Source organism: Dipodomys merriami, unplaced genomic scaffold, assembly GCF_024711535.1.
Source record: "Dipodomys merriami isolate MVZ:Mamm:240054 unplaced genomic scaffold, mDipMer1.0.p SCAF_216, whole genome shotgun sequence".
Classification (NCBI taxonomy): domain Eukaryota; kingdom Metazoa; phylum Chordata; class Mammalia; order Rodentia; family Heteromyidae; genus Dipodomys; species Dipodomys merriami.
The window spans coordinates 1364257-1436345 of record NW_027203560.1 but is presented as its reverse complement, the minus strand read 5'-3'; the positions used below and the strand labels follow the sequence as shown (position 1 = coordinate 1436345).

General features: G+C 37.6%; 1 long non-coding RNA gene and 1 pseudogene across 1 annotated transcript; both read right to left on the bottom strand.

Moving 5' to 3' along the window:
- Positions 1 to 18672: 18672 nt before the first annotated feature.
- Positions 18673 to 65048, bottom strand: LOC138834474 (uncharacterized). Its single transcript, XR_011374135.1, has 4 exons — positions 64974 to 65048; positions 63267 to 63400; positions 44710 to 44798; positions 18673 to 18955 (listed from the first exon to the last, which is right to left on the bottom strand). It is a non-coding gene; the product is annotated as an uncharacterized lncRNA (long non-coding RNA).
- On the bottom strand, positions 50793 to 50889 carry LOC138834485 (U6 spliceosomal RNA; annotated as a pseudogene).
- Positions 65049 to 72089: the final 7041 nt, after the last annotated feature.

Below are 72089 nucleotides of genomic sequence, written 5' to 3'. Positions count from 1 at the left end.
TTCACCTGGGTCTCAGAATCAGATATTAATTGACCTCTTTGGAAATGGAGAAACTCACTCACTCAGACAGAATCTGTCATTCCTTGACTTTCTCTGAAGAGATTCGATACAAGGCCACAATGAAGAGAATGAACTTTCCCATTGTCAGAAGGAACAGGTTGAAAACAAAAACTGGCCTCAGGTTCCAAAGGGCCAGTCAGAAGCCAAGAGATCACACTTTCCTCCTCATCAGGAACCTTCTGGTAGGAATAGAGTCTGAGCAAAGTCTGACATAAACTGAGACTGGGCCTAAGGTCGAAACAAAAGAATGACCCTCTCTTTGATTACAAGGGAGTTATGTAGTGAGACATGACAACTTCCTTCATATAAGAAAATTAAAGTTATCTCACTGCCACTTTCCAGGAGGTCAGTTTCCCCAAAGGAGTAGTTTTTAAATGTTGTGACTGCCAGTTTGCTCTGTAGGCTGTTGTCTCTCTCACCCCTTCTCATGTCAGGAATGCATTGCTTCTTTCAGGCACTCAACTACCTGTACTGACTCCTAGGCAGGAATACTGTAGGCTGTTCTTTGGCTAACATCTTGCATTTAAAGTAGATTAGGCCCAGGCTCTGCTCATGCCAAGAGGTAGATGCAAGAGGTGAATATAAGCTCAGATTTGTACAGAACCTCGATCATATTGAAAAAAATTAAATTAAATTAATAGTTGAGTAATTTAGGGTTTATAGCCACAAAATTTAGGTAATTATTAGTAATATATCTAGAATAAGAGAACTGTGAAGTAGGTTCAGGATACAATGGAAAAGACACACCATAGCCATAACAGGTGATAAGAGTATGAAGGAACTAATGACATAGGTCCATTTATTATCTTAGGAGTGACCTTGGATAGGAGGCTTTTAGAATAATATCTAAAAGAGAGGAACTTTCTGGGCACTGGTGGCTCACAGCTGTAATCCTAGCTACCCGGGAGGCTGAGATCTGAGTATTATGATTCAAAGCAATCCCAGGCAGAAAAAGCCAGAAGTGGTGCTGTGGTTCAAGTGGTAGAGTACGAGCCTTGAGCTCAGGGACAATGCCTAGGGTTCGATTCTTCAGTGCCACATAAGCAAAAAATGCCAGAAGTGCTGTTATGGCTTGAGTGGTAGGGAACTAGCCTTGAATTGAAGAGGTGATGGACAGTGCTCAGGCCCAGAGTTCAGGCTTCTTGTCCGGCCTAAATAAAAAAAAAAAAAAAAAAAAAAAAAAAACAAAAAACCTTCCAAACTTATCTTTTCTCATAATTGAAGAGAGGCTCTTTTTACAGAAATTCTCCTTATCTAGCTCAAGGTCATCAAAACTTCAGTAGACTTTTCCTGTTGAGATGTAATGCACCTAACTCTACTGAACCTAATCATGGCTGGGAAAGTATGGACATAGGTACGTTTGTTGTATTTTTCCTTATGAACTCAGTTATTATATATAATACATATTATAATATAGAATATATTATACATTGTATAAATATATTAAATAGATTATAAAATGTATTATGTATTAACAGACTTCCTCATTTTAGATGTAGGAACAGGCAACATATTGAAAGAAAAATGTTTGAATCTCTGAGTTATTTCTCTACCACAGTACAATACCAGGTTTCATTCTTATTACCCAAAGAGCAACAAAGGAAAGCGATGCCCATGGATGTGGTTCTCTGGATTTTGTAAATTGTGATCATATATATATATATATATATATATATATATATATATATATATATATATATATAATATTGAATATGTAAAACTATAACAACAGATAAATAAGTGAATACCTATGTGCACACACTCTCAGTCACTTTCATGTATAATACTTTCTTTTCTATGCTCCTATTCACCTACATAGAGAGTACATGAGTTGCCCTTGAATTGTCCTGGAACTTCTTTATTGGGATACTGTAACTTCACATCCTTTGTTCCCTAAGTAGTCAGATGCTATGTGTTCAATAACAAAACTGTTACAAGCAAAAGTATCCACCCTGACACACAGAGGAACTTGGATTTCAGAAATGCCACAAATAAGTGGGAGGTACAGCAGTATTTTTCAAAATTGAATAGACTACATATTTATTAGAAAGCTTGTAAGAAAAAAACTTCAACGTAGGATGATACACTTGAAGAAAACTACAGTTTAAATTACATATAGCCGGGGGCTGCAATAGACAATAAATAAGAATTTAAAAAAATAAATTACATATGACATCAAATTACAAAGTTCCAGGGCATTTCCCTACTCATGAAAACTAGAGTAATACATATTAAAAATAAATAAATGAAAAGACAAATGTTTTATACCAAATTTCAAAACATACTATACGTTATACAAAGGAAATGCGATAAGCATGCATTTTACAGTCTAGTAAAATCATATGGCATGAAGAATCTAATTAACTGATTCATAAAAGTCAATACAATGCAGTTAAAACTTCCGATATCTCAAGTGTTAACTTAGCAGAATACTTTCAATCTATGGTGTCTATTTTGCATATTATCCAGCCCTATCCATCCCACAATGGCAGAAGGATTTTCCTGAGAAAGTCCAGAGACCTGTCTACTGTGAGTGCTCAATGTAAACCTGTTCCAATTCTCTTTTATTTGGGCATGTGATAGACTGACTATCTGTTAACTTGCCAAAGGCACAATTTGGACAGGCTTCCAGTAGTGATATTTTAGCTCTCAGAATAAAAGGGAAATTGAAGACAGAGGGAAAATCTACCAGATCCCTGAAAGATTTCTATCATTGTGCTAAACCTGTAGCTTTCTACTGACAGTTGAACAAACTGCAGTAATTGCCACTACAACCACCTGTCCAAAAAGTGGCTTTCCAAATATTGGCCTATTTTCACTTTGGTAAGTCAAGACACACTATTGTGGCCCCGTTTTACTTAACCTATCAGCTACAGTTGGCCCAAAGGATAGTTGAACTTACGAATTTCTTAAATTTTAGGTCATCACACAATCACTTCATAGCCCTTAAACATTAAAAACACCTACCCATATAAGTCTGCATTACATACTTATTACTGTTTTTCTTCATTTGTTACGTTTTACATATTTGTGTATCCCGGGGCTTAGCTCTGTAATATTCCTTCTCATATTTTTTTACCACTGAGTACAGTAATTATTTCTGTATTTTTCTCCATCTCTGTTTACTTTAATTCAAGTCCTTAATAGCATCCTGTCTACTGACAACTCCTAACTATTGATTTTAACAAACTCAAAATATCCCAAAGTGAGCTTTGATCTCTATCTACAAACCAATCCCTAATTACTATTTGATTAAGTGATAACTCTTCCAGCTGTCTTCTCAAAATAACTTGGAGTCATTTCAGACATACATACTTTTTCACACCTCATATTTAATCTATGACCAGGTTTCGAAAAATTAACTCACTGTATATTTTAGGAAGCATATATATGTGTATATATATATGTGTATATATATATATATATATATATACATAAATATATATATGGTATATGAGTGCTAGTACTATGACTAAAATTTGCGGCCTAGGTTCTTTTATTTTTTTGGAGGGGGGGTCCAGTCGTGGGGCCTGAACTCTGGGCATGGGTGCTGTCCCTCAGCTCTTCAGCTCAAGGATAGTGCTCTACCACTTGAGACACAGCACCACTTTCAACTTTTTTCTTTTTGCTTATGTGGTGCTGAGGAATTGATCCCAGGACCTCATGCATTCAAGGCAAGCGCTCTATCACTGAGCCACCTTCCCAGCCCCTTACTTTTCTTTTTGGTTCAGTCTTTATTTGGTATAAAGATCACCTACAATGTCATTACCCACACCCTTTTAATTTAAAAATATGTATATTCTGTAGCAATGTTATTGCTATTATAACCATAATTAGGAAGATAATGTGGGTTCATCTGCTCCATACATCTTGAAAGGTAATGAATGTGAAACTTACAGAATATCCTCAGATATGCCTGGTGGAAACCTGGATTTGAATTATGGTTCTACAGCTGATCTGTATTGGGTACTTGTTAAATTTGTTTGGCCTTGTTGCCTACTTCTTTTTTTAATAAAATACTTAATTCATTTCCTAACTGGAAGAAATATCTTGAGCACGAAAATTACCCTAATGCAGGTGCAGTGCTTGGAATGGTGTCTGCACATTGTGTAGTAGGTCCAAAAGAAGTCAGCTTCCATCAACATTGTCAGAGCATCCTTCCTAAAGGCCTTAAGAAATATATACCCAACTGATGTTAATATCTGTGAAAACTTATTTTTACAAAAAAAGGTCTTGTCTTCATATGAAACAAAGTAATGTTGGGGCTGTCCTGTGGCTTTTAGTCTGAAGGAGTTTTGCCTAAATTTTATTCTTACACTATTAGTAGTAGCAGTAGCATTCTTTAGTGCTCCCCTTCATTTTTCTAATTCTGTGTTCCATTTGGAATACTATTGTAACTTAGTTTATAATCTTTGTTATTAGAATAAATAAACTACAACTGCTGAAGTTTTAAATAAAGAGACAATTTTAGGTGTGCATTACATTTTATGTGCTTAATACTTTCCTGAAATTATTCCTTTTAGGTTATAAATCCCTAACAAACTATTTTTTAAGATTTCTTATATGATTTATAGATTTATTTTATGATTCTTATATGATTTCTTAGAGATCCATAAATAAAACATCTCAGAACAGGAAAAAAGTAGGTAAGAAGTTATAAAAATACTATTATGGTGTCTTAATGGCTAAGTGTAAAGAACATGTAACAAAACAGTTGGAAGATTCATTTGCTCTTTTTTCTATTCTCTCACCCTTCATTGTAGAAACTTTCTCAGTATGAAGTGCCAAGTCATCTGGACATTTCAAGCCTCGTCTCAGTGACAGAAGTGATGGGATTAGGACATGTGCTCCTATGACTGGCTTTTAGGAAGTTCACAATAAAGCAATACCAGTACACATAAAGAAACTTTTGTGAGTGATGTGCATTGATTTCCTCAATTGCGAAAATTAAATTCATATGTCAAAACATCAAATTACTTACATTATAATATATGCAGTTCAACTGGCATTACTAACACTTCCATAAATCAAATGCAAACTAAAAGCTCTATACCAAAAACCAACATCTAAGGCAGTGTTGGAAATACAAGAAGAAACACAATAAATCTAATAGAGTGAGATCTTTAACACTGGCAATGAGCAATGATAGCTGAATTTTTAACCAAGCTTGGAAAGTTCAGGTGTCCACTAATGATGTGATTAGAGTTGCGGAGTTGACCTTGGTATTAAGATTAGAGGTAAAATTCAAAGAGAGCTAAGGTTGCTGCAGTATTGTAGCTCTATACAGTGTGACCCTCCCTGATAATGGTAAAGCCCAGAGTAGAAGCTAAGTCAGTAAAATGTATAGGAAGGATTTTCCACTAAGAATGATTGCAGGGGGTGATCATCACTCTTCCATTGAAAATGTACAGCCCATCATTCTACTTTAAACTCTAGAATATTTCTGATCTGAAGACAATTATAACACACCAATGTGCTGTGAGTGCTGAGCAGTTTAGGTGTGTATTACTGTAATATATGTAAAATCTTTAGAGGTATGGAGTGAACTGACCTTCAAACTTCATTCTGTGTTGTTAAGTTTCATGGAAAAATGTTCACAATTATGCAATTCACACTCATCTTAGTCTGAATCAGGCAACTGAGATAAGACATTTGGGTCATCACTCCAGTGACAAGGTTTGTGACCTATGAAATAAATAACATTATTTCACAATGTATATGTGTTTCTGAAAATTTATGCAATACCAAATACCAAATGTACAAAAGGGACAATTGTCCATCTCTTATATATATCCGAAGTAAAGATACACCTGAATTATACTTTCTTGTTAGAGGATCACAGAATGACTGCTGATGTTTGGTTTCTTTCCAGGTGCTCCTATACATTTGTGAATCTTCTCTGAGGAAGTGTTTTCCATAGTTTGTTTTGAGGTGTTCCGAATATAAGTACTGTCACTCACCACAACCATGAAACAGCAAAGATGATGAGATACCTGGCCAAAGAACTAAGAAATCAAAGGAAGTGATAGGAAAGAAGACACCAGAGGACCCAAAGCCTCATTGCCAGCTTCTGGATCCCCAAATCCTATTTAAAATGCTTTATATTCATTCTACTATAGGTGTGGGGTAATGAGTGGCTACAGGTATGTCCACAAACTGAGACATCAATCTAGTTTGTGGTTACAACTATTAACTGATGTATTGTTTGTATACATAGTGATAATTGAATCCCTTATTTTTAAGGAGCAGAAGGGAGCAATAATCGTTACAAGCATAGCACAGACATCCATCTTGTTTCCAAAGTCTTAAACTTTTAGTGTCCAACAGTTCTAACTTAAATACTTTTGAGGTAATAAACCATACCCCTGTCTTCCCTTAACTGTTTGACCTTTCCACAGGACAGCTCTCAGCCTTTTGATTGCTGTTTGAGATGGCTTCCCAATATATCCCTTTCCAGGTATAACAGTTTGACTCTAGAATCCCTCAAAAGTACTATTACAGATGGGTTATTTGGAAAGGGATATTTTTTTCTAGGGTAGGGTCACTTTTTTAAATTGTATTTTATTTAAAGGTACTGTACAGAGTGGTTACAGTTACATGAGTAAGGTACATTCCTTGATGAATATTGTTACCCACTCCATTGTTGTTCTCCTATCCTTTCCCACCCTCAACCATACCCCCCACCCCAAAGTTGTAAAGTTCATTGCCGGTATATTATCTTGTGAATATCATTGTTGCAATGGGTCACTTCTTTCATCATTATGTTATTTCCCATTCCTTCTCCAAATCAGATAATGTATATACAAGATGGAAGGTACCAGAATCAAGACAGAGATGTCCAGAGATAAATAAAAGACAAATGAAATAAAATAACATCTAGTTACACTTCTTTTCCGACATCAAGGTTGATATCTGGAAAAAAAAAAGTAATTGTTTCCATGTCTTGGATTCATTTCAATTAGCATCATTTTGTATGGTCAAATGTACATAGCTCTAGAGCCAGCAATCCCATTCATGGGCATTTGTCGAAATTATCTCTAGATAGCTAATGAATGAAAAATGGAATTGAAAATAGCAAAGGAAAACAAATCAACATTCAGGTATTATGATTTTATAATTCTAATACGAAAGAACTGAAGCTTTTGTTTAATGAAGAAAGTTTAGCCTGTAATTTCAATGCAAGGCATCAGTTGTAATGAGTCTAAAGTCTTTTCCTCAAAGATATCCAAGAGTAATATGCTCATCCTCTGAAGAGTAAATAAGTAATTATTTTAATTAGCTTTGCTTAATATTAATTTACATGTAGAAAATAAGTTAAAATATCTTCTCTCAGGCTGGGATGGTGGCTCAGTGGTAGTGTTTGCATGCAAGAGTCCCTGGGTTCAATTCTTCAGTACCACATAAGCAAAAAGAAAAAACCCGGAAGAGGCGCTGTGGCTCAATGGTAGAGTGCTAAACTTGAGCTGAAGAGCTGAAGGACAGAATCCATGTCCATAGTTCAAGACAGACGACCGGACTCCAAAAAATAAAACACTAAAACTACCAGCACAAGTATGTTTTTGGCACCATTATTACCATATCTAAGATATGGAACCAGTCCAGATGCCCCTCAGTAGATGAATGGATCAGGAAAATGGGTATATATACACAATGGAATTTCATGCTTCTATGAGAAAGAATGACATAGCCCCTTTCTTAAGAAAATGGAAAGACTTGGAAAAAAATCATTGTGTGAAGGAAGCCAGACTCAAAGAAACATAGGCTCTATGGTTTCCCTCATTTTTATTAATTAATATATGCTTAGTATAGTCCTGGCAGATAGGTTCATTTTTTACACTCTTATATTCATCATTGCATCTTGGGAACTACTGGTATGCATTACTGTACTTCTGTCCATTCTCCTTGTGCTTCGGCTTGTACCCCTCTGACCTCGAAGGGCTAAGAATTGGGGATATTTGTTTTACTCTTTATCTCAGACATCTATCTTTACTTTCTAGAAATACATTCATTGAATTCCTTCTGTAAAGTCTAAAGTCTTGAAAATTATTACTGCATTTTCATGGCTTTGTTATTTGGCATTAGGGAAGAACATAGATCAGTACTGTAACTTAGGTAAAAGATTATTGCAATCATGCTTCAATAGATATTCTTCATTGGATAATGTGTATTTCAAGGTCTGCCTGCCTGCTTCCTTTTCAATGTTTTGTTTATTTTTCAATGTAGTCTTTTCTTCTGGAAAATATTTATGTGCTTAGTGAAGATCAATTCTTACTGTAACTATTCATTAATTTAATTCCAACCTCATTGCACAGATCCCTCTGAGTTTCTTCAGGGTCTGTATAGTGCTTCACATTTTTAAATATGTTTTAACATCGATGCATCCAATTATGAAGACACATTCCTTAAGTCACCATTTTGATGACTGAAAAGAAACCATGCTGCAATCTCACTATATGGCAATTTTCTGGTTTTAAATTCTTTTAGATTAAAATTGATGCTGGACAACAAATATTCTGTGAACAATTTTATATTTTCCTAATTATTTTAATATACTTCCCATATTATATAAAGTTAAAACATTATCACTTACTTAGTTTTAGGATTTCTAAAACGGTCAGAGTAAAAGTTCTATTCATTCACAATTTTAAGATAATAGAGTATCCATTATGACCAAGTGAGATATTTAATTTTTTTTTTGTAGTCCTTAAAGGTTGTGCTGGGGAATACAGTCCAGTGCTTCATATTCTTAGTCTACTGTGGGCCTCTGATCCTGATGTGACTTGTGGTTTTATTTTCACTCAACAGGAATTTAAAAAAAATTTCAATAGGAAGGAATTATTACTTGCTTACTTTCTCCAATATCTCTCACATACATAAAAGTAATATAATTCTACACTGACTGAAAATGGTGTTCCTATTAGAGTAATTGTTTATTTTTTGTAGCCCCACTCTTCACTAAGTCTTGTCCCTTTCCTATCTCCCCTTCCCATAAAACTTGACTGGATCCACTGGAAACCCACTTCCAGTCAGCCTGGTCCTTGAAAAGCCAAACCTTAACTAACCTACCCCCTGGTAGTCCTTCTATAAACTTTCAAAGGCCTGACTGCCACCAGAATCCTTCCTGAAAGTCCTCCTCTGCTACAGGGAAATCCTTCTTCCACTCCACCCCTTCCTGGAATCCCTGCTCTGCATCACCAGAAACCAAGCCACATCCATATCTCCTCCTAAGATCCACCTTGCTGTAACAAGAACTCTGCGTACATTGGGCTCCTCCCTCTAATCCTAACTTCATCCACCAGGTACCCTGTCCCTAACAATTCTATTCCCTCAGAGTCCCATTGCTCCCATATTCTATTACTTCCAAGATCCTCCCGTCACTTTCATACCCCACTCCCAACCAAACTTCTCCCTCGAACCCTCCTGGTTTCATCAGAAACTCGATCCATAACTAGTCTAAGTAGCCGAACTTTTCAAGCCCAGCCCTGAACCTACCTCTTCCCACAGTTCCCTTCATGCTACACCAAAAACCCTCCACCTCTCTATAACTGCCTTTGTAGCCCCACCTTAGTTGACCAGAAGCTTCTCACACAGCCCATCTCCTGCTTGGAAAGCCAGCCCTGCTCCACCATAGGCCTCTCTACCTCCCATATCTACTCTCTCAATGGCTTCATTGTTCCCGTGATGAATCCTCTCCTTATTGGCTCCTCCCACAGAGCCACACCCTACTCAACCCTGCCCATAATTACTCTAAACCTTTGTAGACCTTTCACTCCTTCTCAAAGTCCCTCTTCCAATTAACCCCATGGCTCCAAGCCCTGACCTGCTCTAGAAAACCCCCACCACACTATCCCATCTCTCGACACCCACATTGCTCCACTGCAAACTACTGCATCTGTTAGCCTCCCTCTGGAAGCCTTGCCAGGCTCAACTGTAAATCCCTGTCCCTTCATAATCCGTTTTTTGAAGGTTGCTTTGCCCCACTGGAAACACTGTCCAAGTCTAATGTCCTGCCTTGCAACACTGAAATCCTCACCCAAACTTACTGCTCTTTTCGAAGTGGTAACTGGCTACACCAGAAACCCTGTCCTAACTAGTCTAGTCCACTGGATCCTATCTCTGCTCTCACAAAGCTCTGGTCCTGAAAAATTCCTCCATACATTGTTACTACATCCTGCTCTGCCAGAAACCCCACCTCCACCCTAACACACTTCCCAAAGGCCCGCCCCTTACTAGCCCACTTCTTTCTAGCACCAATCTGCCCTCTCACAGACCTTGAAAAGCCTCTCCCTCATAGCTCTGCATTCCTGCACCAGAATCCCCACCTTTTGTCAGCCTCTTGCCTTCATTATCTTCCCTGCCTTATGGGAAACCTCACCCTACATATCCCACCAGGGCTCACAGTGCTACACCACAACCCCTCCTCTAAGTAACCTCCTCCTCTGTAGCCTTGTTCTTCCTTTTCAAAGCTCTGCCCCAAACAACCGCTTCCCCAGTGACCTTGCCTTCTTCCACTGGAAACCCATCCACCTGCCAGTCTCCATCCTAAAGTCCCACCTACTCCACAAGAGACCCTGCTCCTAACAAGTCTAGTCTTTCCTGTCCCCTCCCTGCTGTCTCAAAGCCTTACACAGACTGGCTTTCACCCTCAAAGCCCCGCCCTGCTTTACCACAGAGGCTGTGCCAATACCAACTCCTCCCTTGAACCAGACAGGGCTCCACCAGAAACCCCACACCACCTCATCCTAGAAGTTCCCACCTAGGAACTTTTATTACAAATGTGATTTTATAATGGTCACAGAATTCATACTAGTCAATATGATAAGAAAGCAGTATTGACAAAAGACAACAAAAATTAGATAACTATTAGATGCCTTATTCTAGTTTGGGGTTCGGTTAACAGGCAGATTCACATTGTGTGAAAATGTGTGAAGATGATTCCTCTAACTGGAAAGCATTCTTTGAAGTATCAGTAAGGTTTCGTGAGTGATCATTTTATTTCTAGAATTTTCATCCACATTTGTGTCCATTAACTTATAAATATAAGTTATTTTAAATCCTCTGGTTTGGTTGAGGAAAGAGTATTAAGATGTAAAAAGATGACTTTCAAATCATCTCTCTAATGAATAATTTTGGACTTATTTACTTTACTATGTACCAGAGTTTTTAGTAACAGAAATTCTCTACCAGAATCCCCTTTGAATTTCCTACTTCCACTAAAGTGCCCTTTGGAAAAGATTGAAGTGAGATTATACAGGTAGAATGCCAGAAATAAAAACGTATTTGAGATCATAACAAAATCATGATAAAGACCCTACCCAATGTGGTTTAAATTTTCTAATGAAAGGAATTTAAGCATATTTAACTGCAGACTTTCTGAACACTAGAAGACAAAAATATAAGAAATGCCCTCCTATACCACGGTTCTGAAAACAAAACAAAACCAAGGAAAGACAACATAATGAGACAGAAGGGAATGAGAAACTTGTACATGTGATATATAATATAAAAATACACTGAATCAGGTAAAAATAATTTTGGACACAATGCCTGGTTGTTCAATATATTTCATTGTATATATTGTTCCTTTTTAACCTCTGACATAATATAGGTCTCAGCAGGGATCTGTCAAGGTAATTGTGTAGTTAGTCAATTTCATCATTGCAAGATCATCAGGATGATAAACTCCCACACACCTTAACATACCTGCAACAGCACTAGACATACATTCTTATTGGTCCAACAGTGTAGGGCAGACCTGTATTTAACCCAAGTTTTGTATGCGGTATGCTATGGTTTCTTTCAGGCTTCATACAAAATGACTCTGCCCAGAAATAAATGAAGGCATTTATAGCTAAAATGATTTAGGGTCATTGTTAACATCTAACGCATGCTGAGGTTTTTCTTTCTACCTCTCCTTTTCCCTTTCTTTCTTCCTCCCTTTCTTTCTTCCTCCCTTTCTTTCTTCCTCTCTATCTTTCTTTTCTTTTCTTTCTTTCTTTCTTTCTTTCTTTCTTTCTTTCTTTCTTTCTTTCTTTCTTTCTTTCTTTCTTTCTTTCTTTCTTTCTTTCTTTCTTTCTTCCCTTTTCTTTCCTCTTTTAGGAAATGAGTATGAATTTAAATATTTTGTTTGCTGCACAAGTATTCTACCATTAGAATAATCCTTTTTCGATTTATTTACTTTGTTCATAGGTTATCCATTTTGCTGAGGGCTGAACACAGGCTAAGTTCCTCACCTCTATCTGCAAAGTAGCGGGGATCACAAATGCATTCAAACATGCGAACCTTTAGGATGATATGACACTCTTATTACTTTCCTTGCACACTGGTTCTTTTTTTTTTAATTTTATTTTATTTGTGAACATACTGTACAGAGGAGTTACAATTACATGGGCAGGATAATGCATACATTTCTTACCAAGCATTGCAGCCTCCTCCTTTGTTTACCCTTCACATCCCTTCCCAGCCTCCCCCCTCCCCCCATCCAAATCCTAATCCATCCCCCCCCCCCCCGCACCGACGTTGTAAAGCTCGTTTTGGACATGACAACTTGTACTTCTCATTGTTGTAACAGGTCCACCTGTAACCTTAAACAACTGGTTTTCCCCCATCTCCTCCACAAGTTATACTGACATCAAATATATTGAAAGCAGGGGTTATATTGTGGGGGAGGGACATACAAAGCAACAAAGAGATAATCTTATAAATGCGTAAGAAACACATGCATGAAAGAAAAAAAAACATTAAAATACACATCTAAGGGTTCATTTTCCTGACATCACATTATCTGACCTTTTCCACTTGACTCATACATATACTAGATATTACAAATAAGGGAAACCATGGGACCTATGTTTCTTTGGGCCTGGCTTCCTTCACTTAATACAATTTTTTCCAACTTTTTCCATTTCCTAACAAATGGGACAATGTCATTCTTTCTGAAGGAGGCATAGAATTAGATTGTGTATATATACCACATTTTCTTGATCCATTCATCTACTGAGGGGCATCTGGGTTGGTTCCATATCTTAGCTATGGTAAATAATGCTGCAATAAACATAGTTGTGCTGGTAGCTTTAGTGTGGTCTTGTTTGTAAACATTTGGGCAAATGCACAAAAGTGGGATTGCTGGGTCATAGGGGAGCTCTCTGTGAAGTCTTTTGAGGAACCTCCATACTGCTTTCCAAAGTGGTTGAACAAGTTAACATTCCCACCAACAATGAAGTAAAGTTCCTTTCTGTCCACATCCCCTCCAGCATCTGTTGTTGTTAGAGTTCTTGATTTTTGCTGTTCTAACTGGAGTGAAGTGATATCTCAATGTCGTTTTGATTTGCATTTCTCTGCTGAGAAATCTGAGGTGATTCTAATTGGTTTCCCTTTATAGGTGATTAACCTTTTCTCCTTGACAGTTTAAGGATCTTTTCCTTGGTCTGAGTTGATCCTGTGTGGATTATAATGTGATGGTGGGATGTCCTATTCTGGTCTGGTCTATTTGGGGTTCTAAAAGCTTCTTGTATCTGAATAGGCCTATCTTTTTGTATGTTTGGGAAGTTCTCTGCTAGGATCCTGTTAAACAAATTTCCTAGACCATTAACTTCTGTTTCTAGGTGCTCCTCTACACCCATTATCCTTAGATTAGGCCTTCTGATGGTGTCTTCCAGGTATTGGATAGATCTATCATATTTCTTGGACTTGTCTTAGATGGTTGTATGTGCTTTCTCTATAATATCTAGGCTGTCTTCAATCCCTGAGATTCGATCTTCTGCATGGTCTAACCTGCTGTCAAGTCTCTCTACTTTGTTTTTTATCTCTTTTCCTTCTAATTGGTCAGCTTTGATGGCTTCAAGTTCTTTGTTGAAGCTCTGTTTTAGGTCTTGTATGAATTTCATTACTTCCTTAATTTGGTGTTCAGTGTTTGTTCTCAAATCACTTAGTTGATTGGTTATGGTTTCTTTTGACTCCCATTCCTTCTGTTGGGTTCCATTCAGCATTCCCTTTGTGGTTTCCCTGACTTCTTTCAGCTCTTTGTTAATGGATTCCATGAATGCCTTTAGTGATCTTTGTGTATTCTCTACCTTGTCTCTCAATTCCTGAATTACTCTTTGATTAGCTTCCTCCCGTCTGTGGGATTCCTGCAGTTCTCTTTCTTCCCGTTCGTGGGATTCCTGCAGTTCTTTTTGAGTGTTCTCAGCCTGCTCACGCCATTCCTCCCTTTCTCTTTGAGTATTCTCAAGTTGTTCACGCAAATCCTGTATCAGTTTTTGGGTAGCTTCCTCACGCTTATGATATTCCTGTATAAACTTTTGGGATGCCTCCTCTCTCTCCCTATCACGCTCATACAGAGTCCTTTGTAAGTTGTCAAACTTCTCATTTATCATGTTTGCCACCAGTGTTTGTAGGGCTATTTGGGAACTCTCTTCTGGGTTGTTCATTATCTGATCTGACCCCTGAATATCAAGATTGGGAATTGAGATACCCGGATTTGCATTTTTCTTGTGTTTTTCCGGCTTACTCTGCCCATTTGAGAGGAAAATAGCACCAGTTTTGTGCTAGAACACTATCTTAAAGCAACCATCAACCAACGTTTGCATTTATACAGTCAATAGTCTATAGATACAATCTAGTTCAACAGATACATATATTCAACATCAAACAAGTATATGTTAATGGGTTTCGAACCACAGAGAAGAATTTGGAAAACCAGAAATTTTTAGGGTTAAGGAGAGATGTGGGTAAAAAATAGGAATAGATTGGTGTGGGGAGGCACAGGGAGAGTTAACTATGTCCTAATCTCAATGCAGGAAATAGGTTGGGTAGGATGCAAGTAGAGAGAGAGAGAAAAGGAAGAAAGGGAAAGGGAAATGAAAAGAGACCAGAAAAAAATAGAAACGTAAAAATTAATATTATTATGGAGATTAAAAGACCATCTATTTAGAGAGGAATGTGAGTATATTAATAGAAGTGTAGGGACATAGAGGAGAAGTGAAAAACTTAAGAAAATGCTTAAAATATTATATAGGTATAAAGAGGTAGTACTGCTATTAAGGAATTAAAGTCTCAGAGGTTTTGAATTGAGTAATAAATTTGTGGATTAATTGTGTACACAATGGGGGATAGGGTCTACTAGTTAACTACGGGTTTATCTGAGGATGTGCAGGACAAGAGTTAAGTCACATACAGAAGATCAAAATACAGGAAAAGGTGAAAAGGATTAGAAAGGGAGAGAAAAAGTTCAGAAATTCAGTAGAGCTAGACAAAAAAAACCAAAAAGATAGTTAAGAAAGAAAGAAAAAGAGAAAGAAAACAAGAAAAGAAAGGAAAACGCATATTCATGTATTCCTAAAATAAAAATTATAAGAGGGAAAAAAAGTTACTGGAAAACAGTTATATTTTCAAAAAAGGCAAAAATTAAAGATTAATACAATTTTTAGAAAAGGAAAAAAATTATATATATATAAGGTACCAAAAAAAAGAAAAAAAAAAGAGAAAAAAAAAGAAAAGAAGAGGAAGAGAAGAAAAAACAAGTTCTTTGATTTTTTTTTTGATTTTTTGGGAGGGGTGGGAAGAATCCTGTATCTCCCTTTTGTCTGTAAACATCCTCTTGTTGGAGTCTCTGGTCAGCTTGAGGTCCTGTGGCTTGATTGGTTTCTTAAGTCAGTTTGTTCGAACAGGCAGAAAAATCCTCTGCTTTACCCAAGATTTTGAGATCCCCCTCCCAGATTAGTTTACTGGGAGGGTGATCTGCTTTGAGAATCACAAAAGAGGGGGATGCAGTGGTAAGGCTAGGTTCTGGGTAGAGTTGAGGCCTTTCAACAATCAGTAGCTTTTCCTGGGGCTGTTTTGTGAAGAAAAAAAAAAACTCCCAGAGCCCAGCCTGGAGCCGTTCTCAGGGTTTCTGTTTTTCAATTGATTGTGGAGGCTGCTAGAGGGAGGGGCAGCCTCTGGCTCTTGTTACCCAGTGAGGAAAGCCACTCCAATGGCTGTTGCCTGAGCTGGGTGACTTTTCCCTGGATGGAGCCGAGTCTGACAAGTCACTTCGCCACCATTAAGTTCTTGTGACCTGCTAAATGACTCGTTTTATTCCAAGGACTGGGTTGGAGCTGGCAGCTCCTCTGAGCTTTGTCGGTATCCAACATGAAGATCACTGGTGTTGGGGGGGGAGGGGTGGCCTTCCCTCCTCTGCTCCCTGAGGAGTGAGGATGTCGGCCTTCTACTCACGTTGAGTCTTGGATCCTGGGTGGTCTCTGGTCTGGGAACTTCAGGATGAAGATGGCCGCTCCTTGTTGGTTCTTGCTGGTGTTGAGTAGAATCCGCTCTCCCGCTGCGTCTGGCTCCTTCGTCCTGGACTCTCTCTGTGAGAGCTCAATTATGGCCCCGGGGCTGTGTTCTCCACCGCGACCCTGCTGCCGCTGCTGCGGCGGCTGCTGGCATGCGCTCAGTTGTGTCTTTTTGCCTTGGCTTCCCCTCTCTTGTCTAACTCTCTGTCCTGTGATGGCACACTTGGTGTGATTCTCTGGCTTAGGACTGTTCACTGGAACTCTAAAACTACTTTCTATGCAAGAGCTTGTTCAGAGTCCAGCTTCTCCTCCGCCATCTTCCCCAAGCTCCAAATCCTCTGCACAATGGTTCTGATCTGTGATCCTCTCAAATTCTACCTCTTCAATTAGTGATGTGAGTTCCAGTAGCCTGCCCTCAGTTTAGATCGTCTAAATGAATTATTGAAGGCAATTTCACTTTAATCTCTTTTTTTTTTGCCAGTCCAGGGGCTGTTATAATTTTATTTCTAGACAAATTTTGTGTATACATGCACATTAGCATTAAAATATTACTTTTTCCCCCTTTTTTCCTTTTTAATTTTCTTGGTCAAGGGGCTTGAATTCTGGGTCTGGGCGCTGTCCCTGGCTCTTCAGATCAAGGCTAGCATGTTACCACTTGAGCCACAGTGCTACTTCTGGTTTTCTGGTGGTTAATTTGAAGTAAGAGTGTCATGGATTTCCTGCCAGGGCTAGCTTTGAATTACTATCCTCAGATCTCAGCTCCTGAGTAGCTAGGATTCCAGGCATGAGCCACTGGCACCCAGCTAAAAATGTTACTTATTTTAAGTTCTGTGTTTTAGTTGAGGGAGTAACATAAGTGTGTAGAAATTTAACTTTCAAGTTACCTCTCTAAGTAATTTCAGAATTTCATTTTCATATTGATTGCAGTTATTAATAACAGAAACTCCCAAACTAACAGAATAATCCTTCATTTTCTCCTTCCCATAGGTACTATTGGAAGAGAATGAGTGAGATCTTAGACAATATGTACTTGAAATTATAAAAAATTTATATTGATGATACATAAAGAGCCAGATAACACAACGTGCTTTACATTTTCTAAAGAAAGGAATGTCATGAAAGTATATTTATTGGCAGGCTTTTCACTTGTAAAACAAAGAAAAAACAATTTCATAAAAAAGCTGAAGGGGATAAACAGCCATGAAAGTGTGATATAGCATTGTAGACTTTATGAAATGAACTGTTTCAGGTAAAGTAATACTTTGGAAAAGTTATCTGTTCACTAAATTTATTCATTATATTTTTTTAATTTTTATTTACCTGTCACTTAATATATAAATGCATACATGTGTGTGCTATATATATATATATATATATCAGCAGTATCTGTCCAGTGAACTGTATGGTTATTTATGTTTAGGTAATTTCATCATGTCAAGTCCATCAAAAAGATGGACTTCCATAAACCTTAACAACCCTGCAACACCACTGCACATGCAAACTTAAGTGTTCACCATTGTAAGCTACACCTGTGTTCTACCAAAGCTTTATATATATGGTGTTAGTTTTTCATTTAGTCTTCACACAAAATGTGTGTGCTCCTAGAAATAAATGATGGCATTTATAACTACAATGATTTAGAGTAAATCTTTACAATGAACACAAGCTCAGTATGAGTTGTTCTTTCTTTCCTTGTCTTATTTTATCTTTAGGAAGTTGATTTGAGTTTTGATGTTGTTTGCTACATAAGTATTCCACCACTGGAGTCACTCCACCACTCCTTTCTAGTTTAAGTTACTTTACGCATAGAGTAGCAATTTTTGCACCCAGCCCAAAAAGCAGGGATCAGGATTGCATTCCAATATCCCTACCTAGTAGGTTGATATGGCTGATACTTTCCTTCCTAGACCTATTCAGAACTGTGATCCTCTCAAATTCTACCACTTTAGTTAATTGTGTGAGCTCCTGTTCTCCCTACTTCTAGAAGATAGGCCAGACATAAATGATTACAGGTAATTTGAGTGAATCATGGGCTAAATATAAGTGATTTGATATTAAAGTGTAGGGTAAGTTTGAAAGTATAATCCCAGTAGTCAGAAATTTTGCTAAGTAATTTTGTTTCACATTAACAACACATCTTGACCAGAATTAAGGACTTACTTTTGCTGTCTGTCTAGTTGTATGTCATTTGGTAAAATAAACTTCATGTTGTCCATGTGGCATAAAGAACTTTGAATGGTCTGATGTGCTGGTTCACTTCTATAATCATGGTTAGCAATCAGAAATAAATAGATCACAATTTGAACATAGCCTAACCAAAAATTTAAGAAGTCCCAATCTCAATAAACTAGTGAGTCATGTTGAATCATGCTGCCATTAATCTCAGCACCACAAGAAGCTAAGTCTCTGCTTTGTAACTGTTTCACTTGAGTAACTGGGACTCTTGGAGGCAGTCACCTCTATGGATGCAGAATCTGGGCTGAGATTTAGCAAGAGGAGGGAGGAGTCTGCCCCACCTTCCCAGGGTGAACCTCACAGAATGAAGTGAGCATGCTTGCTTTCCTCCTCCAAACGGCTTGAGAAGCCATGCTGCTGAGTGTTCATTATTTGATCCCAGTGACCTGTGGTAGAAGTAGAAGGAAACATTAAATAAATTTCACATATGCCAATTGAGCTGCTCTCCCAGCCTGTGAGTTCAACTCAGCAAGTGTTCATTATTTGAGAGTTGAGAAAGTTGAGGTAGGGGAGAGAGGGAGGGTGAGTGAAAGAGAGGAGAGATAGAGAGAGAAAGACCTGGGCGCTGGTGGATCACACCTGTAATCCTAGCTAATCAGTACGCTGAGATCTGAAGATTGCAGTTCAAAGCCAGCCTGGGCAGGAAAGTCCGTGAAACCCTTATCTCCAATAAACCACTCAAAAACCAGAAGTGGCGCTGTGGCTCAAGCGGTAGAGTGCTCGACTTGAGCTCAAGAGCTGAGGGACATTGCCCAAGCCCAGAGTTCAAACCCTATGACCAACCAATAAAACAAAAAAGAGAGAGGGGAGGGAGAAAAGAAAGGAAGGAAGGAAGGAAGGAAGGAAGGAAGGAAGGAAGGATGGAAGGAAGGAAGGAAGGAAGGAAGAAAGAAAGAGAAAGAAAGAAAGAAAGAAAGAAAGAAAGAAAGAAAGAAAGAAAGAAAGAAAGAAAGAAAGAAAGAAAGAAAGAAAGAAAGAAAGAAAGAAAGAAAGAAAGAAAGAAAGAAAGAACATGACTGAGAATGAATTGTTTGGAGTCAGGAGTCATATGTCAGAAGTACTACCTGTATTTGTTGTTAGGTTAGGTCTGCCCCAGGGCATGCAGACCCTATGCAGCCAATTCTTGGCTAAGTTTCAACCCTTTATGTGTTGCCTAGTATCTGGCACACCTGGAGGCAGCCACCTCCCCATCCTGTTAAGTCACAACCTGGTCAGCCTCTGGTCCCACTTTCCATCTGACCAGAAGTGAGTCCCAGAACTTGAAGTCACATCCAGATACAGTGTGGCCAGTGTTTCCCCCAAACAGCCACACCTCATCTGGTCCTTCACATAGATTCATCCTTGCCAGAGGTTGGATTGCCCCATTTTTTTTACATGCATTTCTACCATGTATGGCATGGGCAGCAGTTCAGTAAATAAACTTCTTTACCTGACTGAAAACCCTGTGGTGTTCTCTTCATTGGCTACCTAATGAAACTCACCAAATTAATATACTTTACACTTCAGAGTTTCTAGTTATGAATCCATGGATATTTTTGTGACACATATGAGATCAGTATCTACAAAACATATTTACTAACATCATTTAACAGTATAATTGTGCCTAGAATCTTTAATAGCAGCTTAATTAACAATAATGTCTATTTTGTTTGCTTTGCTTTGCTTTGTTTTTGCTTAAAGTAATAGAAGACTTGGTGAGACAATCTCTGTGAAGACTCAGGGTCTGTGTTGGACTGGCAGAATGATGCTGGCTCCGGCCTCAGGATTATCTGAGGACTGTGTTTGTGTATGTGGAAAGCTCTTGGCATACCAGCCTAGAGAGGGAACATGTTCTTTCTCCCTGTCTCAAAGCTATCATGTCTCAAAGCTGAGGAAGTAGCTCTTCTGCTTACTTACACATAGACGAACAGCTAGTCAAGCATTTTCCAGAGTACGGGGAAATGGTTTGAGCTTGCTCTAAAATAGTTTAGATAAAAATATACAAAGATTTATCTCACAGTTTAAGCAAAATTGTATCTGTTGAAATTCTTTGTGTGAATGTCTGCTGAATAAATATTGGCAAAGATAATACTTCCTTGTCTTTAAATACCCACTAACAATAAAGCACAGCATGCAGTGGCAATTGCTGTTTGCACTCTGCAACCCCTGTGTCCTGGTGATTTTGCGACCCTTACCCAGGGACCCCAATGCCTGAGACGTTGACAACTGGCACACAAACAGGGACCCTGCAGTGTTGAATACAGGAAGGGATATTCAGGTAAGTACTTTTAATTACAGGGTGATGGAACAAGTTAAGTCTACTCCGTACTTACATATGCTAAAATATTTACTTGCTGCTTGTGGTGTAACTATTTCTTCTTTTGACATAGAAATGTGTATTAATGTATTTAGGGAATGGAATCATTGGTTCCCCGTTGATGGGGCATTAGATGTTGGTAATTGGAATTGAGTAAAGTATTGTAGAAAGAGATGTTCGAGAAGGGGAAAGGATTCCTGTTAGATTTTGGTCCATTTAGGCTACTTTACATACCCTTTTTAAAGCTTTAAATGAGAAAAGATTAATAGCGGACTTAAAGAAAGAGGCAGTGCCTTCTATTGTAGGTTTACTATTGGACTCGGAGGTTAAGGATGCAATAGATAAGGCTGCATCACAATTAGGAGAAAAAACAAGAGGTAAAGAAAGCTGAAAATGAACAAACTGAAAGCGTAAATAGAATGTCTGAGCAAATGGAATTGATTTTATCAAGATTACTACATATGGAGTTAGAAATTAGCAGAGTGAAAGGATAATCTGAGAAGGTGAAAGTAAAACAGCCTTCCTCTCCTCAGCTTGCGGAAGCAATTTTTACCGCATCACTCCTTCACAAAACAGAAGGCTCAGTGAGTTTGATGAAGAAATGCCTATTTTTTCTTATCCTGTAATTTGACTACCTCCTATGAATGGTATAGCTCAACCAACCAGATATGAGGGTGTTGCTGTCGATGATATTGGTAAACTTAACAATCAGTGACTTATGGTCCTCAGTCTCATTATGTTAAGGAATTACTTAATGGGCTTGCCCGATAATTTTGCTCCCGAGGATTGGAAGATGCTTTGTAGAGCCTTGCTTAAGGAACCAGAATACCTACAATGGCAAATGTAGTTTACTGACTTATAGACAGAAAGGACTAGACAAAATGCACAGAGCAATAATCCACGCCTGCAGATCATAACCTGTCCTATGTTGAGTGGAACAGAACCATATGCAGATGCTCATATGCAAGTGAACTCTCCTGAAGAGATCCATGAGCAGTTATGAGACATAGGTATTGAGGCATGGGAGGATTCGGCTGGTAGGAGAGCATTATGGCTTCTGGACTAAAGTAATTCAAAAACCTAATAAACACTATGTTGAATTTTTATCATGATTGACACTGACCTTGGAACATACTGTTGTGGGAGAGGCTGCACTGCAACAACTACTAGGCATGTTGGCTTATGAGAATGCTAATGAGGACTGTCAACGAGCCCTATTGCCTATTAAAGAATCTGGGGAGGTAAATACATATTTAAGGGCGTGTAAAGACATTACATCCAAATCCCGGCGTTTGCAGTTGTTTGCTGAAACTATGCCCACTGCCTGGAATGCTTTACAAACCATCTAATCTAAAATGTTTTGGATGTGGTCAAATGGGACATATAAAGAAGAACTGTAAAAAGGCTACTGATGTTAACAAGAGAGGACCAGGAATTTGCCCTAAATATAAAAAGGAAAGCACTGGGCAAGAGTGTATAGATAAAAAATAGACAATAAAGAATTCCTATAAAGATGCTTACCCTATGCAGGGAAACTCTCCATCTGGCCAGCCCTGGGACCCAGGATTAATAACTGAGGGTAGCCAACCATTTTTCTTCCTCGTCCCCGCCACAGCCCACAGCACCGCAATGGACATGCCAATTCATTCATCTACTGAGAGGCATATTGGTTTAAAACATGCTTGCATGTAAGTATCAATTATGGTCATTCAAAAATGACAGATGTCACCTCCCCAGACATACTAAAATCATGATTTCTAAGTAAGATAGGATTTTATGGTGGTACAAGGGTTGAGATATATGGATGAGTCTAATGTGTATCTTTCACTGAATTAGGCAGGAAGATATCCAATATCATATGGGATAAAAAAATGGTAGTAAGAAGATATACCCTTGAGAAAGATATAGGAGGCTGACAGAAGTATGGATAATTTTGAAGGATTTAGAAATGCAAGCTCAAGTATGTCTCTTTAAGTGGAAGGGCAAAAGAAGGGGAAGAGAAGAAAATAACTGAAAGCAGATCATTGTCCCAACGTAGAGTATAAAAAAAACATAACCTATAACTTCCAAGTTAAAGAGAGACCAATATAATTCATCCCACTTAATTCAGATACATGCAAAATATTTACTTTGCTTTTTCCCACTTTAATGCTCCAAAATAATTGAAAACTTATATGAAACGTTATGTGATTGTCGTTACTTCAACCTGAACACTAATTGTGATGAGCCCTCTTTTTCTCAGTATGCTCTTGGAAAATACTCCCTAAATTGATGATGTTGTGACTGATTAGAGAGTCAGTGTAACAGGTTTCTATTGTATGATAATCCCTTTTGATTGCTCTATTTCCATTTCATCTGTACAAACTGCTAAGAACATTGTTCAGCTACCACTTCTTGTTTCCAAACACCCAGTCTATTTATGAAGGTACTTTGTCCATGTTAACCAATAGGGTAGTACTCACTCTCTGCGTATAAAAGTTCCACAGTGTAACTCTATGCCAACATTATAAGATGTAGAATTTAAGGCGTTTTGAGACAAACAGTGATATTTGAATTGAAAGGCTTCTTAGAGACATTTTCTTGGAGCTCATTAGTTCTTCTAAGATCAGAATAAAAGCATTTGTTCCCAACATTTAAAATAAAAAGGATCTGTTGAATTAATGGATCTAGAATTTTATGACTTCACATTCATATGTCAAAATTTCATCAATATGAATTACATCTCTAGCAGTTCACCAAACACTGTTCTTATTGAACTTGTCTATGTCCTTTTAGTTTTCAAATCCAAATAGCATATTTCCTTCAATGTCTCTGTAACAGTTTTGACCTTTTCTTCGTGCAAATTCTTTCTTTTCTTTTCTTCTGTAAATCTGTTTCGATTACTTTTTTGTTTCCTTATCTCTTTCTTCCAATCTTGTCCAGACTGGTGCTCACATTGCTACACTTATGTCATAACTTTTCTTTTCTTCTTCTCTTTAATAATGCCCCCAATTTTATCATTCTTTTTCATATTCATGGTCATGGTTATTTTGATGATATCTAAACAGATCAATCTTTGCATCTGTTTAATATAAATGTTAATGAAAGACCCTAGTCCCCTAGGATACTTTCATCAATGGGAGGGCGCCCCAGAAAACTCAGACTCCAGGCCAGGAGATGCAATAAGCAAGAGGAGTTTATTCGACGTTTGCGCAAATTGACTCTCTGTCCCGAGCAGACAGGGAGCCCCGAGCAGCGGTTACAAGCCCTTTTTAAAAGGCAAAAACCACAAGATTAATGCATAACACAAAGCATCCCATGATTGGTACATTTAAAGGTCACCATATACACCAACAATCACTTTGCCACGGGGGAAATTTTGTAACACTCTTTGTAAAATGACTGGCCCATGGTTGGTTTAAGGGGGGGTTTACATGGTTACAGGCCTATGATTGGTTGACCTTTGGCTTAGCTTATGGTCTTGCCAGGAGGTCATTATCTCAAGGTCCTGTCTGGGGAATTTCTAAATGGGAACTGAGGAACACGTACTGTCTGTTCTTTATCTACTACCACTGACCTTGTCCTGGGGCCGGCATCTGGTCCCTGAAACTTCTTCATTCATTTCTGGGAAGGGAAGGGTCAATGCTAGCGTAAGCAAGTTTACAGAAGCAGAATCAGCAGTTAGCAAGTTAGTAATAGTAGTGGTCAATTTTTTTAATCTTTCAGTTAGAACTATCAGAGATTTTTTTCCCCTAAATTGATCATTTTCACCTGTAATCCTTATCACCAAGAACATGACTAACACATTTGCCTGGCCATAGATGTAGAACCCTTTAGATTTCTTGTTACCCTTCTTCTCCCACCCATTATATAAGATGAACAATCAAGGTTTTCTCAGTTTCTGTTACTAATTTGATTTATTTTTTTGTTTTTGTTTTTGTTGGTCATGGGGCTGGAACTCTGGGCCTGTGTGCTGTCCCTGTGCTCTTCAGCTCAAGGCAAGCACTCTACCTCTTGAGCTACAGCACCACTTTCGGGTTTTCTAATGGTTTTCTTTTTACTTTCCTAGCGAGTCCATTAAACTTCCCTCTTGAATTTGGTTGTCATGAATACCCAACTTCTATGTTAATGGGACAAACTCTAATGTAAAACTTTGTCTCCAAAAACCAGTCCAAGAAGCTGTGATCACAAATATTTGACTATACTTTTTTTTCTTTTTTTTAACCTTGAAAGTCTTTTTGTGTCTCAATTGCCAACAAAAATAAGTATTCCACCACTTTTGGGTTCAATCGTTTCTAACCTCAAAGATATATTTTGGGAACAAGATGCTTAGAGGAAACCAAAGTATACTCCACTTGTTATCTTTTCTATTAAGTCTCTCCTTAGATATAATATCAGGAAAAGTGAAGTTATTCTTTGCAAAATTATTTCAATTGATTATTTTTCTCTTGGTCTTGCATTTGTTCAACAAGATGTATCGAGGAGAATAGAGTTAAATCATCCATACCTTGGATGACAGTGTCTGTTACAAAGGACAATGCTTCTATGTCCTACTTCTATGTCCTCCTCTTAGCTCTTTCCTGATTTCCAATGAATAACAGATTCTTGGCTTCATCTTTAGTGAATCTGAAGGACTATACGGCCTCCCCCATTGCTCCATCTTCATTGTTTCTCATTTAAAATTCTTTTAAGTTGCCTCATTCGGATGTGTAATTTATTTTCATGTCTTCATTCAATCTGTTCTTCATCGTAGTGAGGCAAATAGGCTCTGTAAAATCACTTTAGGGAACTAAAATATTAAGAGAATCTATATCAAAAAGTTTTGGCCTCTCTCCACTGTTGAAGCCAATATGCTTAGCTCGGGTTCTAAAAAGAGTTTTCTTACATTTTTCATTTCCTCAATTCTTTTCTGATCCCAAAATTTTTTGGCTTATGTAATAAGAGAAGTGTTCACTATCTCATCTTAATAAGGATATTATTTTTTGTGGGCAACATAGAAATGTGAAATCATTGGTTTGAATTATCCTATCAGATTTTTTTTCTGTGTTTCAGTGCTTCATGTGCAAAGACATTGTGGAAAGAATTACAAACAGAAAAATGTAAACCCAATACATTCTTTCATTGTTTAGGATACTTTCTCTCTAAATATTTTGACTCAAACTATATATTTCAGAGAATTACAGTTTGGTAAAGGTCAATTCACAAATTTTGATGTCTTTTTTTTTTTTTAAGAACTTTGGATTTAAATTCCACTACAACCTTGTTTCACAAACTGAAAATATATTTCCTGGGTAAGGACATTTTCAAGGGAAACAGAGGATTTCCAGCAAGTTTTCTGAGGTTTATTCGTTTGTTTGTTTGTTTAATGAGCCAACTTCACCCACATTGATCTCTCTCCACTAAGTCTCCATGGATTTCTTTGCATGAAAGCCTCTTTTCCCAGGCAATTTTAAATTTTCTTAATAGGCTAAGTTGTTAAAAATCCTGAAGAATTAAAATTTACCTGTCATAATTGTAAAACTCTTTTGAAATTCCTTTATCAGAATCGTGAATTCACCAATCTTAATTCCACCTTTACCATCAGAAACAGTTAATGTTGTTTTCATGATATAGTGTCCATGCAACGATTCTTTTCCAGTGGCTTTGTTATGCATATATATTACAATATAAGCTGAAGCAGAGCAAAATGAACTCCAAGATATGAAAACAGAGGATTTTTTTCTTTTTGCGGTTGCTGTTTTTAAGGTAGTATATGATTTCTATTTTGTTTTGGGTTTTCTCCCTATGGTTTATCCCCCTGATTTTGGTACCCTGTATTTTGTGTATACATTTACCTTAATTAGGGAATGAAAGAGGAAAAACAAAATGGTGAGAAAAAAGACAAAGGGCAAACCAATGGAATAGCAATGCTGACAAGACAATATATGGGAAATGTATATATCAACTTGTGAGAAGTATTGAGGAGAAGGAAAACTGTGAGAAAAATGAGCGAGGAGGTAACAAGTATGAAAAGTTATGCATTAAGTACTTTTCAATTACTGATGGGATCATTGCAAGATATTGTTAAAGCATGCATAGATGCCTCACCAGCAGTCACTCAAGGAATGGCATATGCTGCAGCAATGAAAGGAGAATCATTCAGTGCTTATGAACAAAAATTACATAAGACACGACCTCAGGCTAGAAATGGGGTCTGTTTCTCATGTGGCCAGTCAGAACACATGAGTAAAGATTTTCAACAAAAGCAAAATATACCTAGTAAAAATAAAAAGGGTAAAGCGCCTGGACTTTGTCCACGATGAAAGAAAGGCAATCATTGGAAAAATGAGTGTAGATCAAAATATTATAAGGATAGAATTCTCCTAACAGCAGAAGAAAAGGAGACAAAAAACAAGAAGAGGGGTGCTCCCTCCGCCCCTTAAACGAAAGAGGGGAAACACATACTGTTACACAAAAATCCCCTACGGGATCAGTTCCATTAAATCCCCTTGTCTCCTCCATTTACAGTATGGGATTTACCAAGAGCTACTCCAGGAAGTGCAGGGTTTGATCTGGCAGAAAAAAGAGATTACATCATCTCTATCATGCATGCTGTTCAGCTAATAGAAACTCAAGTTTATGGTTCTGTAATTGAAGCAACTGTGGGCTTGATAATTGGTAGAAGCTCAAATTATAACAAAACTTTGAGGTATTACTCGAAGTAGTTGATGCAGATTACCAAGGGAAAATTAACGTAACGGTAAGGTCTTTAAAAAATATGCAAATACCTATGGATCAAAGATTAGCTCAAATCTTAATTTTAAATTATGTCCATCTTCCAAATCAAATCCTAAAACAAGATCGAGGTACAGGAGGTTTCAGTTCCACAGAAACTGTGGCCTGGGTACAATCTATTTCTAAGGATTGACCCATGAAAACTATAAAAGTGGATAGAAAGCCTATTAAAGATCTCTTGGACACAGGGGCAGACCCAACATGTATTTCAGGAAAAGACTGGCCCTCATCCTGGCCAATTATGAAGACAGAATCTACATTAATGGGATTGGGTATGGCTAACAATGTTGCTCAAGTTCAAAAATTTTAAAGTGGGAGTGTGAAAATAGATTTGGAAACTTTCAACCTTATATTATATCTTCTTTGCCCTTACATTATGGGGCAGAGACATTTTGCAAAACATTGAACTAAAATTCGTTACTGCAGATTCCTTTACTGTACAAAATTTTTCATAGGGGCCGCTGATGAGAAGTTTGCTGATACAATATCATGGAAAAATGAACAGCCTGTGTGGGTTGATCAGTGGTCCCTAACTCAAGAGAAGATACAGGCTGTAGGATAATTGGTAAATGAGCAAATACAGAAAGGATATTTAGAGGAATCCAATACCCTTGGAATACTCCAATTTTTTAATTAAAAAGAAATCTGGGTAATGGAGGTTGTTACAAGACCTCAGAGCCATTAATAACACCATGTATGACATGGGGGTTCTTCAGCCAAGACTTCCATTTCCTGTGGCTGTTCCTAAAGAACATTATATAATAATCATTTATTGTCAGGATTTTTTAAACAATAAAATTGTATCCTAATGATTTTCAAAGATTTGCATTTCATGTGCCCTCATGTAATTTGAAAAGGTCCTGGCAGAGATATCAGTGGAAGGTCTTGCCACAAGGCATGAAAAATTCTCCTACATTGTGTCAAAAATTTGTGGATAAAGCTTTACAAAAAACTAGGGAAGAGTTTTCTAATGCTTATATTATTCATTATATGGACGATATTTTAATAGCTGCTGAAAGTAAACATTTAACAGAACAAATTTTAACAATTAACCATTGAGCAATTAACCAACTTTGGTTTGCTTATTTTCCAGATAAAATTCAACATAATAAACCTTTAAACTATTTAGGAAAAATAATACATCATGTCACAAAAATGAGTATTAGGCTAGATAAATTAAAAACATTAAATTATTTTCAAAAATTACTAGGAAACATAAATTGGCTTAGACCCTACTTGAAAATTACCACAGGAGAATTACACCCATTGTTTGAAGCCTTAAAAGGGGATTCTAATCCTAAATCTAAGAGACAATTCACTCCAATAATGTTAGAAAAAATTCATTGGTGGAAGAATAGTTACAAGCAAAAGTGGTCCAATTGGACTATAATAAAGACTGGGATATTATAATATTAAAGACATCTTATACAAGATGTTTATGGCAAGATGGAGTCCTGGAATGGCTTCACTTGCCTCACAGTCAGACAAGAATGATAGCTTCTTATGTATATTTGTGCAGCCAACTCATTGGCAAGGCAAGGAGTAGGTCCTGAGAGTTACTTGAGAAAGAAATGTATAATATATTTATAACTTATAATAAAAACAATTAAAATATTATTACAGAATGATGAGAATTGGAAATTAGCATTATTAAATTATACAGGACAAATAAAATTTCATGTTCCTCAACATCCTTCATTAAAATTTGTGGAAGAGGTAAAAACCATTTTTCCATTAGTGGTAACAACACTTTTCGAAGGAGCTCTAACAGTTTTTACTGATGGGTTCTCAAATGGAACTTCAGTGGTATACATTCCAGACCATTCCCTATTATTAAAAGGGATCTGACATTTCAGAGCAACAGGAAGAAATTATTGCTGTAATTTTAGCTTTAACCATATTTCGCCAGCAGCATAACATTTACACAGACTCTAAGCATATGGTTAACTTATTTCCTGCCATAGAGATAGCTCTTTTATCAGGACAATTAAAAATTATAGACTTGTTACAACAGTTACAAAAATTAATTCAACTTAGAAAAGAAAAATTATTTATTGAACACATAAAAGACATACAAATTTACCAGGTCCTCGTTCATTTGGAAATATGATGGCTGACTTATTAACTAGAGAAACCATCATGCTTTATTTGTAATTAATCACCTTAATACTAATCAATAAAATCTTACACTTATGCAAAAACATTGGAGCGAAATTGGATTTAAAGTTCAGCCAAAAGTTAAAAGGAAAGATTTGCTCAGAGGCACCTGGAAAGGGCCTGATGTATTAATCACCTCGGGAAGAGGGTATACATGTGTGTTTCCACAGGAGCCGCGTCACCCATCTGGAATCGCAACCGACTTGTGTCCCCTACAAAAATAAGAGAAACCCAGGGATAAAAAACAAAAGAGAAGGTGCAAATGAAGAAAGCGATGCCAAAGCTCAAAAGTCTTCCCCTTTCTCCTCAACAGGCGAAGACAACAAAAGAAGCCCAACCACCCACCCGGGAATAAATTAAGAAACTCATCCATTCTGCGGAGGAGATTGTTGTTTCTACAGGAAAGACAATCACTGTTCAAAATAGGTTTCTTGCTATGCTTGCCATTATTGCTGTGCAGGCAGTGTCTGTTTCAGGAGAACAATACTGGACATATGTTCCTAATCCTCCTCTTCTTCATCCTATGGGACGGGGTGGGGGGATGAGGATATAATACAAGTAATGACAAATAATAGTGACCTGCTAGGGGGTTTGGAGGACTATTCTAATTCTCATATGACTTCTCAAACAATTAATTATGAAGGAATGACAGATACCACTCCAATTTGCATAACGCTATCAGGAGAAAATCTCCACGGGTGTTGGCCTATAAACTATAGAACTTTTTTGACTGATACCCTTGATCAATCCAATGATAAAAAGTTCTAAAAAAGATTGATGTGGTAAATTGGCATGATGACATTAGGCTTTCATACTTATAACGAATCCTTTTTCATTCCCAAGAGGAATATACATTTAGGTAACTGCCTACAAAATATCATGACAAAGATCAGTTTGGGGATGTATTAATTACCTCACTGAAATGGTGAGAATGTGGATTTCTAAAGGCCTCTTTTAACAAGCCTTTGGGGCACCAGATAGTATTTTTTATTTTTCCATTGCTAACCCCGATTATGATTATGCCGCCTACTTAAAACATAATTCATGAAAGTTTAATGGCTATGCTCCTGATAGGCACGGGGAACCCCTGAAAAGACGGCTCACTCCAGCATGGGTGGCTTCCATTTTGGTGAGTCACTCTCTTTCACAATAAAATGGGCATTCATCTGTATTTGTTTAGAATTTTTGCAAACATGATTTTACTGAAAAAGCCCAAAGAACTAAGAGTATTGCAATTGGGGTAAGAGCATGTGTAGATTATCCTATGGGAATTTTATCTAGAAAACTAGATAATTTAATCATTATTAATCAAGGAAAATCTTATTATATTAGCTGTAAGGATTATATTTTTACTAATTGTCTTACTTCTTCTCTGGATAAAACATATTCTGTAATTTTTATTTTAAAAAGACCTTCATATGTAATGTTACGTGTAGATCTATAAAATGACCCTTGGTTTAAAAATTCTGCTTTACAATTGCTGAAAATTCTGGATAATATGTTGCAGCCAAAACACTTTGTTGCGGCCTTGATTTTAGGAATAAGTGCTTTATTAACAATAATTAGCTCTTTAGCGATTTCTACAGCAGCCTTAGTAAATGAAGTAAACACTGCTCATTTTGTTACTGATTTAAACAAATATGTTTCATTAGCCCTAGCAGAACAACAAATTATAGATAAAAAGTTAGAAATGAAAATAAATCCTCTGGAGGAAGTGGTTCTGGCTATAGGTCAGGAAGTTAAAAATTTAAAAACACAACTCTCAGTTAAATGTCATGCTAGTTTGAAATATATCTGTGTTACTGTTCTAAAATATAGCTTTTCTTTTCATCGGAATGCCACCAAAAATCATTTGTTAGGAGTCTGGAGAGATAAAGATATCTCTCATGTTATGGAGGCTTTACAGGATAAAATTATAGCAGTTAGTAAAGCTCATTTAGATGTAAAAATCTTACAATCTTTGGCAGCATTACGTGGAGGCTCTCAATCCTCTGGATTGGATTAATGTAATAATAATAAATACCATTGTCAGATCAATTCTTCCAATTCTTATTCTTATATTTCCAGTCATTTTCCGGATGATCTTTAGATTTATCTCTTCTGTGCACCAAGACATTCATGAGCTTCAATTAAAAAATAAAAAAGGAAGAAATGCCATGACACCTCCTGCTGAATCTGCGTGAGAGATCATGCCAGACAAAGCATAAGCTTCATGGAAGCATGCTTGCAGGAAGGGGTGTTGGTTCAAGGCTTCCTCTATACTTGGCTGCACCTTTATTGCCTCTACCTTTATTCTAACTATATTTTTCTTGGCTGTACATTTGTTTCCTTTATTCTTGTTTTGGCTATTTTTCTATTGATCCACGAACAGAGCATGTGAAGCCACTTACCCTCGTGCCTATCCTTGCTATTCTCTGCTCTCTCTCCCTACTTCTACTCCTCTTGCAGGCCGCCTCACATCCTCTGTGCATGTACATCTGCCCCTGTGAGACCCTGGCCACTGCTGACACCACATTGAGGCCCCTGACCCTCTCTCCTCCTCCCCTGTGCCCAGTCCCCTCTTCCCCTTGGCTCCGCCCCCTACCCTTGCCCAAAAGATCAGCCCTGACTGGGCCCTAAGGCTTCCAGGCCATGGGAATTACAGCCTCACCTCAGCTCTGCACGCCCCGCCAACCCTAGCGCTTGCTCAGGGGATCGAATCTCCCCTCAGCCCCACCTCTAGAGGAGACTCTCCTCCAAGCCTCTCCACTCCACATATCAAGAACGTGCACAGTGACCCAGTTAGAGAGAGAGACAGAGAGAGAGACTGAGAGACTGAGAGAGATTGTTGGGGAAAACTTCCTCTCAAGGACTCAGAACATAGCACCCTTTGGGATGACTCAGCACACAGCATACTTCAAAAAACAGCACAAAGCACACTAAGTAACAGACTCAGCACAATTTGTCCTTTGAAGGACTTAGCATATAGTAGCCTTTGGGATGACTCAGCAAACAACACACTTTGAAGGAGGGAGTCCATAGCACGCCCTGTATAGGACTCAGTGCATGGCATGCTTTGAAAAACTCAGCACATAGCACTCTTTCCCAGGACTCAGCATATAGCACCCTGTGTTAACACTATTTAAATACTTATACTTCAGCAGAAAAGCAACATGTTTAACAACTGTTAAAAATAAAGTAATAAATCAGAATATATTACTATACTAATCATTGAATGGCTTTTTAGTGGCAGTCAAACATGTAAGAAATGAGGTAATATGCCATTTGTTTGCACTTAATAAGTGAGAAAGAATTTTCTAGGTCTTTTAAAACATATCATAAGTTTAATGAAGAAACTATTCTGTCATGTCATATGATAATCAGATAAAGATGATATTAGAGCAAAGAATAGATTGTACTAAGTTTTGGGATGTCAATGTATGTACTTATTTTGGTTTTGGAAAATTGTGAGGATTTCAAATTGGGGTATTGTTCTTGCTAGGCTGGCATTATGTCAGTGGTTAATTTTAGGATAAGGGTTCCCTTTCCACAAAAACATGCACCTGATCTGTCCTTTTAAGTTTCCCATCATCAATTGCATCAGAGTTGCACACCAACTTGTCTAGCTTCCTGGATCCTGCAGTCCTTCCAATGGTAGTCTCTAGATAGTGCAGGATGGTGGAAATGATCTAATGCACCCAGCTATAGATTGAGAAGGAACTCCCCTAAAATTTGGCCTGGTTTCTGTTCTCAAGCCTCCTAAGTAGTTAAAAGTACAGATTGGAGCCCCTGGTGCCAAACAGTAACAGTATTTTTAAAGCAATTAGACATTTATATGACACGTTTGTGATTACCTCAGGAAAGGAATAAAAGAGCAATGAAGCATAGAGGACAAACAGAATTTTAGCTAGCTACTCAGAGGGTGAATCAGTTTAGCTAGCTACTCTGGAGGCCGAGATCTGAAAACCACTTTTCAAAGCCAGTACAATCATGAAAAAACATGTGATTATCTCCAAAAAACCAGAAGTGCATCAGTGGCTCAAGTGGTAGACCACTACTTTGGGCACAGATGCTTAGAGCAGGAATGATGAATGCATGCATGAGCACATGAACATGCACGTGTGTGTACAGGCACGTGTGTGCACACACACACACAAATGAGTATTTCAATGCAGAGTTCTTTATTTTTTTTTACCTTGCTGTACTTTATTTCCCTGTATTAGTTCACAAATTAACAAAATCAGCTAAGCACCTATTTACATACAACTCATCATGTTTCTCTAAAGTCTACTCCCTTTTGGGCAGCCTGCTCTTATTTGACCCAAAAGTAAATTATTCAAGAGATCAATTCATCTCCCTCATCTCTGTAATGTTAGATGATTGTTTAAGTTCTTCCTAGCAATATAATTTTGTGAAATCCTACATCAAGCAACATATTTCTTTCATGAAATGGGAAGCCTCTGGAAAAAAATAAACTATAGGTTTTACTCCTCCTGGCAAGCATCTGGAAATTTATTATCTTCATATAATCAATGATATGTCTGTGTATGCCAAAAATGGCTGTGAAAATAAAAAGACCCTTCTAAGCACATAGAATTCGTATACCATTAATAGGTATGAAGGTTTTTTTTTATTATTCTGAAAATACCATACAGAAGAGTTTCAATTACATGGGCAAATAATGAGTACATTTCTTATCAAGCATTGTTGCCTCCTCTTTTGTTTCCACTTCCTATCACTTTCCATCTCATCCCTCCTGCCCCTCCCCCCATTATGCCCCTCCTTGCGAAAATTTTAAAGTTCATTTTTCGACAAAACATCTTGTACATCTCATTGTTACAATGGGTCCAACTCTATCCTTTTCTAAAAGATTTTTTTTTCTTTCCCTTCCACAAACTATACCAACATAAAATACAGTGAAAACAGGAGCTATATTGTGGGGAAGGGACATACAAAGCAACAAAAATTCATCTTATAAATAGGTTAGAAACAATCGCATGAAAGAAAAAATATTTGAATGCTTATCTTGGGGTACATTTCACCTAACATCAACGAATCTGACCTTTTCTGCTTGTCTCAGACATATCCTATTTATTACCAATAAGGGAAACCATGGGGCCTATGTGTACTTGGACCTGGCGTAATTCACTTAATATAATTTTTTCCAAGACTTTCATTTTCCTAACAATGGGGCAATGTCATTATTTCTGATGGAGGCAAAAATTCCATTGTGTATATATACCACAATTTATTGATCCATTCATCTACTGAGGGGCATGTGGGTTGGTTCCAAGCTTAGCTATGGTAAATAATGTTGCCATAAACATAGTTGTGCTGGGAGCTTTAGTGTGGTCTTCTTTGTGATCATTTGCGTAAATGCCCAAAAGTGTGATTCCTGGGTCATAGGGGAGCTCCATATGAAATCTTTTGAGGAACCTCCATACCCCTTTCCAAAGTGGTTGAACAAGTTTACACTACCACCAACAATGCAGTAGGGTTCCCCTATCCACATCTCCTCCTGCATGTTGTTATTAGAGTTCTTGATTATAGCCATTCTAACTGGGGTGAGGTGGTATCTCAATGTTGTTTTGATTTGCATTTTTTATAGCTAGGGAAGTTTAGCATTTCTTCATGTGTTTATTGTCCATCTTTCCTTCCTCTTCAGAGTAGTTTCTCTTTAAGCCTTTAGCCCACTTATTTATTGGGCTGTTGATTCTTTTAGGATTTGTTTTTGGGGGATTTAATTTTTTGGAGTTCCAGATATATTTTAGATATGAGACCCTTGTCCATTGTATGGCTAGTGAAGATCTTCTCCCAATTTGTGGACATTCTATGGATCTTGCTAGCTATGTCCTTTGCCATATAGAAGCTCTGCAATTTCATGCAGTTCCATTTGTCAACCTTTCTATAATTTGTTGTGTTTCTGGGTCTCTATTAAGCAATTTTCAGCCTGTACCAAGGAGATCTAGGGTTTCTCCTATTCCATCCTGTAATGTTTTCAGAGTGTCTTTATATTGTGAGGTCTTTGATCCACTGGGAGTTGATTCTGCTACAGGGTGATATATAAGGATCTAGATTTATTTTTCTACAAGTAGTTAACCAATTTTGAGAGCACCATTTACTGAAGAGGCTGTCTTTCTTCCATTCTATTTTTTTCAGCTCCCTTATCAAAGATTAGGTGGCTGTAGGTCTTTAGGTTCATTTCAATTCTATTCCATTTGTCCTGAGGTCTGTTCTTGTGCCAGTACCAAGCTGTTTTGCTTACTATGGCTTTGTAGAAGAGTTTGAAATTTGGTACTGATTTTCCTCCAACACTGTTCTTTCTGTTAACGATCGTTTTTGCTATTCACGGTCTTTTATTGTTCCATATGAATTTTTGGATTGCCTTTCCTATGTCCTTGAAGAATGAGGTTGGAATATTGATAGGTATCACATTCAATTTGTAGATAGCATTGGGAAGTATTGCCATTATCACGATTTGATCTTTCCAATCTAGGAACATGGGAGTTTTTCCACTTTCTAAGTTTGTTTTGATATCCTTTTAAAGGTATTTAAAGTTTTCATCATAGAGGTCCTTCACTACTTTGATTAAGTTAATTCGTAGGTATTTTATTTTTTGTGGGGCTATTACGAATGGAGTGCTTTCCTAATTTCAGCCACACTTTTCTCATTGTAGGCCTTCAGAAAAACCATTGGTTTTTGAGGGTTAATTTCATACCCTTCTAGTTTGCCCAAGTTTTGAGTTACCTTGAGTAACTTGGAAGTGGATTCTTTAAATACAAGATCATGTCATCTGCAAAGAGGGAAAGTTATACTTCTTCATTCCCTATTGGGTTCCTCTTTATGTTTGAATTGAAGAGCAGTAGAGAGTGGGCCTCCTTGTCTCGTTCCAGAGTTTAGAGGGAATAGCTTTAGATTTTCACCATTGAGTATAATGCTTTCTGTAGTTTTGTCATGCACAACCTTTATTGTATTGAGGAATGTTCCATAGATTCCTAATTTTTCCAGGACCTTCACCATAAAAGGGTGTTGGATCTTGTCAAAGGCTTTTTCTGCAACTATTGAGATAACCATGTGGTTCTTATCTTTGCTCTTGTTGATGTGATGAATTATGTTAATTGATTTGTGTATGTTGAAGCAGCTTTGCATCCCTGAAATGAATCCTGTTTTCTCATGTTGTACGATTTTTTGCATGAATTGTTGAAGTTGATTAGCCAAAATTTTGGTGAGAGGCTTTGCATCAATGTTCATCAAAGAAATGGGTCTATAGTTCTCTTTCTTTGATGAGGGTTTGGGGATTTGGGTTATGATGGCTTCATAGAAAGAGTTCGGTAGTGAACTTTCTCTTTCAATTTCATTGATGATTTGGAGGAGTATTGGTGTGAGTTCTGCTCTGAAGGCCTTGTAGAATTCTGCTGTAGAACCATCTATTCCTGGGTTTTTCTTAGATGGGAGTTATCTTATTGCTCTTTCTATTTCAATGCTTGATATGTGCCTGTTACGATGGTTTAACTCATCTTAGTTTCAGCATGTCAATATTTGCCAAGAAAATGTCCATTTCTGCCAAGTTCTCAAACATATTTGCATAAAGTTTTGAGCACCATTCCTTTATAATGTTCTGAATCTTGGTTGTTTTTGTAGTGATGTTTCCATTCTCATCTCTGACTTTATTAATTTGGGTGTGTTCTCTTCTTTTTCTTTTTTAAGGGTCTGTCAATTTTGTTAATTATTTTGAAGAACCTTCTGATTTTGTTGATTCTTCATATGTTTTTTTTTTTTGGATTCTAATTCATTTAATTCTGATTGATTTTTAATTCTTTCTTTCCATCAACTTGATTGGGGTTTATCTTGATTCACTTTTTCAAGGAGTGTCAGAACTCATTAAATTTTTGATTCCAGGTTTCTCCAATTTGTTAATATAGGAACTCAGAGCTATATACTTGCCTCTGAATCGTGCCTTTTCTGTGTCCCAGAGGAGCAGAAAATCTCTGTGCTAGTTTTTCTTGAATAATATGAACATTTGAACTTCGATTCTAAGCTCTTCCATGACCCACTGGTGTTTGAACAGTGTGTTTTTCAGCCTCCATCTTTTACTGGACTTTCTTTGGTGGCTTTTTGTGTTGAGTTCTAATTTTATTCCCTTTTGGTCTGATAGAATGCAAGATATGAATTCAATGTTTCTGAATTTTGACAAGTTTGATTTGGAAAATGTTCCATGTGCTGCTGAGTAAAAAGTGTACTCTTATGCTGCTGGATGAATATTTGCTAGATGTCTGCTAAATCAGTTGATGTATGCACTTGTTTACATCTGCGGTTTCTCTGTTGAGTTTTTGCCGAGTATCACAGATCTATTTAGTGGGAATAGTGGCTTGTTAAAGTCCCCAACAATTAATGTCGTTGGATCTATGTGAAATTTATAGTAGTATTTCTTGTATAAATTTGGGTGCACTATTGTTTGGCAAATATTTAGAATTTTAATATCCTCCTGAAAGAGATATCCCTTAATTAGTATGTAGTAACCTTCTTTATCTCTTCTCAATAATGTTAATTTGAAGTCTATTTTATCTGATATTAGGATTGCAACTCCTGCCTGTTTTTGGGGGCCGTTTGCTTGGTAGATTTTGTTCCAGCCTTTCACTTTCAAAATGTGTTTGATTTTTATGGGCAAGTTGTGATTCCTGAAGGTAGAAGATAGAAGAATCTTGCATTTTAAACCAACTAGACAGTCCATGTCACTTAATTGGAGAGTTACATCCCCTAATATTGAGAGAGAGGACTGAGAGGTATTTGGGTGCTCCTGCCATTTTATCCACCTTCTTGGGTACTGCGCCTACTGGATTCTTTCTCTGGTTCTTGGATTCTGTTTGTATGTGGTTTCTTGGCCTTTATTGTGGTCTTGTTGGTTTTCTATGTTTAGGACATCTTTTAGTATCTTTTGTAGAGATGATTTGGTGGAGATATATTGTTTGTTTTTCTTTGCTATGGAAGATTTTTATTAGACCTTCAATTATGATTGAAAGTTTAGCTGGGTACACTATTCTTGGTTGATAGTTGTTTGTCTTTAGAGCATGGCATACACCATTCCAGGCTCTTCTTGCTTTAATTGTCTCTTTTGAGAAATCTGAGGTGATTCTAATTGGTTTTCCTTTATAGGTGACTGATCTTTTCTCCTTGACAGCGTTAAGGATCTTTTCCTTGGTCTGAATTGATCCTGTGTGGCTTATAATTAATTGGACGATGGGAAGTCTTGTTCTTGTCTGGTCTATTTAGAGTTTTAAAAGCTTCTTGTATCTGAATATGCCTATCTTTTTGCGTGTTGGGAAGTTCTCTGCTGGGATCCTGTTGAACAAATTTTCTGGACCATTACCTTCTGTCTCTATATGCTCCTCTATACCCATTTCCCTCAGATAAGTCCTTCTGATGGTGTCTTCCAAGTGTTGAATAGATCTATCATATTTCTTGAATTTGTCTTGGATAGTTGTATGTTCTTTCTCTATAATACCTAGGCTGTCTTCAATGCTGGAGATTCAATCTTCTGCATAGTCTAACCTAATGTCAAGACTTTCTACTTTATTTTTCATTTCTTTTCCTTTTAATTGGTTGGCTGTTATGGCTTCAAATTCTTTGTTGGAGCTTTGTTTTAGATCTTGTATGAAATTCTTTACTTCCTTAATTTGGTGTTCAGTGTTTACTCTCAAATCACTTAGTTGATTGGTTATGGTTTCCTTGGACTCCCATTCCTTCTGTTGGGATCTATTCAACATTCCCTTTGTGGTCTCCCTGACTCCTTTCAGGTGACTGTTTATGGATTCCATGAATGGCTCTATTGATCTTTGTCTATGCTCATCCAGCTCTTGCAATTCTTGTATTACTCTTTGATTAGATTTCTCACGTTCATGTAACTTCTCTAGTTCTCTTTGACTGATCTCTGCCTGCTCACACAATTCCTTTATTTCTCTTTGAGTATTCTCAACCTGCTCACGCAATTCCAGTATCAATCTTTGAGTAGCTTTCTCAAGCCCATGAGCTTCCTGTTTAGATCTTTGGTTTGCCTCCTCTCTCTCCCTAACACGTTCACACTGAGTCCTTTGCAGGGTTTCAATCTTTTCATTCACCATGTTTACCAGTAGTGTTTGTAGAGCTTTTTGGGAACTCTCGTCTGGATTATTCATTATCTGTTCTGTCACCTGATTATCTTGAGTGGGAATTGAGATACCCGGACTTGCCATTTTCCTTGTGTTTTTCTTGCTTGTTCTGCCCATTTGGGATGAAAGTAATGACAGTTTTGTGCTAGAACACCATTTTAAGGCAAGCATCAACCAAAGTCCTGTAATTGCATAGTCAAATGTTTGAAGATACAATCTAGTTCAACAGATACAGTCCATTCAACATTAAACAACTATGTTTAAATGGGCTAAGAATACCAAAGAATAATTTGACAAACCAGAAATTATTATGTTTAGGGAGAAAGGTGGGGAAAACAGCGTTAGAGGAATGTGGAAAGGTAAAAGGAAAGTGAAATTAACCAAGTCCTAATCTCACAGAGGGAAATGGATTGGAAAGGATGATAGAAAAGAGAGAAGAAAAAATTTTTAAAAAGAGACAAGAAAAAATGGAAAGACAAATATTTAAATTTAAAAAGTGAAACTCTTAAAAGTAATGAAAATTTAAAGAAGTAAAATTGAGAGATGAACATGGATGAGAGGAGGGGAGGGATAGAAAGGAGACCTGAAAAACTAAAAAATAAAAATACTTCAAATAATTTATAGGTATAAATAAATAATACTGTTATTAAGGAATTTAATCCTAAGAGGTTTTGAATTGAGTGATACGTTTTTGGATTAAGAATGTACACAATTGTGGATAAGGTCTTATAATCAATGACAGGTATATAGGAGGTGAACAGAACAACAAATAATTCATGCAAAAAGAACAAAAGATGAAAAAGTAAAACGAATGAGAAAGAAAGAACAAAAAAGACCAACAGGTCAGTAAACATTTTTTTTTTTATAAAGCACACACACACACACACACAGGTCAGTAAACATTTTTTTTAAAAAAGCACACACACACACACACACACACACACACACACACACACACACACACACACACACACACACACACACACCTAAAATAAAAGTTATAAGAGGAAGAAAAAAAGATTAATGAAAACAATTTTTATCATTAAAAAGTAAAAATTTAAAAAGATACAAAAAAGACTTCTTTGATTTTGTTTTTGGGGGGTTGATGGGAAGATCCTGTATCTCCCTTGTGTCAGTAACCAGTCTCTTGGTGGAGTCTCTGGTTTGCTTGTGGTGTTTGGTTTTCTGTGGCTTGATTGGTTTCTTAAGTCAGTTTGTTTGGGCAGGCAGAAACAATTCTGTTGGTTTACCCAGAAGTTTGTGATCGCCTCCCAGGCTAGTTCAGTGGGAGGGAGATCTGCTTTCAGTATCACAAAAGAGGGAGGTGGCTGTTTCCTCTAGTTTGGAGTTATTGTAATAAGGCTGGGTTCTGGGTAAAGTTGAGGCCTTTCAGCAAACAGTAGCTTTTCCCTGAGGGGCTAGCTTCTGAGACATTCACAAAGCCCAGCCTGGAGCCATTCTCAGGGTTTATTTTTACTGAGTTTCAATTGATTGTCAGGGCTGTTGTAGGGAGGGGCAGCCTCTGGCTCTGTTTACCCAGTGAAGAAAGCCACTCCTTTGTGGGATTAGCTTTCTCTGCCTTGTTGTTGTGACTTTCCCATGGGTGGAGTTGAGAATGGCAGGTCAGGGTAGGTACTTGTGACTAGCTAAATGACTCTTTTGTTTTCATCAAAGAACTGAGTTGGATCTAGCTACTTAGCCAGGCTTTTGTCTACATCAAAGGTGGATATCTCCAGTGTTTGGGTGAGGGGTGTCCTTCCCTCCTCTGCTCCCTTTGAGAAGGAGTGAGGATGTTAGTTTTGTACTCACGCTGGAGTGTGGGTTCCTGGGTAGCCTCTCGTCTGCTATCTGCAGGATGAAGATATCTGCTCCTTGTCAGTTCTTGCTCGTGTTGAGTAAAATCTGCTTGCCCGCTGCATCTGGCACATTTGTCCCAGACTCTCTGGGTTGTAGTTATGGCAGCTATGGATGGCACCACAGCCACCACAGCAACCTCAGCCATGGCTGCTGGAAAATGCTCAGATCTGTCTCCTTACCTGGATTTTTCCTCTCTGCCCAAACTCTCTGTAATGTGATGGCACACTTGGTGTGCCTAGGTCTGTTCATTGGAACACTAGAACTGCTTTCTTTGCAAGAGCTTGTTTAGCCACCAGATTCTCCTCCGCCATTTTCTCGAAATTTCTGAAGGTGTTTAAATATTACTGGAATTGTTTTGGAATAAATAATGTTCACCTTGACTATCTTGAGAAAGAAGAATTGGTTTCTCAGCACTATAGGTAAGAACTTGAGTGAAAGAAACAAAAGGAAAAATGAGGAACAACTCAACACATACATTCAAAAGAAACAAAACCCAAGAAAACACCAATTAATTCAGTACTCAAGAACCTGCAGGAAATGCAAAGATTTTTTTAAAAAATAGCTATGATAAGCTTATGAAAATCCTGACTACGAGGGAGTCTACTATTGTGAGGATAGTGGTTAAAGCTCAGACTGGACAGAAAGATCTGTACACAATGCCAGGCACTTGTTATTCTAAATTCCAGGAAGAATAACATAAAGTAGACTGAGCCCACGATCATACACAAGTAGGAAGGAAGATTCTATCTGAAAGTTAATCAGGATAATTTAGGGCTGGGGGCATGCCAAAGTGGTAAGAACAACCATTTAGGAGACACAAGACACTCAATTCAAATTCCAATCTTATGTGCATTAAAGAAAAAAAGCTATGACTTTAAATAATGGGAATAATTGCAAGATTTGAATATTTGAGTGGAGAAAAATCCATGAGAGAGGTAGAGTTTACCCATGTTGTAATACTTTCTACTTAAGTGATAATATTATGTGGTACTCCAGACATAACAGAGTTACCTTGCAAATGAGCATGGATGTGCATTTGTGTGAAGGAAATACTCTATTTACATAAGTGTAAATTAAATACTTTTTGGGGGTAGATTTTAGTTCTTGTACTAAGAGCCTGGGTGATATCTCTGAGTCTTTTCACTCAAGGCTATCACTCTACTACTATGAGTCACAGTTCCAATTCTGATTTTCTGTTGGTTGTTTGGAGATAAGAGGCTCATGGACTTTCCTGACCAGGATGGTTTCAAACCATGATCATCAGATCTCAGCCTCCTGAGTAACCAGGATTCCAGGCCTGAGTCGTCCATGTTTTTAATAATTTAGTAAATTGTACAGTTACAGAAGTTATAATTTATCATTATAACCTTTATAATATATGTGTTTATATTTATATCAATGCATACATATAGAAATATTTTAACATATTTTGTATCTACAGTAGATTTATGAAATCATCCTTCATTATAAAATAATATGGAAACAAGTTTAATGAGGAGCAAAACAAAGGGAATTGTCACATGTTTCTTGTTGTTGAATGAAATATGAATTGTGAGAATCAGTTTGAGAAAACCATTTAACAAAATGGATAATGGCTATTAATTCCAATCCCTTTATTTGCCCATATTGTGCATCCTCACACATGAGTGTCAAAGTCAAACCACACTTTTTTGCCTTTGTATTTAAATCACATGTTATAATTTAGGGGATAGGTGAAGTAATCAAATAAAGATTAAAATGATACTAAGTGAGGCTATGAGTTAGAGCTGAAAATTATTTTAAATATGATAATAGCTAATTTAATCCCATATTTTTTACTTTTGCTCTATTGTCATATACCTCATTCCCACATTAGGAAAGTACATAGAAGGTTCTCACTAAATTATGTGGAAAATTATGAAAAATGTATTAAAAGAATATGGGCACATCGGGGCTGCGAAAGTGGCTCAGTGGTAGAGCTCTTGCCTTGCATGCCTGAGGCCATGGGTTTGATTTCTCAGCACCACATAAGCAAAAAGAAGAAAGCCAGAAGTGACGCTGTGGTAGATTGCTAGCCTTGAGCAAAAAAGCTGAGGGACAGCACCAGAGGGGCCCAGAGTTCAGGCCCCTCGACCGGAAAGAAAACAATAACAACAACAAAAGAATATGGGCACAGTCTGGTTTTAGCTGATTGGTACCTGTCGGGGGTAGTGTGTTTTTGAGGACCTGAAAAACGTTGTGATGTAGATGAATGAAGGGATGTGCTAATTCTGGAAAATTGGCTAGATGATTGCTCCCAGAAAAAAAGTGATGAATTTTCCCAAAAGGTTAGAGTAAAATCACTCTCACAATCATGTTCACTACTGCACTATTCACCGTAGAGAATTTATGGAAACAGCCCAGATGCACTTTAGCAGAGGGATGGTTGGAGAAAGTGTTGCACATATACACAATTGGATTGCACCCATCCATTATAAAGACTGTTACAGCATTTGCAAAGAAATGGATAGAACTAAAATTATGTTAAATAAATGAAGTCACAGCCAGACACAAAAAGAACGCGTATTTAGAAGCCAGAATTTTATGCAAGTTAAAAAACAGTATTAATCAAAGCATGCTATTTGTAGAGGAGTATTTAACAGGTGTAATTTCTTATAAAATTGAACTTTTAATCCAACAAAATGAATACCAGGAGGCTACCACTTGGAAAATGTGAGGGAAAATCAAAGGGAAGAAATAAAGAGACTTATGGAAGTAGAGAGTGAAGCTATAATATTCAATGCAGATAGTATGAAACTAATAAAAACGAAAGTGGGTTGAGGTTTGGAAGGATGTGAGAAAGTTATGTAGAGATCCATTGTATTTATAAACTGATTCTTTGAATGGAAAACATTTCGTACACCTATTTAATAAAAATATAATTAAAAACAATGGAGACATCTGATCTTAAACCATGAGTCAATATTATACTTGCCTTCTCAGAAATTTTCTTTGCAGGTATTTTCCTCATAATGACAGAAAAGTGAACAACGCAATGTATATCAATACATCACTTTGCATATCCTAAATAGACAATATAAAAATCACAGTAAAAATATTAGAATATATCACATGATAAAATAAAAGGTAGAAAGTATCAAACTCTGATTGTTTTTCCAAGTACTTTACCTTTGGTATCTAATTTAATCCTCACAATAATCCCATAAAGTGAAACTATTTCTATTTTTAATTCTAAGATGATGATATTTAAGTCTTCAGAGTTGGAATTACTAGGACAACATTCTACACACGGTAAGTGTTAGCCTGCGTTCCATTCCCACTATATGAACTAACCTCATTCTATTTTATAACTAAATACCAGCACTCAGTCTACTAATTCTAGGAAAATTCCCAAAATTATTGTGCACACTCTAATAATATTTCCTTTATCTTTGTTAGAAAATAGGTAACTAAGACGGACACCGGTGGCTCACGCCTATAATGCTAGCTACTCAGGAGGCTGAGATCTGAGGATTGTGGTTCAAAGCCAGTTTGGGCAGGACAGACTGTGAGACTCTTACCTCTAATAAACCACTAGTAAACTGGAAGTGGCACTGTGGTCCAAGTGGTAGAGCGCTCGCCTTGAGTGGAAGAGCGCAGGAACAGCACCCCAGCCCAGAGTTCAAGCCCCATGACCAACAACAACAAAAAAAGACAAAAAGTAACTGTAAGAAGAAAACTCCATGTTCATAATCAATTTATACTTCCCTAGTGAAAGGAACTGCTAAACTATAACATTCTTGATTTCTAGCTCAAAATAGTAGAAATCATATTTTATGCCTTCACTCAACACTGCACTGCCTGGGGACCCCATCTCTGGTTAACACAGTCTTACTGAAAGAATGACCTGCCCAATTCCTGATGGAAACAGACTGCAGGCCTTTTGGAGCAATCGTTTCCACATTGTAGCTCACCTAAATTTTTTACCATTTGAAGTATTTTGATTGCTTTTTATACCCACCATTTTGAGAGAAATGTACTACTTTAAAATGTTATTAAAGAAAGAATGATATAAAATCACATTTGACCCCAGATAAATATTTTACCTTTCATATACCCAAAAATGCAGTCTTACCTATCATTAATGTTAGGAACGAGAGGTTAAAAATCATTGACACCAAGACCTAATTATGAATTAAAGACTCTCCAACTTGTGAATACAATTGGTTTAAAAAGACATCAATACTACTGCATTTTTAAGTCCCTATGATAATGATAATGATTCGTTATGATCATCATAATGATAAACTATTAACACTTAAAAATAACTCATTTTCGTGGGAGTAGGACGAAAAGCACAAGGTTAATCCTAATTATTTTAAAAGACGTTTATTTAAAAGTTCACTCAAAACTATAAAGATTCTAAAACTAACTGAAATAGAGAGGAAATAATTTAACTGCATCATCTACATTCAATGGACTATTAATAGAAAACAAAATTATACTAATAATTAGCTTACCCAATTCACTTAATTCTTTTATTCTATTCCATTTACATTCATAAAAACTGGGTTTTCATAAAATGAAGCATAAAAAAGCATATATACCCACTTACTTTTTCAGATCTTCACAATATTTCAGAAATTTTAGCTCTACAGTCAATGAACTGAAATAATACTAAAATATTCAAAGGATTTTCAGAAATTGCAAGACTTGCTCTGAGATGTTATGTATATTGGAACAGATATTCAAAAAGCCTTATTTGTTAAAGTTGCCGTAGTTTCTCCCACAAAAAAGCCATTAGTAAAGATACCTGTGCATGTACAAAACACCTTCAAATGCATCCACAATATGGACATAACACTTGCTTTTTGTTTGTTCGTTTTTGAAAGGAATATCTAACAAGCATATCCACAATACTTATTTTCAATGAATAAGATGGGATATTCAAACATAATATGGGTTGGATTATCTCTTAGTGAGAATAGATATAATCTTGCAAAGAAAGTGATTTTCAACAGAAATCCGGAAAGAGTTTATCCAACTTGTGTTTCACAGGAATAATCAGAGAGTAATACCTGTTTGGTCAAGTCGGTCCAAATCACTCTATGAGTGTATCTTAAAAGTATAACCAATTTAAGAGGTCAAATACGTATTTTGTACTGACAATCATCTTATAGCAACAACTTATTAACTAATTATGTCTGTATCTTCTTACCTAACATACAATAAGAGCTGAAAGCTGTCTCTTTTTCTAACTTAATATTGTAAATGCTTTGATTATGATGTTATTATTAGACAAATAATATGTACAAAGGCTGGTTCCACTGAAATGACATGACAGAACACTGATAAATAAAAACATTGCAACACAGTTAGCTTTTTTCAGCCTCACCCTGTCCACATTGGCAAGCAACATTGCAACAGCACACGCACACATATACACATACACACATGTTCGCAAATGTACACACACATATACACGCATGCTAAATTCAGGGTTTATTGTACCAAAAAGTCCACATAAAATATTAGTGATTAGGACAAATGATAATATGCCTTATTACAAAATAATACATAAACCATTACCACGCATGTTACATTTTACCTGCCTCTCCACATGTGACCACTTAATTTAGTTTTAATTAATTAATTACCTTATTAATTAATTTATTTGTTTGGTGCTACTACTAGGGCTTGAACTCAGGGCCTGGCTTTGTCCCAGAATTTATTTTTTGTTTCAGTTTTCTCAAGGCTAGCATTTTACTGCTTGTACCACAGCTCCATTTCTAGGTTTTGCTGGTTACATTCAAATCAGAATCTAATGGACTGTTTTTTCTTGGTCTGCTTTCAAACCACAATGCTCAGATTTCATCTTTCTGATTAACTACTACTAAAGACATAAGCCATCAGTGTGGCTTCTACTTTTTCCTATATAGTTATCTAATGCACATACTTAGATGGTAATTTTAAAATGAGAGTATAGCAGCAAGATGTACAGTGATGATACTGTCCTGTCAGAAATTCAAGTTAGTAATGTAAATTTATTCTTAAAACCATACACAAAAAATACCATGATATAGTGTAAGAGAACTCACTATTAAACATAGGAGCCTTAAGAGCTTTCTAATAGATCCATTATTTATTGGTACCCAACATTAGAAAAATGTATGCGGCATTGGTAAAATAGAAGTCCTTTGCATGACTACATACATTCCTTGTTTTTATAAGACACTTGCTTTCATCTAAAAAGTAGGCCTATTGTCTTCATGTGATTTTGATGATTGAAAGTGCTTAGTGAGAAGGTCAAAATGTATTAGTAGTCCTTCACTATCAATTCTCATTTTCTTCTTGGAGAATATAATAATCAAATCAATAGTTCAGAATCGGCAAGCAATACTTCAGAATCATGCTTCCAGTGCAAGTGGATCACCAGTAAGAAATCCTCAATACCAATTTCCACAAAGTTTTGTCACAGATACAATCTCCCTGCCTTCTCTAGCTGCTTTACTACCCTCTTATTCCTTCATTGTACAAGAAAAGTATGATTCAACTGATTTCAGTCAGATCTGTTACTAGAACTATCAAGGATTTATTTTACTGTCTGTAGTTTGGTAAAGTTATGTCTCTTTACGTAGGCTACTAAAAATGTATTTACTAACTTTAAGTAAATACATAAATTCGATTTCCATCTCTTTTAAAAATAAAATTTTGTTTGCTCTACAAATTGATCAGAGGCATGGATTATGTGGCTAGCAACGTCATTACACATTTTTCTCTTTCTTTCTCTCTCCCTTTCATGGTTCTCATATATAACACGATTGCTCCATAATTATCCTAATTTATTTTGCTTTTATATTTTTGGTTGTATCATTTCACTTTTTGCTCTGCCATTTCCCCAATCATTTATATGGAAGGCATTATTTCCTATTTTCTCATGCCTAGAATAAGCTGCACATGAAGACATCACTTGTCCTCATTTTCAGTGTGTACATTTGAATATGGAGGAATATCTTTCCTCTGCTCTCCATCAATTCCCTACTCTCCAGTTAGAATAATTTCGAATAGTAAAATTGGAAAAAGAGAAAATAAATCATGGTGAATAAACAGTTGCAGAAAATTCACCAGATATTTCTGACCAGTTCAACCAATGTGAACTATTAGGGAAATACATGGACATCTCATTCCCACTGGCACTCAAAGTCTCTGGTTAGGCAATTCTTAGGAATATGGGGAACAGGATGAAAAAGTAAGGAATGTTATCACTTGCAAGAAAAAAACATTGGAGAAGCATCCAACCATATTTCTTCAATGGGCTGTCGAAAATATTCAGCTTACTACAGTGCGGAGACTTCTTTCTCAAAAGGCCACTTATGTGAATAGTAGGGATGATGATCAGTATATCCCTCTTCAAGAAGCCTACGGTGGACACTTAGACATTGTCAGTGAGTTGGTGTCTCAAGCGGCATATGCAATAACTGTAGATGACTGGACACCCCTGAACAGTGCATACACGTGGAATAATACCAGAGACGCTTCTTTCTTACTTCATCATGATACAGATACCAATGGCCAAACTAACGGACTTTTTAAAAAAATTTTTTTTGGTCTGGTCGTGGGGCCTGAACTCTGGGCCTGGACGCTGTCCCTCTTCTCTTTAGCTAAAGGCTAGCACTCTACCACTTGATCCACAGCACCACTTCCCGCTTTTTTTTCTGCTTATGTGGTGCTGAAGAATCGAACCTTGGGCCTCATGTATGCAAGGCCAGCGCTCTACCACTGAGCCACTTTCCCAGCCCAAATATTTTTGTTTGTTTGATTTTTGTTGTTGTTGTGGTTTTTTTTTTTTTTTTGGTCGGTCATGGGGCTTGAGCTCTGGGCTTGGGTGCTGTCCCTGTGCTCTTCAGCTCAAGGAGAGTGTTCTACCGCTTGAGCCACAGTAACACTTCCCCAAACTAAAGGACTCTTGACACCCTTATATCTTGCTGTTGAGAATTGAGATAGCAAAGATACGCTGGATCGCCTTCTGTTGAACCATTATATAAATCCAGGCCTGAAGAACAACATAGAAGAAACTCTTTTTGACATTGCCAAAAGCATAAGTATGTATCACTACCTCTAAGAAGTTGTAAAAGGCTGTACAAATTGTTCACTGAAGTCCTAATGGTCGGGTTAAGTTTCTTAAATTTCAAAAATGCAAGTTCATCTTTTGTGTCCGTACAAAATATTTTCACAATCCAAATAAGAACAATATCTTTTTTTTTTGGTCGGTCATGGGGCTTGAACTCTGGGCCTGGAGCTAACCCTGTGATCTTCAGCTCAAGGTGAGCCCTCTACCACTTGAGACACAGCTCCACTTCCAGTTTTCTAGTGGTTTATTTGAGATAAGAGTACCACAGACTTTCCTTCCCAGGCTGGCTTTGAACCATGATCCTCAGATCTCAGTCTCCTGTTTAGCTAGGATTATAGGCATGAACCACCAGTGCCTGGCAGCACCAATATTTTACTGTAAAAATTCATGGATTCTGCGGAATTCTTCCAAGTGAATTGCCTGCCTTGGATGGAAAAATGTATTCAATAGATTTTGTAAACATGTATAATAATTTCTTCAGAGTTTGTGATTTTTTAATAAGAAATAATTTTAATATACCTGTTGAAATGAGTAGTAAAGAAACTAAAATATTTCTGGTGCTTCTCTGAAAAAGTATATTTTAAAATATTCTATATTCTATGTTTGTATAATGTTCATAATTTATTTTCTCCTAGATATGCATTGAATTCTATATTATTTTATAATATATACGTTCATTAATGTGTCCTTTCCGATTGTATTCGATATAGAAACAGTTTGATTCCTTTTTTTCTAGGTCTTAATATTATTTTTCTTTGGGATAAAATGACAATGTTGTCTAATTTGAAAAGTTTTGTAAAGTTTATGCTATGTAAACGCCTTTCTGAGGTGATTTAATACACTGATGTCAAACTAAATTTAATTATATGAATTACGTGTATTGTTACACTTTTAATTTTGTAATCAACTTTTTAATCACTTTTTTCATTTCTTGCATCTGAAGAATGAAAAATATGGAATATTTCTCAAATTTTCTTATTATCCTTGTGCAAGTGCCATGTTAATCTCTGTATTGTAATTTGAGTATACGTGCTGCTGAAGCATGTAGTATCCTCTAAATTTAATAGTTAATGCTGCAATCTTTATACAGGCTTATATCTATGGGTGCCTACTTGTAAGAAGGAAACCTTATTGTTCCTAACAATGCTATCGATCTTATTTCCCTAAAATTCTGTGAATATTGGGAAAAATTATATTGATCAGTCGATTGCTCACATTTGCAAACTTTTTTTGCCAATGAATATCTTAAGTCTTTTTATTTGGAATTTGATCATACTCTCTATTATTTATAGTTAGGTCCAAAGGTGATGGCTTTTTCAAGTACTTATTTATCCAGCTTTGTGGACCTAATGGATTCAAACTAAGCGTTGCTTAAGCGCTACTTCTAAATTTCTTCAGCTGACATTTTCCCAAATGAGGTGTTACTGGAACAAATGTCTACCTGAGCCTTTACCCTTCTTCCATGTGGGAACAGACCAACCAGAATACCTTACCCTGACAGCAAAGATTTTCTTACTAGAACAAAACTAATCTTGGTTACAAGGGATCATAGAGAGATGAACAGTTCAAACAGAACTGTTCAGACGAGAAGGTATTTTATCAAAATATAATTGTTTATTATACCTTCCATTTAAAAGTAGCTAAAGCCAAGAAGTGAAAAAATTGTTCGTATGCATGATTACTTAATGTCCTGGCCTGTCTGTAAGTTCCTGGCAGGAACTTACACTCCTGCCTTTTTATCACCAAATATTTTCATAGTTGCAGGAGAAGTGCATATGTTTCTCCTCGTTATTAGGCATTAAATTGATAATGTTTTAATCACAGTGTTTCCTCTTGCCTCCATGCTGTAAATCTACAAATGATAAAGCTTTAGATCTAACTCTATCAAGCACAGAAGTAGAGATAATGGAATCATACTTTAAAACAGAGTTGCCTTTGATACAGTAACTACAACAGAACAATACAAAATGTGTGTCTTTTAATCATATTATATATAGTTATATGTGCTGATTTTATATTTCACACAATGAAACTTACTAGAATTAGTTGATAATTTGACAAATAAATTGATATTTATTTACTTCAATAAACAGAATTGAAATATAAATATTTAGGTTTCAAATATGTATTAGACTAGAAAACGTATCAATGCAATCTTTTTAGTATAAACTTGTGATACATTATAACCTTTCTTGGTCTTCTGAATCCACATGATAATAAAACAATGTTTTCCTCTAATCTGTAATGGATTTTACTCTGCTGCTCTGTTTATTGTTTTAACTCGCTTGTTCCAAACTGCTTTTGTCCATATTTCTGAAGCATTCTTACTGATTATGCCCAAATTTTGCTAAGATGTCTAAAAAATATTATTCTTCTGCAGTACCCATGGGTCCTAGGATCCCAAGGCCCATTTACCTGCATCATCAGATAACAGGGGCAAGACTTTTCACCAAGGCCCATGCAATATATCAACACAAATAATTGAAGACCAATCTCAATTTCGCATTTCCTATATTTCAGGGCCCCAATTCCTTGAGATGCAGGAATTAGCAGTAAGCAATTGTGAAATGCAAGGCAACTTAAAATGAAGGATGAGATCTCAAAATTTGAGAGAAAGTACTGTAATTCAAATATTCAACTTACAGATAACCAGCCCATATGAGTGAAAAAGTTCACAAATTGTCATAAGATTATTTTTAATATCCCTCACCTATGATTAACGAAAGATTTTATTCCAACATAAGTGGGCCAAAAAAATAGTTCCTAGAAGGATAGATCTATAATTGGTCTAACAAAGCCCGAAAACTTGATTTAGAGGTCAAATGTAATTCAGAAAAACATTTGAAGCACTAAGGAGTGCTTCAAAACTCTGGGAGTTCAGTACAACATGGTTCTGTGGTATAAAAATGTCACTCTCAAACCAATGATAATCTACATTTAATCTCCTGAAAGTATATTCCTTTTCAAATAAACTTTAAAAAACCATTTCGCCCTTACTTCATTGTTGGTGGGAATGTAAACTTGTTCAACCACTTTGGAAAGCAGTATGGAGGTTCCTCAAAAGACTTCACATAGATCTCCCCTATGAACCAGCAATCCCACTTTTGGGCATTTACCCAAATGTTTACAAACAAGACAACACTAAAGCTACCAGCACAACAATGTTTATTGCAGCATTATTTACCATAGCTAAGATATGGAAACGACCCAGATGTCCCTCAGTAGATGAATGGATCAAGAAAATGTGGTATATATACAGAATGGAATTCTATGCCTCCATCAGAAAGAATGACATTTCCCCATTTGTTAGGAAATGGAAAAACTTGGAAAAAATTATATTAAGTGAAGGAAGCCAGGCCCAAAGAAGCATAGGTCCCATGGTTTCCCTTATTTGCAATATCTAGTATATGTATGAGTCAAGCGGAAAAGGTCAGATAATGTGAGGTCAGGAAAATGAACCCTTAGATATGTATTTTAATGTTTTTTTCTTTCATGCATGTGTTTCTAACGCATTTATAAGATTATCTCTTTGTTGCGTTGTATGTCCCTCCCCCACAGTATAACCCCTGCTTTCACTATGCTTGATGTCAGTATAACTTGTGGAGGAGATGGAGAAAAACCAGTGTTTAAGGATACAGGTGGACCTCTTGCAACAATGAGAATTACAAGTTGTCATGTCCAAAACGAGCCTTACAACGTCGGTGCGGGGGGTGGCAAGGGGGGGGAGGAGAAGGATTGGGATTGGGGGGGAGGGGGGAGGCTGGGAAGGGATGTAGAGGGTAAATCAAAGGAGGAGGCTGCAATGCTTGGTAAGACATGTACGCATTATCCTGCCCATGTAATTGTAACCCTTCTGTACAGTATGTTCACAAATAAAATTAAATTAAATTAAAAAAAATCACTTACGCCAAAATAACATTTGACAAGTTGATGATACTTAGTGACATTACAAGTTTTTCAAGTGTAGGGAGCAAGTTACAATAGAGTTGAATTATTTACACAGCACTAATGCCAAACATGTTCAACCATTCAATAAAGTGTAGAATAGTACCACCCACAATTTGTGTTTTTCAGTATGGGCCTTTCAGAAATGTGTTTAATATGTCAGCCTCCTAAATTTCAAACCCAAACTTAGCTAATAAATTTCATCATTTAATAAGGTACATTTTAAACAATCACAAATAGTTGCCTCATCATATGTTATTTTATGTTTTCCCTCTGTCTAACATAGTAAGAAATACGACTTTAAGTCTTGAATATGGGTACTAATCAGAGATATGACAAACATAATATCTGTCTTCTATTTCTATCATATTCCTCTCTAGGAATAAATTAAAATGTTCTTTTTCCAAAACTTATAGGTAGTAGAAAATATTATTCCATGTAAAATAAAAGAATTACACGATTTTACAAAGCCATTTATAAAAATGCATAGTTAGGAATACATTCTAAGCCATTTTTAACTTTCTTTTTGACGAAAGATTAATCTTTCAAACGGTTGAGAAAAAATCATGTTTTGGTGCTTCCCGTCTCCAGTCTTGCAAATTGTTGCTGCAGATGAATGAATTATGGAAATATAAGCTGACATCATTTCAAGAATATGCAGGATTGAAACTCCATGGAATGTATATAAACCTTTCAAAGTATTAATAGACAGTTTAACAGAATGAATATCAGAAGTTGAAACCAAAGAGGAATTATAGTAAAGACATAAAATGAATGAAAAATGAACAAGGAGCAAATACAGCTAGAATACTGAATGTACACATATGATGAAGGAAGTGGCAAATTGGAAATAAATCTTGGAGAAAGGGTTGGTTGAGAATGATAGAAGGAGTGACTCTGATCTAGGAGCATTGGACAATTAGATGGATATATTTAATTGTAACACAATTGCACAAACTTTTAAAATTCAGTTAAAAACACATCTAGAAACAAAAACACACAAAACTCACAACCAAACAGCAATCTCTAGAGAGTATGTATATGACCACTCAAAATTTTAATCAGTTAATGAATGGCAGTCTGGAAAAGCAAACAAAGCTGTTCAAAGAGGGAAGTTTGGGATAGGGGAGAATTTTCAACAGAATTAAATAGATTGTCTAAGGTTATAAATCACCTATATCTGCTGCATACAGTATCTTACTTCTACGAGATTTCTGTCTGATCTGGATAATCCAGTCCTGAGAAACACTTGGTAGCTTGTGAGGTAGAATGGAAGAAACAAGATCAAGAACGCATTACTCCACTGGAGAGAAAACGATCCTCTATATTTTCTCTAATCTCTCTTCCCTACTCTTTCTTCATACTTTTAAGTCAATTGATTTTGAATTATATTTTTCCTTCTTTCTTCTGGCAAAGTAATTGGTCAAAGTAATTTCATTAAATATTATTTGCCATTTTCTTCTTTCATGCTGTTTAATTGGCCAAGCGAGTCCATAAAACTCCCCTCTTGTATTTGGTTGCCATGAAACAACATCTATGTTAATAAGGAGAAATCTAATGTAAAATTTTGTATCCAGAAAACAGTCCAAGATGCTGTGATCACAAATATTTGGCTATATATTTTTTTCTTTTACCTTGAAAGACTTCTTGTGTCTAAAGTGCCCACAAAATAAGTACTCCATCACTTGTTGGTTCAATCAGAATTGTCTAACCTCAAAGATATATTTTGCTAAGAAGATGCTTAGAGGAAACCACAAAATACTGCATTTTTTAATCTTCTCTCTTAAAATTCTCCTTAGATACCATATCAGGAACAGTGAAGTTATTCTATGCAAAATTATTTTAATAGATTATTTTTCTCTTGGTCTTCATTTGTTCACCAAGATGTATGGAGGAGAATAGAGTTAAATCACCCATACCTTGGAAGAAAGTGTCTGTTACAAAAGGAAAATGCTTCTATGTCCTACTTCTATGTCCTACTCTTAGCTCTTGCCAGAGTTCCAATTAATCACAGCTTCTTGGCTTCCAGTCTAGTGAAGCTGAAGGACCATACGGGCTCCACCACTGCTACATCTTCATTATTTCTCTTTTAAAACTCTTCAAGTTGCCTCATTTGGATGTGGAATGTATTTTCATGTCTTCATTCAATCAGTTCTGCATTGTAGTGAGCCAAATGGGCTCTGTAAAATCACTTTAGGGAGTAAAAATACTAACACAATTTACATCAAAAAGTTTTGGCCTCCCTTCACTGCTGAAGTCAATATGCTTAGCTAAGGCTTCTAAGAAAAATTTTATTATTAATTTTTCCATTTGCTCAATTCTTTTCTGAACTTTTTGGCATATGTAATAAAAGAAGTCTAGACTACTTCATAATAATAAAAATATTATTTTTTGTGAGCCACTTAGAAATGAGAAATCATTGGTTTGAAGTATCCAATCAAATTTTTTTTCTGTGTTTCACTGCTTCACGTCCAAAGACATTGTGGAAAGTGTTACAAACAGAAATGTGTAATCCCAACACCTTCTTTCATTGTGGAGGGCACTTTCTCCCTAAATATTTTGACTCAAATTATCTTTTTCAGAGAATTACTATTTGGTAATTGAAGGTACATTCACAAATTTTGATGCCTTATTTTTTAAAGAACTTTTAATTTAAATTCCAATACAACCTTCTGTCAAACAGTGAGAATATAGTTCCTGGGTAAGGACAATTCCAAGGGAACCTACAGGAATTACAGCAAGGTTTCTGAGGTTTGTTTGTTTAGTTTGAAAAAAAGCCATCTTCATCCATATTGCTCCCTCTCTACTAAGTCTCCTTGGATTTCTTTGCATGAGAGCCTATTCTTCCAGGCAATTTTAAATTTTCTTAATAGGCTAAGTTATTAAAAATTTTGAACTATTGAATTTTACCTGTCATAAATTTAAAACTGTTGAAAATCCTTTATCAGAACCGCAAATTCACCAATCCTAATTCCACCTTTACCATCAAAATGTTAACATGCTGTTTTCATGATATAGTATCCATGCAGCTATTATTTTCCAGTGGCTTTGTTTTTCATATATGTAACCATATTAGCTGATGCTAAGCAAAATGAATTCCAAGATATGGAACCAGATTTTTTTTTCACTTGTGGATGTTGTTTTTGATGAACTATGTGATTTCTGTTTTCTTTGGGGTTTTCCCCTATGGTTTATCCCTGCTGTATGGTGAGACAATGGTGAGACAAAGGACAAAAGGCAAACCAATGCAATAGCAATACTCACAAGACAATATGTTAGAAATGTACTTTACAACTTGTGAGGGGTGAAGGGGTGAAGGAAAACTGAGAAAAATGAGGGAGGGGTAACAAGTTTGAAATGTTTTTTATTCACTACCTTACAATTAGTGTAAAGTCACTGTACATCAATTTGATAATAAAATTGAAAAAATAAGCTGTGTAAAATGTAATTTTACTGTATTGGCACAGTAAATATTATTCTTTATGTAGTAACATTTTAAAAATCAATAATATTTGGCTTCTAATTTGAATTAATTACCCCTTATTTATCAGAGGTTCATCAACTTGAATGTTATCCAACTAGACACTATTTTCACAATATACTTGCCAAATTTTTCAAAAAAGAATACATTTAGTACTTTCTCATTCTAAAACAGAAAACAGGGTCTGGGAAGATGGCTCAGTGGTAGAGCGCTTGCCTTGCATGCCTGAGGCCCTGGGTTCGATTTCTCAGCACCACATAAGCAAAAAGAAAAAAAGCCAGAAGCTCAAGTGGTAGAGCGCTAGCCTTGAGCTGAAGAGCTGAGGGACAGCGCCCAGGCCCAGAATTCAGGCCCCACGACAGGACCCAGTTTAATACTATGGAAACCCATAATTTTAAAAGTAAGTAAGTTTTTAAGAAGACAGAATATATGTGTTCTTCAAAATTCCTATGACTAACTACTACTCATTTTTAAATTCTCAACATTCCTAAGAGATTCAAAACAGTAACTGTTTGCATGTTAATTAATTCTGCAATAGATGCAATTTCCAATGGGGTGTCCAGATTGAGAAGTAAACAGAAAAATAGCCACATTCTTGTAGAGGATAAAACTGTGAAGCATGTGTAATAATTAATTCTTCAAGGGTAAGCAATTGTTTATAAGAGTAAGCTATTATGTCTATGACCATCAATCCCAAGATTTATGCCATAAAGTCATCCTAGCCCAACAGTTTCCAACTTGTAAGGGATACCTTAAAATTCCTTAATTCACATTATGAATACCTTATCTCTATTTTGAAAAAATACTACACCTCTGCTAATGTGACACCCTCCTTGTTCTGAAAAGAACACCACAATAAACAGAGCTGCATCATTTTTCCTCCACTGGTATTCTTGAGATCAGAACACTTGCAAATATTATTTATATTTAGACTTTTTTAACTATAATAGATATTCAGTATGCTAAGATAGGAAAATTATGATTCAAAGCCCACCCAGGCAGGAAGGTTTCTTAGAATCTTATCTCCAAAAAACTTCTCTGCAAAAGCCAGACCCAAGTGGCACTGAGGTTGAAGTGGTAGGGCTTGAGCCTTGAGCATAAACAGGATCAGAGACCCTGTCCATGCCAAGAGTTCAAGTTCTAGGATGAACCAATAAAAAAAACTGAAAAAAAAAAACCCAAAGCTAGCATTTCTCTCCATGTATACAAAGGCACGTAAATAAGGAAATGGCTTCCTGTGGTACATATAGGTAGAAGAAAGAAGATGTCACACAATTACTCTCTTCATACCATATTAAACCAAACCTTTAAAAATTGGTTGTTCTCAATGTATAAATTAATGTCATCCATTTTTGGCAACTCTGTCTAGATTATTCATATTAACATGGTATACATGAACTCTGCGAATTATCTATTAACTATGTTCTAACTATAACTGTCGTGAAAGAATATCTAGGCAAATAGAATGCCAGAATTATTTGTGAATTTTTCAATTAATCCCTCTACTTTGAAAGAATTTTGTAGTATCCTATAGAATATGAAATTACAAACAAATCCAAAAAATATATTTTAAATCTAAATTCTAATTTAACAAGGTCTACAAAATCCTACATTAGACGAACTTTGCTATTTCTCCAGTCTTAAGCTTTTGTAATCCTTCAACATTTATTTGGAATCCAACAGAATGAGGGATGGGAATTATGAGCTCTTTTGCATCTACGAATGTTCTGTAATGATGAGAGCATTTAAAACACAAGTGAGGATATATATGAGGTGCATTCAATAGGAAACTTGACTTCTCAAAACATAATGAAAAATTAGGCCAAACTTCTAACTGTGTATTCCTTTCTTGTTGTTTGGTTAGTTTTACTGAGACAAAATTATTCTATCTGGTCCAGGGAAGGTATCATTATGTAATTCCACTCTCTTATCTCTTGTCTGAGTGCTAGAATTCCAGGCTTGTATCACATTGCCCTGGCATAGTTTGTTTATTTAATCTAGAAACAGAGTAGAAATTCTGAACTTCTCCTATGATTTTATCCACTAGACTGACTGCTCAGACTGTTTATCTACTATTTTCAAAGGTGTTTTAACATTTGACACAGGATATGAACATTTTTTGATGCACCTGCAGGCTTCCCTGATTCATTCCACTATGTATCCTATCCCGTTAAGAATGATTGCTTGACTCTCTTACTATCTCTGGTCCCTACCTATGTAATATTCTCAACTTCTGGGGGAAAGTTCACTTGAGGGCTTTCTAATATTAAAAATTATCACTTGATTCTAGTCTTACTCAGGACCAATTTTCTATTGTTTTCTAACTTTTCTACATATTCTGAGAGTTGTTTCATTTGTGTATTTTTGTGTGCACCTATAAGTGCCTTTGTGTGTATGTGTATGTTTGTATGTATACATGTATGCAAAAACTTAAAGCTGTAATTCAGCAATCTTGTTCGTGACTGGTATCCCAGCTTTGGCTGGTTAATTATAGGTAGTGTCTCAAAGCCTATACTGTCCAAGCTGGATGCAAATTGAACCTCCCAGACTCCTTTACATTCTTAGGTTTTAATTTTCTAGGAGTATCAACTTTTAAACTTCAAACACTTTTGTGAGTGTAAAGTCTAACTGTAGCCCAGATTTTTAACTCAAGAATTCATATAAAGTTAGATGAACATATACAATACATATCCTGGGTGTACACTGTTAGAAATGTGATCATAAACCAAGTTGTTGTGAAATCTGAGGATTGGGTTTTAATGTCAGCACGGGTAGGAAAGTCCTGGAGACTCTTTTTCTCCAATAATTACCAGAAAACTGGAAGCAGCACTGCAGCTCAAGTGGAAGAGCACTAGCCTTGAGCTGCGTTTCAGAGGGACAGTGCCCAGTCCCATATTTCAAGTGCCACGAAAAACAACAATAAAAAGGAATATAAGAAAAGGAAAGAACAAGAAATGTGATCTTAGCCACCAGGTTCATTGCTAGTATAATTCCTGTTCCCTCAAGATAGACTCTTTTTTTCCAGTTAAGTCTGTTCTCACATATGTGACTTGCATTGGAAAAAGAATCATTCTTCCATTCTCCTTTTTGCACATTTACATGATTAGCAAGCGTGATTTAGAAATGGAGTGGCCTCATGCTTCACGTTCCACTTAGGGGTAATGCTTTCTCTATATCACTCCCATAAATCTACATATGGGACTTGGCTTTATTGTTTCAATTTTTTATTTGTAGAGTCTTGTATATTGTATTGAACACTTATACATAAACACAGAACTTCTTTTTCTCCTATAATTGCTATTGTTTCTTTTATGGTTAACTCATGTACAGTTGGGAAATTAATGCACAGCATATAGACTCACAAAAAATTATCTGAGAACCTTCTTACCATTTAAAATTCACCTTAATTTACAGAGCACATGAGAAGTTTGAACAAAATATTCTCATGGATAATGTATTTATAAGCAATTTAAATTGCATTTGTCTTTACTAAGTTGTCTCTGAAACATGTGTTACCTCATGTCCAAAAGTGTCTTTGTGCTATTTCAATGAAGCCAGAAAACATTCATTTTTTTCTGGAGCAGCACCATAAATTGTTACTGGAAGTAAGTGGAAGTAACTGTTACTGGATGTGGAAACTGATCCCAGGAGAGGAATTTAACATAGAGAAATGACAAAGTTCAAGTTAACTATTGCTTTCCTTTGTACTGTACAAGAAAAGAATCCAAGGCTGGAAGGAAATTCTGTCCCTGACTTTTGTGAGTGTGTCCTTTACTCATATAAAACTTGTCTGTAAACTTCTGGTTGAGAGTTTTGCAAAAGGAAACAATATGCCATTTGAAGGCAGGCATAGAACAAAAGGAAATAACTTTGTTTTAAAAGTGTTCTACTGCAAAGAAGCAAAGACCTGGAGGTTTTAAAGTGTCTTATGGATGGATGTTTCACTCCTGAGATGATTCTCTTGTTGCAGGAATCAGTTTTCAATTCCTTTAGTCTGATCTTGAGTTTTCCATAGCAATAAGAATTCCAAAAAAGCAGGATCCAGTGAGTATGATCAGCAAAAGCAGCCTCTTCTCAGACCACCACTATTTTAAGGAGAGTCCCAAAGAAATACCCAGGGTTTGTTTGGTTTGCTTGTTTGTTTAGTTTGTGCTGGTTCTGGGGCTTGAACTTAGAGACTGGCCCCTGTCCCTGAACAGTTGTCTTTCTTTCCTACCTGGCCCAAACCTAGTACTCCACTGCTTGAGCCAAAACTCCACTTCTGGCTTTTTTGGTGTTTAATTACAGATAAGTGTTTGACAGACTCTCTTGCCTGGGTTGGCTTTGAACTAAGACACTAAGAAAGCTAAGTGACATCAACTCTATGGACTTCTCTTTTGAACCTAGAAATATTAGATGAAGTTTATTATAAAGCTAATATTTGACAATTTTTAAAGAAGAGAATATGTTTAGCAAAGAAGCCATAACAAATAACTCAGTAAAAGTAGGTGCACTACTAAATCATTTGGGAAGATTACAATTGATTTCATCATTCCTTTGGGGGAAACTTAAACCTATATTTGCACTTTTTTGTTGGTTGTGGGGATTGAACCTTAATCCTGGGCACTGTCTCTCAGCTCTTCAGCACAACTTGAGCACTCTACCACTTTAGCTACAGCACAACTTCCGGGTTTCTGGGGTTAATTGAAGATAAGGGTTCCATGGACTTTCCTGACCAGGCTGGCTTTGAACCACAATCCTCTGGACTCAACATCCTGAGTAGCTAGGATTACAGGCATGAGCCACCAGCACCCCACTCATAATTGCATTTATGTGCACTTAATGTCACTATGTAGACAAAGAATGGAAATATGAACCATATGATGTGACATTGCAGCTTTTCAGAATAATTAAGGTAGCAATAAATATGTCCTCCTTTTCCATTTTGTTACATAAATGACTCATGAGCTATGGGACTCTTACATTAGCATCCTCTTTCATCTTTGTAGGTGTATTTAATATTAGGAAATGTTCATAGATAAATACAGCAAGACAGATTTTTAGAAAGCAAAGGAGATCAGGTATGAAAGATCAGCATAGAAGGAGATACATTCATCACACAGAGATTAAGAACTAGCCTAGGAGATTTTGAATGCCAAAGGCAATGAGGAATAAGCCTAGTTGATAACTAGTTCTTTAATAAGCAAAAATGGTTCCCTAGAACGGTTTCTACTATACCTTAGTTACTATCATTTATTCTTTCCATCTGGCGTTATTCCTTCTCTTCTGTCACAACTGTTAATTAGCCTCTGCCTGTTTTGTAAGATGACTGGCCAAAATAGTTTCTGAATCTCACTTACACTATATCCTTCTCATTGTGATTAGCAGCGACCCCACTAAAAAGCCTGGAATATTTGAATTTCCAGAATTAATCTTCACCTGACATCTAAGCACATTCCTAGCATTAATTGGTATGACTCAATGAACAAAACATTTTTTTCAACACAGTATCCTTACATAGATAAAGTACATGTATTAGGAACTATTGTCAGGTATCAGTATGGAAGGAGCAATTATATATTCCAAGTATGGGTTCTTTATTTCGCATTTACTAACTAAATGTTCATTGTTGTTGTTGCTGTTGTTTTGGCAGTCCTGGGGCTGAAACTCGGTGCTTGGGAATTATTCTTCAGCGTTTTTTTTCCCTCAAGGCTAACCCTCCACCACTTGAGGCACAGGACCACTTCCAGTGTTTCCTTTTCAATTTATGTGGTACTGAGGAATTGAACCCAGGGTTTTATGCATGCTAGGCAATCACCATACCATGAAGCCACATTCCCAGAACCCTAAATGACTTTCTTAAGATGGCATTACATTTTCATTCTATAACTCTGTATCATAATTATAGCCAGGAATTTTTGCTAGAAAAGAGCATTGAACACAGTACTTGAGTCCAGTAAGTCTAGATGGACAATGGATAACTGTCACAGTGTAGCCAGGGCACAGAGGGACTTACCTCATGGAGCTGGTACAACAGACTGAGCGAGACAGCTCCTGACCCACAGCCTACCTCGAGAATGAGAGGACCACCTTGGTTCCAGCCACATGGGGTTGCTGGACCACCTCCTCCAGCACCCATTGAATCAGTTCCTGAGAGAGAAAGTGAAAGAAAGAAGGTCAAAATTACACTTAAGCCAGGTGCTGGTGGCTCAGGCCTATAATCCTATGTACAATGGAAGCTGAGATATGAAGAATGTGGTTTATAGCCAGCCTGGGCAGGAACACCTGTGAGACTCTTATCTCCAAAGAACCACCAAAAAACTGGAAGTGGTGCTGTGACTCAAGTGGTAGAGTGGTAGCTTTGAGCTGAGGAGCTCAGGGAGCTGCCCTAGGCCCAAAGTTCAAGTCTCATGACTGAAAAGAAGTGGACTTCCCACCACAGGAAGTGGACTGAATAGCACCCATTGTCCTAGCGAGCATGGCAGAGAAGTCAGGCTGAGCTTCCTGTCAGCTGGGAGTCATTAGTAGGTCACCCGGCTTCTCTATGCCTCAGTTTCCCCAGCTTCAAAACTGAACAAAGTGAATGATCCCGTTACTCATGGGGATAGAGTAATAAAGAAAGAGAGCCATGTTTTGTTTCATAATCCCATAACTGTTGCACTGTTAATAACACACACCATTTGAGATCTTTCCGGGTATCTTCCTATCATATGCTCACAGAATTGCCAAGAACAGTATCAGATGGCCCCTCCCTCTGTGCCTGTCCCTGCTCCAGAGATCCCTCTGTATCAATCCCTTGTTTCCTCACAACTGTCCCATGAAGAGATTGAAGTCCAATGGTTGAGGCCCAACCCAGAGATTCACCTCTGGTCAAGAATTGGCTGCCGTGGACTGAGTTTGGAACAATCCATCTAAACCAATGACTGAGCATGTCGCTACATATCTACCATCCCAACTACAGAAGAACAGGCCTCGTGGCTCAGGCCTGTCACAGATCGGAGGACCATGATCCAGCCCAGAATATGCATATATTAATTCTCCATCTCAGAAATGCCCAAGACAGAAAAGCTTGACTCGCATGGTAGAAGACTTGACTGGCAAGCCTAAGGCTATGAGGTCAAACCCTAATATACCAAAAAGAACCAGAGTCCCAGTGCCAGAGGCTCATGCCTATAATACTAGGTACTCAGGATGCTGAGATCTGAAGATCACAGCTCAAGATTTAAAATAGGGTTGGCCTTGCCCATCAGACATCATTATGAGTAGACCCAGAGACTGACCTATGCTGTTGCGCTCCATACTAGCAGAACTCATATCCTTACTAAGAGTTGGCCATGCTCTCTGTCCTCCTGGGAAGCCATCACCTGCAGGCCACACTCCCAGATCCTCCCAAGCTCCCACTGCCACCAACCAGGCCCAAGGGAGTACACAGCTCCATTGCACACAGATCCCTTGTTCTTGTAATTTAACTGTGCTGTGTCCACTTCAAGCCTCTCACCCTTCCAGGCCCCCAGACCTCAGCTGTGAAGCCCATACATGCCCCAAAGATAACAGGTAGAAGTTACCAAAGCATTCGGCCTCCTTGTTACAACCCAATTCTACACACACACACACACACACACACACACACACACACACACACACACACACACACACACACATCCAGACAGGTGACAGAAGACTCCTGCATGCAGTACCTGCAATTTGCCAATGGATCACTCACCTGAGCACAGTCAGGCTGTACAAGGAAAAAGATTATCTCTCTGTCTCTGTCTCTGTCTGTCTCTGTCTCTCTGTCTCTGTCTCTCTGTCTCTGTCTCTCTGTCTCTGTCTCTGTCTCTGTCTCTGTCTCTGTCTCTGTCTCTGTCTCTCTCTCTCTCTCTCTCTCTCTCTGTCTCTCTGTCTTCAGGTGAAAGTTTGACTGAGCACAGAAGACAAGGGCTCACACAGCAAGGGTGTCTATCTTCTGCATCCAACACCTCCCATCCCAAGAAAAAAAGGAAAAAAACCCAGAAGGCAGGTGTAGACATGCTGCTCCCCACCTCTGACTAAAGCCACTGGGCTCCCACCAGGGAGTGGAAGGGCGCAGATGTGCTGCTGTGTGGCTCCCACTGCTCCAGGCCAGGGGATCTTTGGCGCCCACTCCTCACCCAACCTGCATCTCCCTGTATCCTGGACACTAGTCGCTGGGGATGGGGGTGGCATCCTCGGGTCAACCCCCACCCCCACCCCTGGGGCACATTTGTGGCAGGGCGTGGGCCAGACTATGGGGCACAGGGGAGGCGAGGTCAGGGTGGGAGGGGAGGTAGTGGTGTCAACAAACAGAGAATCAAGATGCTACTGGGCAGCAAGGAATGTGGGCGTGGCCACCATTCTTGTATCCCATTGGTCAGAAAGAACCATGAAACAATAGAGGTGTGGCTGGAATCTTCTGATGCAGGCAGAATGGGTGGAGTCAAAATGACGGCAGCCCCTTTCCCAGGGAACTCTGTCCAATCCAGTTGGGGACAAGAGAGTGACCCACTTTAGCCGGATGGCTGCACAGATTGTTGTGTATGTCTGTTTGTTCCCAGACTTGAACTCAGGATCAGGGCACAATCTGTGAGTTGTTTTTGATCAAGGCTAGCTCTCTACCACTTGAGCCACACGGCTTTACTTCTGTCTTTGATGGCACAAGTTGGACAGGAGTCTCAAGGACTGTCCTGCCTAGGGTGACTTTGACCATGATCTTCCTTTCACAGCCTTGTAAGTTTTAAGGAGGACTGCTGAGAGCCACTGATGCCTGGTTTTGCTGATGATCTTAGACAGACCTGTGAGTTCCCTATCCTCAGGTTTAAGTGGTAGGAGCTGGAGCCCACAGCTTGAATCCTGGGCTGCCACCAACAAATGGCAGGAGATCCTATGAAATTCATTCCTATTCATATGATTACCAAAGGAATGTGATATATGTCATGATTAAATGGGCAGTACTTGAATGATTCGAGGATAAAATTATACACAATTACATAATAGGATACTGGTCGATATTAATTAATACTTTATGAAGCATTTAAACAATCACCTTCATTAAATGGAGGCCATTATGTAGTGATCAAAAAGCACTTTGGGGTTAAGGGATGTATGAACAGCTGTATAAAATTCTATACTGATTTTTTTTCAGTGTTCATTATGTAACTGAATAAACATAACTGTTTCTGTTACAAATATTAAGTCACTGTCTGGGAACTGGGGCCAGTATTTCTGCCATTGCTGGGATTTGAGCTCACTGTCCATGTAACTCTTTTGCACCTTGGGTGAAGGCTAAGATCCCTGTCCTTGAGGAAAAAATTTTCAAGCTAGAGTTCCCAGGGCCTGAATTAAGACCCTGCAATAGAAAAAATATTTGTGTACATGTGTAATATAAGATATATAGGTAAAAGCCGGGCGCTGTTGGCTCACGCCTATAATCCTAGCTACTCAGGAGGCTGAGATCTGAGGATCGCGGTTCAAAGCCAGCCCGGGCAGGAGAGACCGTGAGACTCCTATCTCCAATAAACCACCAGAAAACCGGAAGTGGCACTGTAGCTCAAGTGGTAGAGCGCTCGCCTTGAGCTGAAGAGCTGAGGGACAGCGCTCAGGCCCAGAGTTCAAGCCCCACGACCGACAAAAAAAAAAAAAAAAAAAAAAAAAAAGATATATAGGTAAATATGTATGTATATTTCATATTATGATTATTATTATTAATTTTGTATTTAATTTTCATTTTACTCATTTTATTGTTTATTGTATTTAGTATTATTATACACATAATATTTATTATGTTGTGTATATATATTATAAAATTATACACAATAATTCAGTACATTGACTAATTTTCATTAATACTTTATTAAGTTTTGAAATATAATAATTAAATGGAGGCATTTGTCAAGTCATCACATGGTTAGAGTCTGTCCCCAGTATGAGTTTTATCTTATTTATCTTTGGACAACTTCCTATACGGATTTGTTTAGATGATTTATACTCAGAAGCCTTTTCTTGTGGATAGGCAAGTTGAGGGATAAAATCGTAAGGTTGGGTCTGGAAATGTGGCTTAGTGGTAGAGATCTTGCTCAGCATGCATGAATGCCAGGGTTTGAATCCTCAGTGCTACATACTCAGAAAAAGCCAGAAGCTGTGGTGTGGCTCAAGTGATAGAGTGCTAGCCTTGAGAAAACGAAGCTCAAAGACAGTATCCAGGCCCTAATTTCAAGCTCCAGGTCTGGCAAAAACATTACTCCAGATTCCAGTGGCTCTGGAAACCTACTTTCTCAGGAGGCTGAGATCTGAAGATCACAGTTTGAAGACAGCCTAGGGAAGGAAAGCCTGTTAGATTCTTACCTCCAATGAACCATCAAAAAACCCCATGTGGCACTGTGGCTCAAGTGGTAGAGTGTTTGCCTTGAGCTGAAGCGCTCAGAGACAGCACCCAGGCTTCAGTTTGAGACACACAACTGGAAAAAGATTGAGGGATAATCAAAATAATTTTCCTATTTGCTACTTATGAAAATAGTTTTAGGAAAATGAATGCTGATGTACACCAGAATTGGAGTCAGACCTCAAGGTTCAAGTGTAGAACATCCATAAGCCCAGCCTCTCAGACTCTAGCATTATAAACTTATGTCCTACAGGGTTCTGAAAGGCACATTGTTGAAAGTCTTAATATGCTCCCCAAGCACTTTGTGATAAGCAGTTGACTTGTATTGTCAATGTCATTACAGTTCTGACCCTAGCAGAGAACCAATACCTCACGCCCATCAAGCTTGCTCAGGAGGCTGAGGTCTCTCATAGGGTGAAACCAGCCAAGGCAGGGAAGTCTAGGACATTCGGATTTCCTGTTCTGAAAGGTCAGATGGTTAAGAAATTCCTGTTTCACTTGGTGATGAGAAGTTACTTGCACTCTAAATGTTCTTGGAGTTCTTGAGCTACAGAAGAAGGAAAGAAATATTATTGACCCAATCAGGGTTCAAATGAAGTTCTCAGGATCCAAGCCCTAACTCTGATAGCAGGAAGAACTCCAGTGTAACACTGTATTTGAAGGACAGAAAACAGTTTCAAAAGCCAGGCTAGGTACAGAGAACTAGGCCTCCAGGATTAGGAGGCAGAATATACACATTCATCACGGAAGTGAGCTGCAAAACCACTTCATTCATTCCAGGCACAGCCAGCAATGGGGGCAACCTGAAACATTTGTTAGAGTTACAGCAGGATCAGGCTTTTCTCACTCTCTTCAAACAATGACTAATTAACCTTCCTTCCTCATGTGAAGGGAGCCTCAGGCTATCTTTAGATTACCAATAGAGAGCCAGTCTAGGGCTGGAGAGGGGAGGAACAGAGTAGAAAACCCTGCTCTCTGGTCTTAGGTAGTAGGTTTTTGACTCTCAATTTGTCAAGTTTGAAGGCCCTTCTATCTCTCCCAGTCCATTCTCCTTACTTCATTCTCTACATCATTAATGCAAATCCCCAGTCCAAGGAGGGGCAGGGCCATTTATCTTCTGTCTCCAAGCACCTGAGTTAGAACCTGTCTCTGCCCTCTTGACTCTGGGGCTCTTGGATGCCTGAGAAGTCGGACAGAGACAGTCATCCTACTCTGCATTTGTGTGAAGGCGATACTGGTGTCCTGGCGCACTGCAGAAAGCCTTATGACTGGGAATGTTCCCTTCTTTCCTTCTGACGTCAAAAACAGATTCATCTATCAACTTTCTTTCCTTCCTTCCTTCCTTCCTTCCTTCCTTCCTTCCTTCCTTCCTTCCTTCCTTCCTTCCTTCCTTTCTTTCTTTCTTTCTTTCTTTCTTTCTTTCTTTCTTTCTTTCTTTCTTTCTTTCTTTCTTTCTTTCTTTCTTTTCTCTCTCTCTCTCTCTCTCTCTCTCTCTCTCTCTCTCTCTCTCTCTCTCTCTCTCTCTCTCTTTCTCTCTCTATTTCTTTTTATCTATCTACCTACCATCCTACCTAGGTAGTTATCTCTTTGCCAGTTATTGGGATGAATTCAAGGCCTGGGAATTGTCTCTAGCACTCTGGTACTTGAGCCACAGCATATATTCTGGCTTTGTCTGTGTACAGGTGCCTGAGGAATTAAACCCAGGGCTTCTTGCATGCTAGGCAAGCACTCTCTCATTAATCCATATTCCCAGCTCCTTCATTTTTTTCTTAATGGTAGTTTTTACATAAGTATGCTACCATTTTATGTTCTCAAGTTTAATTTTCTGAATACCGGTTACTTCTAAGAAACCTGATCTCTTCCCTTGCCATATTTGTGATTTTTCCTGGATTGCCCTCATAATAAAATGCAAATAAAGGCTGTTGAGAGCTTCAGTGTGCATCATATAAAGACACAGGCCTAGAACCCTGGAAGAGAAAAGCAATGGGCCTGAAATGAAGAGAATGATGCAGTATGTACAACTAGCATATCTGAAAAATAAACCAGTAAATAAAAGCAGAGTTTGCACTATGGGAGGTAATATATATATACACACATATGTAAGTAGGGCACTGATACATAAACTTGGCCTTCTCTTTTTGAATGTTTTTGTGGCCATCCCAGGATTTAAACTCAGGGCCCGATGTGTTCCTGAGCTGTTTTGCTCAAGGCTGAGTCTCTACCACCACCACAGCTCCACTTCCCGCCAGCTGGTAGTTAATTGGACCTAAGCAATTCCCAGGCTTTCCTGCCTGGTATGGATTGTATCTCCTACTCAGTTTTCTCTCTTAAAGCTGGAGCTCTACCCTCTGGGCCATTGCTTCACTTCTGGTTCTCTGGTGGTTTATTGGAGAAAATAGTCTCAGAGACTCTCCTGCTCTGCTGGCTTGAATGGCGTTCTCCTGAGAAGGCTTCAAATGGTTTCCTCAGGAATTCACTGAGGAGCCACTCCACACAAACCCTTATTCTAAATCTCGAGGAGTACTAGAGAAAAATGGAAACAATGTTATACCCCAGTCGCAGGATCCCCACCAAAAAGACCACCGAGTGTCAGACTTTACAGCTGTTTTAAGGTTTTATTTAAACGGTCTGCAGCTCGGGTCTCATCCTACACTCCAACACAGCAGCACCTAGGAGAAGAGCCCAAAGGTAAAGATTTGCAGAGTTTATAAAGGCACACAACCAACCAGGTGTTCTAGACACTTAACGTTGGAGACAAAAAACACTCATAATTATTAGATCATTTTATAGGTAAAAGGAGCAATGCAGACTGTATGAGGATCACTCCAGCTTTCAGTCCTCATATCCTGAGACAGTAAATTCACAGCAGCTCAATGCTAAGTGACAGAACTGGCATGTACTGTGGATATTTGATTCCAAATCCTGTGACACTCATTTCCCACTTTTGGCCTCAAACCTGTGACCAGAGGGGAAGATGACGAGAGAAAATCCTTCTAAGGAAAGCAGCTATAAATAACATTGGATAGTTTGCTTATAAAGTAAAACCTTGGGAATGACCCTGTTAAGAAGTCAGATTGTCCAGATTAAAAAATGAAGAAGAGAAGAAATAAGGTGCCAGTGGCTGCTGTCTGTAATCCCAGGTCCTCAGGAGGCTGAGATGTAGAGAAACTGAGTTTGTAGGAAAGTCCATGACACAGTTATTTCTAAGAGATCACAGAAATACCCAGAAGTGGTGCTGTAACTCAAGCTTAAGCAAAAGGAGCCCAGGGACCATGAATAGGATCATACTTCCACCCCAGGACCTGCCCCCTCAAAAAGAGCCTGTACTTACATGTCTTTGTATTCTTATAGGTGAAATTCCCGAGTAGCTATACTGAATGGCACCAAACTAGGAAATTTGTATTCAGTACAATGAGTTCATAACAGAGAGACTTCTTTCAAGATAGTGCATGTTCCAGGGCTCCCCTCACTGTTCACAGTGTAACCTGAGGGTTTCTCTGCAACACAGGCCTGCTGGAGGAAGTCTCTCTCATTGTCTGGACAGGCACACAAAAGTCCTCACTCCTGTACAGCTGGGTAACAAACAACTCCATCTGGGCCAATTAGTGAGGATGAGTGTGAGTTGGCTCTGAAGGTCAGGAAAAAATGGTCTCTTTGTACCCTTAGCTATCTCTCTCCGCAGTGCTCTGTTTTAACAGGAGACCTTCATTTGTGCCACCTCTCATGGCAGGCCAAGTTCTGTGGACTTATCCTGCCTTTGTGAGACTATATTCTGTTGTTCAGTTACAGTGCTCAATATAATTCAAGAGTCATTCAGGCAGACAACTAAGGCACTGAACATAATGAAATGATTCATTGCAAGCAATGTTGGGTCTATGATGCCTTTCCTATATTTCCGGAAGCTTGGGAAATCCAAGCACATGTTGGATATCACAAAGCTTCCTGTCATCTAGGACTGGTGAAGCTCATCAGGTTTTGAAACCTTTGACTTCTCCTAGCTGGTCCCTGGGTGGCCAGGTTTTGGGGTTGAACATAGGGCCTGAGTGCTGACCATGAGCTCAGTGCAGAAGCCCAGTGCTTTCCCATTTTGTGTAACAACATCTCTTCTGGTCTGTGAGTGTATGTGTGGGTGTGTATGTGTGTACACCACGGTGTGTGTGTGAGTGGGTGGGTGTGTGCATGCACACATATACATGAGTCCTGAAGCTTGACCTCAGGACCTGAGGACTGTACCTAGTTTCTCTTGTACAATGATATCCCTCTCCCACTTGAGCCACAGAGCCACTTCAGGCTTTGTCCTTGTCATATGGTCCTGAGAAATGAAGCCCACGATTTTATATATGCAAAGTATTCTACCACTAAGGCACATTCCCAGCCCTCTATTTCAGCTTTGTTAGTTTAGTTCTGTCTTTTTTATTGTTGTTGTTGTCAATTGAAGGAGTT